Source organism: Aptenodytes patagonicus, chromosome W (assembly GCF_965638725.1).
Source record: "Aptenodytes patagonicus chromosome W, bAptPat1.pri.cur, whole genome shotgun sequence".
Taxonomy (NCBI): domain Eukaryota; kingdom Metazoa; phylum Chordata; class Aves; order Sphenisciformes; family Spheniscidae; genus Aptenodytes; species Aptenodytes patagonicus.
In genome coordinates, this window is record NC_134981.1 from 26,035,271 (window position 1) to 26,105,225 (window position 69,955).

The 69,955-nt window shown below is 51.6% G+C and overlaps 1 protein-coding gene across 1 annotated transcript; it reads left to right on the plus strand.

Annotated features, from left to right (window-relative positions):
• The first annotated feature begins 24,427 nt into the window (after nucleotides 1–24,427).
• Nucleotides 24,428–59,781, plus strand: LOC143172201 (receptor-type tyrosine-protein phosphatase epsilon-like). Its single transcript, XM_076361444.1, is given in 29 exon segments — nucleotides 24,428–24,431; nucleotides 24,725–24,967; nucleotides 26,697–26,987; nucleotides 27,342–27,522; nucleotides 27,634–27,735; nucleotides 27,874–28,093; nucleotides 28,095–28,121; nucleotides 28,401–28,440; nucleotides 29,041–29,149; nucleotides 29,338–29,405; nucleotides 29,680–29,831; nucleotides 30,566–30,653; nucleotides 31,270–31,340; nucleotides 31,754–31,790; nucleotides 32,516–32,547; nucleotides 32,732–32,848; nucleotides 37,626–37,752; nucleotides 39,116–39,143; nucleotides 39,222–39,244; nucleotides 39,247–39,347; nucleotides 40,073–40,222; nucleotides 40,400–40,499; nucleotides 41,032–41,117; nucleotides 50,893–50,910; nucleotides 57,216–57,326; nucleotides 57,780–57,905; nucleotides 58,507–58,663; nucleotides 58,950–59,086; nucleotides 59,707–59,781. Coding segments are annotated over 29 exon segments (3,021 nt in total).
• The last annotated feature ends 10,174 nt before the right edge of the window (nucleotides 59,782–69,955 follow it).

A 69,955-nucleotide genomic window follows, 5' to 3' on the forward strand; every position in this document is an offset into this window, starting at 1 on the left:
CCACCACAAAGTCTGTAGGGTTGATAGGAGTGCATGTCCTTGCAGCGGAGGAGTGACATCCTTCAGGGTGGCAAGATTGCTGTGAAATGTGGCTCAAATGCCAGCGCACTGTGAGGTTTGTGGCAAAATGGGACACATGCGTGGCAGTGTGCCTGGACCCTGGTATTGCAGCAGGACGCCGCTCCCCACCAAGGGAAGGGGGAGAGACGAGATACACCCTGCTGAAATACACCCTGCCCATCCTCCTGGCTGTGCCAGATCTGCCGGGTGCGCTCTGCTACGTGGTGACCTGCCAAATCAAGAAGCCCGGGGCACCTGCATCCTGTCTTGTTGCAAACAAACCAAAGCTGTCTTTGTGGCTTTGGCTTTGCCTTGTGTGACCAGAGCACATAGCTGCTGGCCGAGCATTCAGGCCACACTTGGGAAGGTGGTGCCAGCTTGCAACACCCCTCTGTCTTCTGTGCAGAGGCTGGATTATGCTCGAGGATGGATTTTTTCCGATGCAGAACAAGGGGAAGTGTGAAGAGTGAGCAAATGAATGCACAGGGCTTCCTGACAACTGCTTGGGCCACACTTCCTCCGTGGCATTTGAGGTTTCAGATGGGGTAATGAAGGGCTTTTGGAGATGCCATTATACTGTTAACACAGGAGCTGAAAACCATTGTGCTGGGAGTGGTGCACAGAGGGAATGAGGATGTAGGGTTTTTTTTAGTCTTTTTTAATTTATGGAATTTCCCTACTCATTTTCCAAAGATCCTCCAAATGGGGAACCTATTCCTACTGATATGGGTTGCTTTTGCAGCCCTTTAATTATTTCTTGAAAGACCCGGAAGCACCACCAAGCAGGGAGAGGTGATGTCTGAGTTGCTGCTGTTGCTGGAGGCAGTTGCTCCCACCCCCCAAACCTCCCACCTGGCAGTGGAGCACAGCTATTTCCCAGCTACCTCCCAGCTACCTCCCGGGCTGTGCCCTGCTGCGATGCGGGGTCCTGACTATGCACTTGCAGCTGCAGGGCATTTCTGCCAGGGCAAGCATGTTCAGTTATGGCAAACTCTCTACGGGTGAGCTCCATATCTGAGTGAAGGAAATGGAAAAGCAGGTTCCTGGGGGGCCACTGGCCCTGCCAGCTCTGTTGCAGGAAGAGATGAAATACAGACGAGGGAGAAGAGGCTGAGACTGCCTTTCTGAGTGCAGGAGGGCACAAGAAAGGTGGCTGGGCAGACTCCAGCTCTGTTCCTGAGAGGTGAAAGACTGCTGGAGTATCTGCCCGCAAGCACCATCATTGCAGAAAAAAAAAAAAACACAAAACAAAACAAAAAAACCCTTCTACCACGTTTTGCTCAGGGTCAGATTTTTGGGGTTGCTGGGAAAAGTGTATTTGGAGGGGGCCACCCAATGCTGGCCTGCTCGATGCTGCTGAATAAAGGGTGTTGCAGGGCATGCAAATCAAGCAAAGGATGGGCATCAGCAGAAAGCAGAGCCTGACCCCAGGCTTGGGAGTACTGGGCCTTCCTGAAGAGCACAATAAAGAGGAAGGCCATCACAAGGGGCTACAGCCCTGCTGCGAAGCCTCAGAAAAGATTTCAGGGCTTGTTTTTCTCCCAGCTGTGTGTTTCAGCTGGGACACGGGCCAAGCACATCCATCAGGGGCTGCTGGGTGGCTGGGGAAGCTGGAGTACAAAGTCATCGACTCCTGTCCTGGGCTGCCTCTGACAGTCAGGTCTGCTGCTGTGGCCAGTGCCACCAGCCTCCAGCTGCAGAGACAGACTCACCAGCAGCCCCTTCCCTGCCCACTGCCGTGCTGTGCCTGTGCCGCCTTCCCACCACTTCATGGTCATTCCTGCTTCCAGCACGTGTCGGCAGCACAACCGGACATGGTGCTTGGGCTCCAGGTCCCCAGGGCTCTCACCAGCTTGTTCCTGAGCAGCTGCTCTCAGCTTAGTCTTGAGCACCCAGCCACTTCTGCCAAAACCTTGTCTTTCCTGCCCATGGCATGCACTGCCAGGTAATTAAGATCATCGGTGCACTTCAGAAGTCCTTTTTATCACAGTCCTTCCTAAGTTATCAGGTAGTAACAAGGTGAGGGTTGTCCTGATGTAGTCTCTGCTTGACTACCATGTGAGTATGGAAGCTACATCTTCCTGCAAAACCCCAGTCCTGGAGGACCATGAACCAGCACTACTCACAAGTCCTTCTGGGACCACTGAGATCTGTGCCAGGAGAGAAGGCAACCCAGGTGTTGTGGCTAGTAGCTGCTCCTGCCAGAAAGCCTGAAAACTGTGGTTCTCAGATGAGAACTCAGAGAGCAGCAAGATTGCAAAAGGGGCGTGAAGCTGCCCCCCGCGCACAGAAGAGAAGAACAAAAGCGGCGCTGACACTGGCAGAGGTTCCCTCTCCAATGCGGAAGCCTCTTGCACAATATGCGATTTCTCTGTGTGGCTGTTTCCTTTCTGTGCTTGCACCTTGTGCTGGTTTTGGCTGGGATGGAGTCAATTTTCTTCATAGTAGCTAGTATGGGGCTATGCTTTGGATTTGTGCTGAAAACAGTGTTGATAACCCAGGGATGTTTTCGTTATTGCTGAGCAGGGCTTACACAGAATCAAGGCCTTTTCTGCTTCTCACACCACCCCACCAGCGAGTAGGCTGGGGGTGCACAAGAAGTTGGGAGGGGACACAGCTAGGACAGCTGACCCCAACTGGCCAAAGGGATATTCTATACCATATGACGTCATACTCAGCATATAAAGCTGGGGCAAGAAGAAGGAAGGGGGGGACGTTTGGAGTGATGGCGTTTTGTCTTCCCAAGTAACCGTTATGCATGATGGAGCCCTGCTTTCCTGGAGATGGCTGAACACCTGCCTGCCGATGGGAAGTAGTGAAGGAATTCCTTGTTTTGCTTTGCTTGTGTGTGCGGCTTTTGCTTTACCTATTAAACTGTCTTTATCTCAACCCTCGAGTTTTCTCACTTGTACCCTTCCGATTCTCTCCCCCATCCCACTGTGGGGGGAGTGAGCGAGCGGCTGTGTGATGCTTAGTTGCCAGCTGGGGTTAAACCACGACACACCTCTTCTTGTAATCAGACGGGTGTGCTGTGAGGCAGTGAGTGGGGCTGAGACCTCAGTCTTGCCCTGGGAGCATAAGCAAACATGGCCCTGCGATAGGCATTTCTCCTGGTCCTCACACCTCTGCTGGCAGCACAGGGGCAGGAAGAGCCGGACCCCAATGTCCACAGAGAATCCCAGGAAACAGGTAAGAAGTGCTCACTCCTCTCCCTGCATGGTCGCTCCTCTCCCCGCAAGAGAAGGTTTGGTTTCACTGCTCTCCTGCTGCAAGTTTGCTGTGCATCTTTACTGCATGCAGGATGCAGTAGCTGTATCAGAGAGGAATGGAGCTGATGTCCATACCAGGGCCCAAGACACTCGGGCATCAGTCAGGTTGTGGTGGGGTGAAGCGCTGTTTGGGGATGGAGGGCAGCAAACCTCGGTGTGCTGGGAAAGCCTCCGCAGGGGCCGTAATGTTCCTCCATGGAGTGGGCAGTATCCCTGGGAGCAGGAGGTAGCCATCTCTCTTTGCATGGTGTGCAGATGCCATGTCCTCACCACAGTGGAGATGGGTTCTGGTGCCCAGCAAAGACCTGGGGAGCCATGAGCTGAGCCCCTGTGCCTCCAGGAGACCCTGGGAGGGCAGGAGTTATGGTGTGCTGGGATTGCTCTTTAACGGGCTTCCTTGGTGCTGGAGGGTCAGGGCACCCCCAGGGCTCTGCTGGGCTCTTCCTATGCAGTCTGCACACTTTCATCCCAGCAGAGTCACCTAATGGGCATCTGCAGGCTCAAATGTTATCTGACCTCCTAGGAGGCCGGTGAATCAGTCCAGTGCGGCACTGTCTGGGGTTTGAGCTGGGGTCCAGGGGCCATGACCTTGCGTTGTTCTGCATCTGTCTGAATTGGAGTATTTTTCTAAACTAATCTTGCCGGAGCTAGGTGATAAAAATCATTAAACTAGCATCTACTCATGTTGTCCTGATCCACTGCAGGGACGTGTCTGGGCTGACACAGGCTAGAGAAACTCACTGATTAAGGACCCTGGCTATGATAGAGGCCCGGGAATGGTACCGGGATCTTTAGTTGCTGATGTGAAGTGATGGTAGGATCTGTACTGTGTGATATGGGCCACAGAAGCCCGTTCCCAGGGGAAATGCATCCCTGTGGTTGCAGGGAGTGTGAGCACAGCACACTGTCACTCAAAAACCAAGAGCTAAGCCTGCGACAAAGGATATCCTTCTGCCCACAGTGGCTTCCCCTTGCCCAGATCCCCCACTGAAGCTGTCCTGCTGGGCCAGCATGTGCAACCATGCCCAAGTATTGCATGGCTCTCCAGCTTGTTTGCATGGTGCACAATAAGGCCAGGACCTGGCCATATCGTGTGTGGTGGGACACAGTGGGGACCCGGTGGCCAGCAGACCTTGGCACACTCTGCACATCTCAGTCACCCAGCTGTCCTTGGGGCTGCCTGTGGCAGAGATGGTATTGCTGAGTTTGCACCTTTGTGTTTGTGAAAAGAGGAACAAAAACATTTGGCAGCCCTGCCCGCACTGCTGTGTCCTCAGCACATGGGCTTATCCCATCCCGGGACCTGTGCCGAGGTCTCCACCTGACGGATCGGGGGCCTTGTCTCGCTGAGGGACAGGACAAGGGGGATGACCAGGATGGGGCAGGAGGGTCCTTCCCATCCCCATTAGGGTGGAATGGGCCTCCGTGGGGCAGACAGTGGCAGTGGGGCAGGGTAAATCTGTTGGGCAGAGATAGGGGACATAGGGACCAGACACGACCCAAGGGTCCCCATTCCCAGGGCTCCCTGAGCATCTCCCATGACCCTGGCAGATGTAGGGTACAATTGAGAAGGGGGGAACAGCCCAGTGGGGACAGTGGACAAGCTGCTCCCGCTGCATATTGCTGTCCCCTTCCAAGCACCCACAAAGTCCCCCCACGCTGGTGGGATCAGGGTGCCGGCCAGTATGGGGCTGTCCTCATTCAGGGGTCCTGCATGACGAATCTGCTGGGCCAGCTTCCCCCTGTCGCCCCGTCCCCCAGCTCTGAGCATCAGCAGCACCGGTTCCTGAAAAGCCACAGGCATGGCAATAATTTGGGGGAAGCGCCATAGGCCACGGGGCCTGACACTCACCAAGGAAATGAGGCCAGATGACACAGCTGTGTCCCAGCGCTGGGTAGGAGGTAAGCGCACACGGCAGTGCTGCTGGGAGCACAGGGAAGAGGAGAGCAGCTGCAGGCAGAGGATGTGGTCAGTGTGTGTGGTACAAGTGTGAGCCAGCACAGCACTGCTGCTCTGCTCACCCTGTCACAGGGGCACCATGCACTGAGCAAGGTGCATTGTCTCGTCCTATTGTCCCCTTATTGTCTTACTGTGCTCTTCTCACAGGGTTTTTCTCTCCCCTGACATGCCCCACGTGTACGAAAGTCTCATCCCTTTACAGCCCCAGTGCGCCTAGGAGGCAGGTGGAGAAGCTTTTAGGGGATGTTTTCCCTGCAGAGGCAGGGTCTGTGATCCAGGCTGGCCCTGGCCCCTTTCTCATCAGCCTTGTTTGACATTACACAGTGATTTAGTAGCAGCCGACAAGGAGCCTTAACTAGGACCGTAGCGGGTGCTAGGTAAAATAAGGCCACCCTCGAACCAAAAGCTTTTATGTTAGTGGGACTCAAATTTCAAACAGTGCCTAGAGTAAATCCTGTGGGGAACACAAACGCTAAGGGATGCTGTGGAGGAGCGTCTTGGGGCTGGACACCCTTTAGGTTGTGATCTGTGTTCCACCATGCTTCCACTTCCCATTACCATAGTACAGATTCAGGAAACAGGTATTTCACCTCCTATTGTTAAAACTCTGTCAGATGCCCTTTTGCATGGCAGAGCAATACAAGTTAAAGCGCTGCCATTGCCCTGCTCTTCCCGCGATGCCTTGTTCAGTGACCTGCTTCACCGCCTCCTTTCCCTGGCACAGCTCACAAGCAGAGCAGCCCCGAGGTCCCTCTGCCCCCTCCCCACACTCACACTGCCCATCGCTCTTAAAGACTCACTCGGCAGCTTTGGTTGCTAGTGACAAGTACAGAGATGCTTTAAGACCCGTGTATGTCTTCTCGGTGGCTTGCAATACCACGCTCCACTAGTGAAAATGGTGGTTGCTTTTCTTAGCTCCTCTCAGCAAGCACATGGCATCAAAGCAGCGAGACTCCAGCGCGCTTTGCTGTCACCTCTGTTAGCTGCTGAGCTGCCATGGGAAAAGGGTTGAACTTTACTTGCTGCTCCTTAGATTTCACCTTGTCTTTTATTCTTCATGTCTGGGATAATACAATGTAAGAAAGTACATATTTTGCTGGTAAGCAAAGGGCTGAACCCAGGAGCCTGACCTGAAATACCAGCACAGCTATTTCTCCTTTCTCCTGATCCTTCCTGACATCTGCTTCTGGGACACGCTGGGGCTTTATTTTGCCTGCCAGGCTTTACAATAGGGACAGGCAGTTCAGATATTTCTGTAAAATGTTTACTATATGCATGGGTATTAAACAATATTAACAAGGAGGGTATTCATTTAATAGCATCAAATGAAGAAAAGCGTAACAGTTAATCTCTGACTATATGAGGCAAATAATAGACTATCCTTTTGTTACCACTCCTGCCTAGGCATTCAGCAGTCTCCATTTTGCAGTGAGCACACATTACACATTACAAGAGCCTCTTTGGTCACGTCTACACCATATTTTCCATGCTGAAAGTTTACTTGTCTCAGCCTCTTTCCTATAGTTGGGGGTGGAGGGCCTGTGGGCGGCTGTCTGCATACCACGGTGCAGGGTTAAAAAAGTGTCTGATGACTGTTTCTGTACTCTCCCAGATGCTGTTAGTCCCTACAAGGCTAGAAGCTGAGCGTTTTGTCCTGGTTTCGGCAGGGATAGAGTTAATTTCCGTCCTAGTAGCTGGTACAGTGCTGTATTTTGGATTTAGGATGAGAACAAAGTTGATAACGCACCAATGTTTTAGTTGTTGCTAGGTAGTGCTTACACTACTCAAGGACTATTTAGTTTCCCATGCTCTACCGACTGAGAAGGCTGCAGGTGCACAAGAAGCTGGGAGGGGGGCACAGCCAAACTGGCCAAAGAAACATTCCATACCATGTGACGTCATGCTCAGTACATAAACTGGGGAAACAATGGAGAAGGGTATCCAGTTCCTGAGGGAATTAGCTGTGCTGGAGGTGATTTATGGTGACCTGAGCAATGAACAGCTATCCAAAGATCCAGACGAAGTCAAGTGCATGCGACCCATGTGGCGGAAGTTTGTACGGAGCATGCCATCGTCATATGCCAATTCATTGGCAGCGATGACCTGGAAAGATGGAGAGGAACAAACAGTGGATGAATTGGCTGGTCAGCTCCGGCAATACAAAGAAAGTCTCTTCCTCCTTCGTCTCGACTGTGGAGAAACTGTCCTGGGAGATCCAGCAACTCAGAGAGGATAGGTCCTACTCCCCACCTGTACGGACCAATATCTCGGCTATTAGGAGTCAGCGTTCTTTTGCTCAAGAGAGAGAATAAAAAGGGTACACACCACGGGGAACCCTATGGTTTTACCTGCATGACCACGGAGAGGACATGAGGAAGTCTGAAGCTCTGACTCAGCGTGGGCAGGGACAGGAGGGACAGCGGCCAAACCCCCTCACATACAAGAGCAGCCCCCAGGGAGCGCGACCGACCCGGAGTGCGGTGAACGGGGCAGGCAAACAGGATGTGGTGCGTCAGAAGGGCATGGCGTGGTAGTTTGCGTGGCAGTTTGCGCAGGCAGGGTGTGCAGGGAAGGCGAGCGGGCAGGGCGCAGTCCCCCTCCTGGCTCTAGAGGCCAACTCAACTAGTAGTCATCGCCTTCCCAGAAGAGGACCAGCTATGGTTTCCACTTGGCTGAAAGCCATTGCCAGAAGGAATGTGGCGACCCAGACAGAGCCCTCACGCGAGCATACAGCTGTCCAGGTCTTTGGCTGCAGGGAGTGCCTGAGCCTGTCACTTCTACTGGAGGGCAGCAGAGACACCACCTGTATGCGGTGTGACCAGGTGGATGATCTGCTCAGCCTGGTGGCAGAGCTGAAGGAGGAAGTGGAAAGGTTAAGGAGTATCAGGGAGTGTGAGAGGGAGATAGATTGGTGGAGCCACACCCTACCATCCCTGAGGCAAAGGCAGCAGATGGAGGCTCCACAAGAAGCAGAGGATCCCCTGCCCTCTTGCCACCAGGTAGAAAGAGGGGACCTAAGTGATGGGGGGGGAATGGAAACAGGTCCCTGCTCGGGGTGCCAGGCGAACCCCTGCCTGGCCTCCCTCACCTTCCCAGTTGCCCTTACAGAACAGATATGGGGCCCTGGAACTTGAGGGCCAGGCAAATGAGGATGTAGACGAAGGTCCATCCAGGGGGTTGCCTAGGGTGAGGCAGTCAGCCCCACGCATTATGACTGCCTCTGCTAAGAAAAAAAGGAGGGTAATTGTCATAGGCGATTCCCTTCTGAGGGGAACAGAGGGCCCAATATGCCGACCGGACCCATCCCACAGGGAAGTCTGCTGCCTCCCTGGGGCCCGGGTCAGAGACATTACTGGGAAGCTCCCTGGTCTGGTACGGCCTTCTGACTACTACCCGCTGTTGGTTATACAGGCTGGCAGTGATGAGGTTGCAGAGAGAAGTCCTGCAGTGATCAAAAGGGACTTCAGGGCACTGGGGCGACTGGTTGAAGGGTCAGGAGCACAGGTAGTGTTTTCCTCAATCCCTACAGTGGCAGGGAAGGATACTGAAAGGAACAGGAAAACACACCTGATCAACACGTGGCTCAGGGGCTGGTGCCATCGGTGGAATTTTGGTTTTTTTGATCACGGGGAGGTTTACACGGCACCGGGCCTGCTGGCAACAGATGGAGTCCAGCTGTCTCACAGGGGGAAAAGGATCATTGCTCATGAATTGGCAGGGCTCATTGAGAGGGCTTTAAACTAGGTTTGAAGGGGGAAGGGGATAAAACCAGGCTCACTAGAGATGAGCCTAGGGGTGGCATGCCGATGCCGGGGGCGAAATGGATAGCCCAGCTCAAGTGCATATACACCAATGCACGCAGCATGGGCGGCAAACAGGAGGAGCTGGAAGCCATTGTGCAGCGGGAGAGATATGACTTAGTCGCCATCACAGAAACATGGTGGGGTGACTCTCATGACTGGAGTGCTGCAATGGATGGCTATAAACTCTTCAGAAGGGACAGGCGAGGAAGGAGAGGCGGTGGGGTGGCTCTGTATGTTAGGGAGTGTTTCGATTGTCTAGAGCTCAACGATTGTGATGATGATACGGTCGAGTGTCTATGGGTAAGGATGAGGGGGAAGGCCAACGAGGCAGATATCCTGCTGGGAGTCTGTTATAGACCACCCAACCAGGATGAAGAGGCGAATGAAGCGTTCTACAAGCGGCTGGCAGAAGTCTCTCAATCGCTAGCCCTTGTTCTCGTGGGGGACTTCAACTTCCCGGACGTCTGCTGGAAATACAACACGGCAGAGAGGAAGCAGTCTAGGAGGTTCCTGGAGTGTGTGGAAGACAACTTCCTGACACAGCTGGTAAGTGAGCCTACCAGGGGAGGTGCCTCGCTCGACCTGCTGTTTACTAACAGAGAAGGACTGGTGGGAGATGTGGTGGTCGGAGGCCGTCTTGGGCTTAGCGACCATGAAATGGTAGAATTCTCGATTCTTGGTGAAGTAAGGAGGGGGGCCAGCAAAACCGCAACCATGGACTTCCGGAGGGCGGACTTTGGCCTGTTCAGGACGCTGGTTGAGAGAGTCCCTTGGGAGACAGTCCTGAAGGGCAAAGGGGTCCAGGAAGGCTGGACGATCTTCAAGAAGGAAGTCTTAAAGGCGCAGGAGCAGGCTGTCCCTGTATGCCGTAAGAAGACCGGGCAGGGAAGACGATCGGCCTGGCTGAACGGGGAGCTCTTGCTGGGACTCAGGAAAAAAAGGAGAGTTTACCCCTTGTGGAAGAAGGGGCAGGCAACCCAAGAAGAGTACAGGGATCTCGTTAGGTCATGCAGAGAAGAAATGAGAAAGGCAAAAGCCCAGCTAGAATGCAATCTGGCCGCTGTCATTAAAGACAACAAAAAAAGTTTTTACAAATATATTAATGACAAGAAGAGAGCCAAGGAGAATCTCCATCATTTATTGGATGCGGGGGGGAACATTGTCACCGAGGATGAGGAAAAGGCTGAGGTACTTAATGCCTTCTTTGCCTCAGTCTTTAACAGGCAGACCAGTTATCCTCAGGGTATTCAGCCCCCTGAGCTGGAAGACAGGGACGATGAGCAGGATGAACCCCCCATAATCCAAGAGGAAGCAGTCAATGACCTGCTACGCCACCTGGATGCTCACAAGTCTATGGGGCCAGATGGGTCCACTCGAGAGCGCTGAGGGAGCTGGCAGAGGAGCTCGCCAAGCCGCTCTCCATCATCTATCAGCAGTCCTGGTTAACGGGGGAGGTCCCGGATGACTGGAGGCTTGCCAATGTGACGCCCATCTACAAGAAGGGCTGGAAGGAGGATCTGGGGAACTACAGGCCTATCAGCCTGACCTCGGTGCCGGGGAAGATGATGGAGCGGTTCATCTTGAGGGCGCTCACAAGGCATGTGCGGGACAACCAGGGGATCAGGCCCAGCCAGCATGGGTTCATGAGAGGCAGGTCCTGCTTGACCAACCTGATCTCCTTCTGTGACCAGGTGACCCGCCTAGTGGATGAGGGAAAGGCTGTGGATGTGGTCTACCTGGACTTCAGTAAGGCCTTTGACACCGTCTCCCACAGCATTCTCCTAGAGAAGCTGGCAGCTCACGGCTTAGACAGGTGTACTCTGCGCTGGGTCAAAAACTGGCTGGACGGCCGGGCCCAGAGAGTTGTGGTGAATGGAGTTAAATCCAGTTGGCGGCCGGTCACGAGAGGTGTTCCCCAGGGCTCAGTTTTGGGGCCGGTCTTCTTCAATATCTTTATCAATGCTCTGGACGAGGTGATCGAGTGCACCCTCAGTAAGTTTGCAGACGACACCAAGTTGGGCGGGAGTGTTGATCTGCTCGAGGGTAGGAAGGCTCTGCAGAGGGACCTGGACAGGCTGGATCGATGGGCCCAGGCCAACTGTCTGAGATTCAACAAGGCCAAGTGCCGGGTCCTGCACTTCGGCCACAACAACCCCATGCAGCGCTACAGGCTTGGGGAAGAGTGGCTGGAAAGCTGCCTGTCGGAAAAGGACCTGGGGGTGTTGGTCGACAGCCAGCTGAACATGAGCCAGCAGTGTGCCCAGGCGGCCAAGAAGGCCAATGGCATCCTGGCCTGTATCAGAAATAGTGTGGCCAGCAGGAGTAAGGAAGTGATCGTGCCCCTGTACTCGGCACTGGTGAGGCCGCACCTTGAATACTGTGTTCAGTTTTGGGCCCCTCACTACAAGAAGGACGTTGAGGTGCTGGAGCGTGTCCAGAGAAGGGCAACGAGGCTGGTGAAGGGTCTGGAGAACAAGTCTTATGAGGAGCGGCTGAGGGAACTGGGGCTGTTTAGGCTGGAGAAAAGGAGGCTGAGGGGAGACCTCATCGCTCTCTACAACTACCTGAAAGGAGGTTGTAGCGAGGTGGGTGTTGGTCTCTTCTCCCAAGTAACTAGCGATAGGATGAGAGGAAATGGCCTCAAGTTGCGCCAGGGGAGGTTTGGATTGGACATGAGGAAAAATTTCTTTACTGAAAGAGTGGTGAAACATTGGAACAGGCTGCCCAGGGAAGTGGCTGAGTCACCATCCCTGGAAGAATTTAAAAGACGTGTAGATGAGGCACTTAGGGACATGGTTTAGTGGGCATGGTGGTGTTGGGTTGACGGTTGGACTCGATGATCTTAGAGGTCTTTTCCAACCTCAATGATTCTATGATTCTATGATTCTAAGTGGGATGGAAAACCTACCTCAGCCCTAGGGGCACGGGGACGTGAGTTGCAAGGGAAAACAATCACAGAAGGGGGTTCTTTCAGGACAATTGCTGCTCCAGTTTCCAGCGGGCAGTTCCCCAGACAGAGTAGAAGGGCTGATCTTACTCCTGATGTTAATGAAGAAACTTCTGACTCGTACGTACAAGGAGTGAGAAACAAGTACTGTGATGAGGATTAGAGGGGCCCTGCCTCCAGCCAGGGGGAGGAAAGGCACAACCGGGTTTACTGGACTGTGTGGATTCGGTGGCCTGGCACATCAGACCCACAGGAGTATAAGGCTCTAGTGGACACCGGTGCACAGTGTACCCGATATGCCATCAAGCTGTATAGGGGCAGAACCCATCTGTATTTCTGGGGTGACGGGGGGATCCCAACAGCTAACTGTATTGGAAGCCGAAGTGAGTCTAACTGGGAACGAGAGGCAAAAGCACCCCATTGTGACTGGCCCAGAGGCTCCATGCATCCTTGGCATAGACTACCTCAGGAGAGGGTATTTCAAGGACCCAAAAGGGTACCGGTGGGCTTTTGGTATAGCTGCCTTGGAGACGGAAGAAATTAAACAGCTGTCCACCTTGCCTGGTCTCTCGGAGGACCCCTCTGTTGTGGGGTTGCTGAAGGTCGAAGACCAACAGGTGCCGATCGCTACCACCACGGTGCACCGGCAGCAATATCGCACCAACCGAGACTCCCTGATTCCCATCCATGAGCTAATACGTCGACTGGAGAGCCAAGGAGTGATCAGCAAGACTCGTTCACTCTTTAACAGTCCCATATGGCCAGTGCGGAAATCTAATGGAGAGTGGAGACTGACAGTAGACTATCGTGGCCTAAATGAAGTCACGCCACCGCTGAGTGCTGCTGTGCCGGACATGCTAGAACTTCAATACGAACTGGAGTCAAAGGCAGCCAAGTGGTATGCCACAGTTGATATTGCTAATGCGTTCTTCTCAATCCCTTTGGCAGCAGAGTGCAGGCCACAGTTTGCTTTCACTTGGAGGGGCGTCCAGTACACCTGGAACCAACTGCCCAAGGGGTGGAAACACAGCCCTGCCATTTGCCTTGGACTGATCCAGACTGCACTGGAACAGGGTGAGGCTCCAGAACACCTGCAATCCATTGATGACATCATCGTGTGGGGCAACAGAGCAGGGGAAGTTTTTGAAAAAGGGAAGGAAATAGTCCAAATCCTGCTGAAGGCCGGTTTTGCCATAAAACAAAGTAAGGTCAAGGGACCTGCACAGGAGATCCAGTTTTTAGGAATAAAATGGCAAGATGGACGTCGTCAGATCCCAATGGATGTGATCAACAAAATAACAGCCATGCCTCCACCAACTAGCAAAAAGGAAACACAAGCTTTCTTAGGCGTCGTGGGGTTTTGGAGAATGCATGTTCCAAATTACAGTCTGATTGTAAACCCTCTCTATCAAGTGACCCGAAAGAAGAATGATTTCAAATGGGGCCCTGAGCAATGACAAGCTTTTGAACAAATTACAGAGGAGATAGTTCATGCAGTAGCCCTGGGGCCAGTCCGGGCAGGGCAAGATGTAAAAAAATGTGCTCTACACCGCAGCCGGGGAGAATGGCCCTACCTGGAGCCTCTGGCAGAAAGCACCAGGGGAGACTCGAGGTCGACCCCTAGGGCTTTGGAGTTGGGGATACAGAGGATCCGAGGCCCGCTATACTCCAACTGAAAAAGAGATATTGGCAGCATATGAAGGGGTTCGAGCTGCTTCGGAAGTGATCGGCACTGAAGCACAGCTCCTCCTGGCACCCCGACTGCCGGTGCTGGGCTGGATGTTCAAAGGGAAGATCCCATGTACACATCATGCAACTGATGCTACATGGAGTAAGTGAGTCGCACTGATCACACAACGGGCTCGAATAGGAAACCCCAGTCGCCCAGGAATCCTGGAAGTGATCATGGATTGGCCAGAGGGCAAAGATTTTGGAATATTGTCAGAGGAGGAGGTGACGCGTGCTGAGGAGGCCCCAATGTATAATGAACTCTCAGAAAATGAGAAGCAATATGCCCTGTTCACTGATGGGTCCTGTCGTCTTGTGGGAAAGCATCGGAGGTGGAAAGCTGCTGTATGGAGTCCTATGCGACAAGTTGTAGAAACTGCTGAAGGAGAAGGTGAATCGAGCCAATTTGCAGAAGTAAAGGCCATCCAGGTGGCTTTAGGCATTGCTGACCGAGAAAAGTGGCCAGTGCTCTATCTCTATACTGACTCATGGATGGTGGCAAATGCCCTGTGGGAGTGGTTGCAGCAATGGAAGCAGAGCAACTGGCAGCGCAGAGGCAAACCCATCTGGGCTGCCGCATTGTGGCAAGATATTGCTGCCCGGGTGGAGAACCTGGTTGTAAAAGTCCATCACGTAGATGCTCACGTACCCAAGAGTCGGGCCACTGAAGAACATCAAAACAACCAGCAGGTGGGTCAGGCTGCTAAGATTGAAGTGGCTCAGGTGGATCTGGACTGGCAACATAAGGGTGAATTATTTCTAGCTCGGTGGGCCCATGACACCTCAGGTCACCAAGGAAGAGATGCAACATATAGATGGGCTCGTGATCGAGGGGTGGACTTGGCCATGGACACTATTGCACAGGTTATCCATGAATGCGAAACATGCGCTGCAATCAAGCAAGCCAAGCGGTTAAAGCCTCTTTGGTATGGAGGACGATGGCTGAAATATAAATATGGGGAGGCCTGGCAGATCGATTATATCACACTCCCACAAACCCGCCAAGGCAAGCGCCACGTGCTTACAATGGTGGAGGCAACCACCGGATGGCTGGAAACATATCCCGTGCCCCATGCCACCGCCCGGAACACTATCCTGGGCCTTGAAAAGCAAGTCCTATGGCGACATGGCACCCCAGAAAGAATTGAGTCAGACAATGGGACTCATTTCCGAAACAACCTCATAGACACCTGGGCCAAAGAGCACGGCATTGAGTGGGTATATCACATCCCCTATCATGCACCAGCCTCCGGGAAAATCAAACGATACAATGGACTGTTAAAGACTACGCTGAGAGCAATGGGTGGCGGGACGTTCAAACATTGGGATACGCATTTAGCAAAGGCCACCTGGTTAGTCAACATGAGGGGATCTGCCAATCGAGCAGGCCCTGCCCAGTCAGAACTTTTACGTACTGTAGATGGGAATAAAGTCCCTGTAGTGCACATAAAAAATATGTTGGGGAAAACAGTTTGGGTTATTCCTGCCTCGGGCAAAGGCAAACCCATCCGTGGGATTGCTTTTGCTCAAGGACCTGGGTGCCCTTGGTGGATAATGCAGAAGGATGGGGAAGTCCGATGTGTACCTCAAGGGGATTTGATTTTGGGTGAGAATAGCCAATGATCTGAATTATGTGATGTTAAGTGCTACATAATATTATATGCCATACTAATGTTATTACAATAAGAATCACCCAGACTAATGAAGAATAACTTCAATGAAACCAAGCAAAGCACAGTGATGATGGTACCAGAACTGACTTCAACATGAAACAATCCAACACCACATACCATCTCCATCTTTCCTGCCCTGGAAGATTATTACGACAGATGGAGCCCAAAGTCATGGACTAAATGAACTCACCGAACATTTTAGAGGGACGGCCCATAGACTAAGGGAATGATATCTGTGTGTGTGTGTGTGTGTGTATATATATATATATTAAAAGAAACCCAGGAAAAGGGGTGGTGATTAATGAAAATGTACTGGAAAATGTGAGACTTGAGCATGACGCAGATGGTATAGAATAAGGGGTGGATATTGTCCTGGTTTCGGCAGGGATAGAGTTAATTTCCTTCCTAGTAGCTAGTACAGTGCTGTGTTTTGCTGGATTTAGGAGGAGAACAAAGTTGATAACGCACCGATGTTTTAGTTGTTGCTAGGTAATGCTTACACTAGCCAAGGACTTTTTAGTTTCCCATGCTCTACTGACTGAGAAGGCTGGAGGTGCACAAGAAGCTGGGAGGGGGGCACAGCCAAACTGGCCAAAGGGATATTCCATACCATGTGACGTCATGCTCAGTACATAAACTGGGGAAAGCTGGCCGGCGGGGCTGCTGCTCGGGGACTGGCTGGGCATTGGTCGGCGGGTGGTAAGCAATTGTACTGTGCATCACTTGCTTTGTGTATTATTATTATTATCATATTATTATTATTATTATTTTATTTCAATTATTAAACTGTTTTTATCTCAACCCACGAGTTTTTCTCACTTGTGCTCTTCCGATTCTCTCCCCCATCCCACCAGGGGTTGGGGGGAGTGAGCGAGTGGCTGTGTGGTACTCAGTTGCCAACTGAGGTTAAACCACGACAGCGTTTCTTTCCCCTTTCTCTCTGAGCACCCTCCTTTCTCCAGCAGTGCCCCATCCCCCCGTGCACAAGTGTGTGCATCTGTCTCCTTTGCACAAGTGGTAAGCTTCAGCCTGGTGAAACTGGGGCAGATCTGATACCCTCTGACTCATGTGTACCACGCAGCTTCCCATGGCCACCACCAAAGCACACAAACAGCACCCTGGGTTAGAGAAAATGCTCCTTTGCTCCAAGGAGCTCTTTTCCCATGGCGGATGTTACCGAGTTGTTGGGGAATGTAAGAAAGAGTGTGAGGACAGAGGTGTCCCCCCGAACCTGCGTATCTCGACTGCACCCAGCAGTCATGGATTAGCTTCTCCCAGTGAGTCTCTAGTGGTAATCATATACCTGCCAGGCTTGGGCTTATTGGAGAACTGAGGTTGAATTGGGTTGTATTCAGCGATGTTCTTGAGACAAAAACAGACATGAACTGAAAGTGTCTTCTCTTCCCCCTTCTGTGGAGAAGCAGAGACTTCCAGGCTAAACCCTCAAGCAGTCATCAGAAATGACACCAGGAAGGGCTCTGAGCGCCTGCAGATGCCTGAATGCAGATGGTATCAGTACTGTGACACCCTGCATGTCTTCAGCTCCTCTGCAGCACCAGGGGTGCAGGTAGGAGGCAAGCCCTGGAGGGGCTGTGCCAGCACAGGCGCTGCCAGCAGGATGCTCTGTGTACAGGAGGTAAATAGGCTTTGGCAGCCTCCCAAGCTGTGTTGCTGGTGTATGCTACCCCTTTGCAAGGCAAGCAAGCTCATTTTGTCATACTCGTCCCTCTGTCGGACAGTGTTAATTCCCAGGCTAATTTCTGAGGCTGGTGCACTCCCCCACAGCAGTGCTCTCCAGGCTCTGGCTCCTCTGAGGATGGGGATGAGCTGTGGGTTCTGCCTGTCTTTTCTGATCTCTCTCCACCTAGCCCTCGGGCTCTGCCCAATGTGGTCCATGCCCAGCCTGGGTCTGGGTGCTGTGTCAGCCCCTGTCTACCCCACATGTGAGCATGACAGGGCCACATCTGGCAGGCCAAAGTGCACAGGGGAGCCTGCGGGGAAGAAAAAAAGGGGCCGAATGCTCACCCCCACACCTCAGAGGGCTTGGAAAGGAAAGGACGAGTTGCAGAGGACGGGCATCCCGCAGGTGCTTGCACGGGGCTCTGCGGGCACAGCCGAGTCCAAGGAGGAGCAAGAGGGTTTGCCTGCGGGACTGCTCACCGGTGTAGTCCTTGTGCCTGAAGGGCAGACGTGGCCACTGACACACTACTAGCGCACATGCAGTCTTTGCAGAAGCATGTTTCAGCCATCTGCCCTTGCCTGATGCCACACTGGAAATCACGCCAGATCACAGCAGCATCCTGCCACCCCCACCTAGCAGACACTGACAGGAGGACTGAGGAAGCCCTGGAGCAAAACTGCGCCTCTGCCAGGCCCTTTTCACATGAAAAAAAGAAAAGGGAAAAGATGCTGACATCTCTGGCAAAGGATTAGGGCTGATAAATGCCCAGGTTTAAGAGAAGTGATTCACTGGTCTCATGATGAAAGTGGCCAACCAAGTCAGAAATGTGTGGCTGTTGTGCCAGCTCAATCCAAGGGATCCCTTCACACATGCTTCCAGCCAGGGAGCCTTACACAGCACCTATTTACTTGTACTTCAGTGAACCATCCATAACTAAGGGAAAGGCTGAATCAATCCTAAGTGTCTGTCAACAATAATTAGTATAATGCTGAATATGCCTAATTTCAGCATGCAGAAGCTTCACCTTTTAATAAAAAATATCATAAGCTTTAAACAAAGACTAATTCTCCTTTGTGCTAGAGTAAGTCTGCACTGCATTACACGTCTAAAACAGCAACCATGAAATGTGGCCTTTCTAAACATAATGTTACCCCATGCTTCTTTAAGGAAGCACCATACAAGGCCAAAAAACTCTAGAGAGGTTCATTCATGGCTGTATCAGCAGCAAATGCTTTGCTACATGAAGGACACTAAAAGCTTTGGTGTGAGGCTCAGGGAGGGCTGGGAGCAAGGCAGAGCTCTGGTGTACCATTGCAACCACCCCCCGCTGGCAGAGCGTCGGTGTTTGTAGGAAGACACTGTCCTAGATATCTCTCGAAATTTGCACCTGTGTCAGCAGGTTGCACACGAAGAATTTCTCGTTCCCTCCTTGTTTCCTGCCCAGCAGGTTACCATGTCCTGTGCTGCCAGTGGGTTTTGTGTCACTGCGGGGACTGTAACAGCTACCAGGAGGTATGGAAGCACTTACAAAAGGAAAAGCAACAAGCCCTCTTTGAACTGAAGGTGAAGACTGGGGCAGTCTGGGAGACGCTAGCTGTGCCATGAGCACTTGCAGCCCCCTCGGCTCCTGGGGCTGTCTCCAATGGAGGGGTTTCATTTCCTCAAACTGCTTCTTGCTTGAGGTCACGCCCCGCAAACCTCTTTTCAAGCAACGATTGTTCACATTTCTGCTGTGACTCTAAGCTGGAAGGATCCCCATTAATGAATAAACTTTGTACAGGCACAATCTTGGGGCAGCACTCTTGTCTAGAAACTAATGGAAAATGAATATGAAGATTTACTTCCATCAATTGCCCAATCTACATGTTGCAAAATGTAACTAAACATGCAGCTGGTTAAATACATACTTACAACCCCTGTCAAGTCCTTTCTGCCAACCCAGATGTGGGAGTGTTGCCCCTCCTGGGTGAGGATGGGAGGGATATGGGACAGGAGGTACCCAGTCCTAGGAGCCAGCAGGTATTTTGGGCAAGAGTTGGAAAGGAGAAAATAACAAGTGTAACCTGCAGAGCAAAAGTGAATTGGCATCTTAAGTGGGCTTTTGCTGCAAATAAGTGTGCACATGGGTGTGAGCAGGTAGTGCAGGAGCTGCCCAGCAGGATGACGTGAATGCAGATGAGTGGTGCTGGCAGAGACTCACTGGGGTTGGTGCCCTCCCACAGCCCCTGTCTTTGCACGAGAAAGCACAGGTCCACCGGGCTGCTGGATCCCCCTGGCTGGGATCCCTCTGCAGCGAGTGGGTGGGCAGGAGGGCCTGCAGGAAACCCTCCTGCACTGCACCTGAGGGTGCAAGGAGGGTTAACGCACCTGGGGTCTGGGGCCTCATCCTGGGAGGTGCTCATCTCTGATGTGAGGGGGACCAGCACCCCTCTGGACAGGGCCTCCTCACCCCCGAGGACACTGCCAGGGCCCAGTGATCCTCAGGGCTCTCCCTCATGGCCTTTGCACACAGGAAGATGTAAAGCTTCCTCCAACTGGGACCCCAAGCTGCGGTTTACTCCGAACCAGAGCAGCTATGCCTTGAATGATTTGGTGCAGCTGAGCTGTGCTGGGGAGTATCTGCCATCGGTCCCACAGATCAGATGCATTTCCAGCGGGACCCAGACCTCGTGCAATGGGACTGCCACCTGCAAGGGTAAGCACAGCCCCACATCACCCTGACACCGGGGTCCTGAGCTGGCACCAGACCCTCCATTACATGGTCATGTCTCAGCCCCTCCTGGGTGACAGGCCAGGAATGGGGGACCTGGATGCCTTGGCTTTTTCTCCTGTCCTGGCAGTGCCAGGGCACCTTTTGTCTCAGCATCTTGCTGCGGGCAGCTGCCAGGGGTCTGTGCTCCTGGGGAGGGGTTCAAAGGCAGGAACAAGGGTCCCATCACGGGGGGCTACTGTAAGCCCTGTGCCTTCAAACAGTGCCTGGGCATATGGCCGAGGTGGTAGGAGTGGAAGGAACTTTGTGTGAAGGCTGGGGAGGAGCCCAGTCCCTGGTCAGCCTTACCCAAATTGAGCCAGAGTGAGGAAGCCTACGAGTCTGTAGGGATGGATTGGGCTGCTCTTGGAGTGGCCTGCTGCCACCCTTAACTCTGCTCTAAGCTGCAAGAGAGGGATTTAGAGATGAATGTGGTAACCAAAGGAGCTGGACAGCGTCAAAATCAGGGCAATAGACCCCACAGCAGGCCCTTTCCCATTCTCCTTATACCCGCTCCTTCTCCTCTGTGCAGAGAGATGCCATCAGCCCTAGTGGGACTCAAGGCTCAACTTTGTCCCAAAGCAGAGGTTTTACAGGCTCAATGAAGAACTGACACTGAGCTGCCTTACAGGGGACACTCCTCCCCTTCCTGTGATCAGATGTACACCCTTGCATTTCCTCGTGGTGTTGAATGCTGACACCACAGTCAGTCATGGCAAAGCCTGAGTCCCCCCTCCTGCCTGAGCATCCTCTGTCCCCAAGGACTCTCACAACTTCTCCCTGACAGGAAATTGCCCAAAACCCCAGTGGGATCAAAGACTTTCGTTTGTAACAAACAAAAATAATTAGAGACTGAATGAAGAACTGACGCTGACTTGCTCTGGAGATCTCAAGCCATCCTTCCCCAAGATCAAATGTGCAAGAGAATTTCTACGAGTGAGTTCTGGAGAACCAGTCTATGGAGATGCCTTAGACATTTGCACTGACCATATGGCACTGTTAAAGGGTGAGTGAGTCTTGCTGATCACTCCTTGGCTCTCCAGTTGCTGAATCAGCTTATGGATGGGAATCAGGGAGTCTCGGTTGGTGCGATATTGCTGCCGGTGCACCATTGTGGTGGTAGCGATCGGCACCTGTTGGTCTTCGACCTTCAGCAACCCCACAACAGAGGGGTCCTCCGAGAGACCAGGCAAGGTGGACAGCTGTTTAATTTCCTCCGTCTCCAAGGCAGCTATACCAAAAGCCCACCGGTACCCTTTTGGGTCCTTGAAATACCCTCTCCTGAGGTAGTCTATGCCAAGGATGCACGGAGCCTCTGGGCCAGTCACAATGGGGTGCTTCTGCCACCCATTCCCAGTTAGACTCACTTCGGCTTCCAATACAGTTAGCTGTTGGGAACCCCCCGTCACCCCAGAAATACAGATGGGTTCTGCCCCTTTATAGCTTGATGGCATTAGGGTACACTGTGCACCGGTGTCCACTAGAGCCTTATACTCCTGTGGGTCCGATGTGCCAGGCCACCGAATCCACACAGTCCAGTAAACCCGGTTGTGCCTTTCCTCCCCCTGGCTGGAGGCAGGGCCCCTCTAGTCCTCATCACAGTATTCGTTTCTCATTTCTTGTACGTACGAATCAGAAGTTTCTTCATTAAGACCAGGAGTAAGATCAGCCCTTCTACTCTGTCTGGGGAACTGCCCGCTGGAAACTGGAGCAGCAATTGTCCTGGAAGAACCCCTTTCTGGGATTGTTTTTCCTTGCAACTCACGTCCCCGTGCCCCTAGGGCTGAGGTAGGTTTTCCATCTCACTTCCTCATGTCCTCTCCGTGGTCACGCAGGTAAAACCATAGGGTGCCCCATGGTGTGTACCCTTTATACTCTCTCTCTTGAGCAAAAGAACGCTGACTCCTAATAGCCGAGATATTGGTCCGTACAGGTGAGGAGTAGGACCTATCCTCTTTGAATTTCTGGAACTCCCGGGAGAGTTTCTCCACAGCTGAGATGAGGGAAGATGAGAGACTTTCTTCGTATTGCCGGAGTTGGCCAGCCAATTCATCTACCATTTGTTCCTCTCCATCTTTCCAGGTCATCACTGCCAATGAATTGGCATATGACGATGATGCGCTCCTTATAAACTTCCGCCACATGGGTCGTGTGCACTTGACTTCATCTGGATCTTTGGATAGCTGTTCATTGCTCAGGTCATCATAAATCACCTCCAGCACAGCTAATTCTCTCAGAAACTGGATACCCTTCTCCATGGTGGCCCACTTGCCTGGGCTACATATGACATCTTCCTTGAAGGGATAACTTCCCTTCATGCTTGACAAGAGTCGCCTCCAAAGGCTGAGGACTCGTGTCCCTTTTCCAATCGCTTCGTCAATGCCCCCTTCCCTAGAAAGGGATCCCAGCTGCTTGGCTTCCCTACCCTCTAATTCCAGGCTACTGGGCCTGTTATCCCAGCATCGGAGCAGCCAGGTGACAATATGCTCACCTGGACGACGGCTGAAATCTTTTCGTATATCCCGCAGCTCACTCAGGGATAGAGATCGGGTGGTCACTGCCTCATTTATGAGTTCTTCCTCTTCTTCCTCCCCGATCAGCGGCCGGCTCTCCTCCTCCTGTTCTCGTGATGGCCCTTCTCCAGGGTAGTCGTACAGTTCTTCCTCCGGTTCCCTTTTAGAAGAAGCTTCTTCCTCCCTTACTAAACGAGCCGACTTCCGCTTCCAAGATTTCTTCTTGTGTACAGGGGCGACTGATACCGGCACAGGCTGGTTCTTTGGTTCAGCCACAGGGCCTGTCACCGGGGTCTGAGTGGCCGCAGGGCCTGTTGCCGGAGTCTGAGTCGCCGCAGTGCCTGTCACTGGGGTCTGAGTGGCCGCAGGGCCTGTCGCTACTTTTGGACTGACCACAGGGTGTGTCGTTTTACTGTCAGAGCCAGAGACCTTCTCTTCCCTTTGAGGGTACTGAATGGTGTTGAACAGGGCTCGGTAGGCATGGGCCAGGCCCCAGCGCGTTGCCATGATCTGCAGCTCTCTGGAGTTGCCAGGGTGACAGCATACTTTGTCCAAATATTCTACTAACTCTTCAGGATTCTGCACTTGCTCAGGGCTGAAGTTCCAAAACACTGGGGGTGCCCATCGGCCTAGGTACTTGCCCATCTTGTCCCACACACCCTGCCACTCATAACTATCCAGCCTTGGGGCAGATCTCTGGATGATATTCTTAAATTGCTTACCAACTTTAGACAAAACCTAAACAATATTCCAAAGAAGTACCAATAGAAGTATCTTAACTGCCCAAGGATGTTCAAAATACTGAAAAGTTACTGTAATGAAGGAGGGAACATCATAGAAGAAGGTAGTGACACTGCCATTCTGTATTTCCTCCGTAAAAAAACTCTCAGAGGAAGAACTGTAATTGCTAGTTGTCTCCACAAAGTGGTATCCGTAGTACAGTTATGGCTTCATTACGAAACTCACATACCAAATTAAGCCCAAGGTCAATGTTTTAAAAATAAACCTCCAAAGTGGAACATCACTAATGACTGCAGACCACAGCAAACTGCAAAACCCAACACCAATCTTTAACATGTACAGCAAAAAAATGAGCACGATGCAGATTAGACAAACCAATATCGAGAACAGAGAAACCAACATTGTGACCCACAACTGTTAACAGATATAAATTCCTTAATACGCTCCGGTTAATCTGTTATTATCTCAAACCCTTCGAGCCCCACGTTGGGCGCCAAAAAGGACTGCTGTCGTTTAACCTCAGTTGGCAACTGATTACCACACAGCCGCTCGCTCACTCCCCCCCACCCGGTGGGATGGGGGAGAGAATTGGAACAGCACAAGTGAGAAAAACTCGTGGGTTGAGATAAAAACAGTTTAATAATTGAAATAAAATAACAATAATAATAATAATGTAATAATAGTAATAATACACAGAGCAAGTGATGCACAGTGCAATTGCTCACCACCCGCCGACCGATGCCCAGCCAGTCCCTGAGCAGCGGCCCCCCCGGCCAGCTTTCCCCAGTTTATGTACTGAGCATGACGTCACATGGTATGGAATGTCCCTTTGGCCAGTTTGGCTGTGCCCCCTCCCAGCTTCTTGTGCACCTCCAGCCTTCTCAGTCGGTAGAGCATGGGAAGCTGAAAAGTCCTTGGCTAGTGTAAGCATTACCTAGCAACAACTAAAACATCGGTGCCTTATCAACTTTGTTCTCATCCTAAATCCAAAACACAGCACTGTACCAGCTACTAGGAAGAAAATTAACTCTATCCCTGCCGAAACCCGGACACCCGTGCAGGTGAGGGACCCTGGGGACATCTCCTGCAGCCCCAGGAGTTGGAGTGGAGGGAATTGAAGGGAGCCCTGAGTGCCCGGGGCTGGGTCAGCCCTTGGCTTGGGGGTGGAGGCTATGGAGGATGCACCTGGGGGAAGAGCGATGCCCTCCCTCGGGTGATGGGGATGCGGGGCTGCCCCGGGCAGGGACAGAGCTGTGCTGATTGTGGGGATGGCCATGTGCAGGCAGCCCAGCATTCGGGGGAGATGGGTAGGGAGAGACAACCCAGGAAACTCCCTGCTTCAGGCTAAGAGTGTCCACGGACACAAGGGTGGGTGGAGGAGGTTCAGGGATGAGTGATCATTCATGCTTCAGGTGCACAAGGAGAGCCCCCTCCCAGCAAGCCTTGCCGAGGGGTCATGTCATGGCAGATGGACGTGTCGCCTTCCCTCTTCCCTTCAGTGGCTGGAGGGATTGCTGGGGATTGCTGATACCCCACCACCTACCCCTGCTCCAGCTTATCACCTCCCACCCCAACTAACACCCACTTTCTCCTCTGCCAGAAACATGCCAAAGACCACGGTGGGACCCAAGACTCCGACTGGCACCAAACCAGGAGAATTACAAGAATAATAAAGAAGTGATGCTGAGCTGTCCTGAGTGTTTCCAGCCACCCTTCACCCACGTCAAATGTGCGAGCGAAGTCCAGTCCATCAGCAACAGGAAACCTGTATACACAGACCCATGGCTGGGAAGGGACAGCAAAGGTGACTGGATCCGCATTTGGTCCAGTGTGGAGTGCATTGGTAAAAGAGGCGTCAGGAGCTCTCCTGGGTGCCCTGCTCTACTCCAAACTGAATGATTGCTCATATGCCACCACCTACCCCTGCCCGACCTTGTCACCTCCCACCCCAACTAACACCCCCTTTCTCCTCTGCCAGAAATGTGCCAAAAACCACGGTGGGACTCAAGACTCCAGCTGGCACCAAACCAGGAGAATTACAAGAAGAATGAAGAAGTGATGCTGAGCTGTCCTGAGGGTTTCCAGCCATCCGTCACCTACATCAAATGTGCGAGCGAAGTCCAGCCTGTCAGTCATGGTGTTGTAGGAATTATACAGCCACCACCTAGACCACGATAGGAATTATGCGGACGCCAACTCAACAGGGCTCATCCCTAGGTTCCGCTTTTTAACAGATCAGATCAACTCTTTTGTATATATTTATTCATAATGCATGCGATCTACAGCTCAAGCTGGGCGCCTCTCAAGAGGGACACTGCTTGTCGATTGTTACCGGATTTTATAGTCTCTATAGGTCGCTTGATTTCCTGATGGCACTTCTGCTCATTCAATCCTGTTCGCAGAGTCTGGGGTCTTGTCGTCTTCTGATTTACTCTCGCAGCCTCCAGGCACCCTTTTTGTCTGTGTCTTGAGACATTTCCTTATCTTTTGTTACAGAATATTCTGTACTTAAAGTTTTACTTATACTTCCTTACCTACTGGTTATATTTCCATAGATAAAAACAAAGGTTAAAGTACAATTCATGCGGCCTAAGGCTTCATTTATTTAGTCACTAGTGCTAAGCTCTGGCACAAATTAGTCTCTCACTACACATGGGAAACCTGTATACACAGACCCATGTCTGGGAAGGGACAGCAGAGGTGGCTGGATCCGCATTCAGTCCAGCGTGGAGTGCATCGGTAAGGGAGGCATCAGGAACTCTCCTGGCTTTCCCACAGGGGAAGGCAGACTGTGCATGCTGAAAGCAGTGGGTGCGCTCTGTGACAGTGAGGACAGGGAGGCTGGGCCCTCTGCCCAGGGTGCAAGGGGACGGTGCCAGGTGTCTTAGGAGCAGTGTAGCTCTGCTCCCACCCCTTGCTGGTGAATATGGTAGTCCGTGGCAGCACTGGGGGAGCAAGTCCCCTGATGGCCCCAGTGCCTGGGCTCTCACTCTCGTGGACAGTGTACAGCGTGACCTGCAGGATGGTCCTGTGCAGGGGCAGGATGCTGGGAATGTCTGCAGGTGACAGCATGGAAAGGTCATGGTTCTCCCATGGGGTCAGTGCCATGAAGTTTGATGGCTGTAAAAGCAGCTCCTGCAAGGCCAGGATGAAATGTGTCCCGTTGTGCTCTCTCCCGTGGCACCAGAGGATGACTCCAGCCACACAACTCAGAGGGCATGAGGCCAGAAGAACCCCTTTGTTGCTCCCTGTGAGCTGTGATGTAACCCAGCTGGGGACACACTGTCCTTCGCTTCCCTCTGTCCCCCCGCCATGTCCTGATGTTTGACTGAATGGGGGCAGTTGCCTCAAGCAGTGGAAATTCTCCCAGATTTTCATGTCCAGATTCTGAGCGCACCGTGACCCCAAACTCCTCCTGCTCCCCTACCCAGAGACCTGGAGTGACCAGTTTCAGCCTCTTGCTTCCCCTCCCTCCCGGCTGGGTGGGGAGCAGGGCTGCCTGACTGCAGCACCCTTGCAAGGCTGGGAGGGGAAAGGAAGGAAGTGACCCTCTTGCAATGTTTCCTTCACAGAGGTCCTCCAGGTTGTCCCTGGGACCTTGGAGTTTTCCACAAACAGCATCAAACTGAACTGGACCTGCAGGATCCCTGACGCCTGCCAGTGCATGCAGGCCACGTGCCGTCTGGCAGTGCCTTCCTCCCCTCCCTGTGAGGTTGAGGAGGTGAAGGGAGGGGAGATGCTACATGGCCAGGAGGAAACATTTGCCTGTCCCCCTCTGCAGCCTTTCACTGTCTACAGTGTCACCATCTCCCTGCCCCCCAGCACAATCCTGTTCACACAGCTGCTCAGGACAAAGGAAATGGGTATGTGCCCACCTACATGAAATATAAAGGTGCCCTTCACCTGGCAGCTCAGCCCAAGCATCCACTCCCTGCAGCGATGGTCCTGCGTTCGGGGCTGCTTGGAGCCTGTGGGGCTCAGGGGAAGGGGCAGTGCAGGGCCCTGGAGCACAGCACATCCCCACCTCACTCTCCCCCTTCTCACCACACCATTGCTGCTCCTGTTGCTGTGGCACATGCACCCTTTGTGGGGGACAAACCCTGCTTGGGGGGTCCCTTTGCAGCCTGTCCCCTAGGCCAGGAGCTGCCTGCACCCTGCTCTGGGCTCAGCCCCTCCTAGCTGGCCCCGTGCATGACCCTGACCTCCTGTGCTTCCAGTGCCAGACAAACCAGAGAAGCTGTGGCTAGATGCTAGCATGGGGTCCCTCAGGTGGAAGGCGCTGCCCTCCTGCAAAGGGAAGATCATTGGATACCAGGTACCAGGGGACCATGGACTCCCCGCGGTCCCCCTCACCTTGCCAGGCGCCTCTCTGCCTGGAGCTGTGTGCAGGCAGCCTGGGTAGAGCAGGGAAGAGAAGGCTGTGATGAGTTGCGGGAGGAAAGAGAAGTTCAGGGCTCCTCTTGTGGGGGATGTCACCACAGTGCCTGCTATGTTACATTACCATACCAGTGACCTGGCCTCAGGCTGCCGTGGCGTCCATGACATGTCCCCATCGCAAGGGACGGCCGTACTTCCCTTCTGCCCCATTGCCCGGCCCCCCAAGGCAGCAAGGTGAGTGCAGCCCCTGGCAGCTCTGCTCTCCACAGCCCTGAGATGGGTTTCCCCACTGGCAGTGCCTGCCCGCAGCCACCTCCGTCCCGCTCTCCCCGTCCCCATCTCCCCCAGCCCTCTCACCGCCCTGCCTTGCAGGGAGCACCAGCTCATTGCAGCCGCGACGCACAACAGCACAGCGGTGGAAGGCACCTGCTTGGGGGAGCCACAGCCCTTCGATGCCAGCCGGCAGCCCGGCACCCACACGGCCACCGTGCTCAACCTCACCACCCCCACGGACTTTGTGCTGGGCGCCGGGATCCGCGAGCAGGGTTACCACAACGCTGCCCTCCGGCCAGTCTGGGACTACATGGCCCTTTCTCCGCCTCGTCCGCCACTCACAGCAGGTACCCATCACAGGGGGCTCCTGCTCCTGGGGGACGCTGCCAGCCGGGGCCGGGCCCCTTGGCTGGGTCTGGGCCAGCCACCAAAGGCAAATGGCAGTGCCGCACAGGATCTGCTCCCGGACCCTGTGCTGAGAGCCTGGGCGCCTTAGCGGGACAGTGTCCCCAGGGTCCTTGTCCACAGCTGGGGCATTTGGTGGCCGTGGGTGGGAAGCCTTTGCCCCCCAGGGTGGGCAGCGGGGCAGGAGTGGCCTGAGCTCTCCCTCCCATCTCCTCCAACAGGCAGAGAAGTTCACCTGCGTGTGCTACACCTTCTCTGTTGGTAAGTGGGCTCCTCACTCCCTGTGCCCAAGGCTCTCTCCTGCATCCTCCCTTTTCCCAGCCTGGCTGCTTCCCGTGGAGAGGAGCTGGCTGAGCACAAGAGTGGCGGGGTCTCGTTGTGGGGGGGCAGAGGAAACCTTTCGTTTCCCATACATGGGGGTGCTGCTATAATCAACTCCTACTTCCATCTTCTTGGAAGTTCTCTGGATCTTGAGGCTATCTATGGTAGATGAGCTTTGGGCAACCTCGGGCCACTTGGGCAGGTGTGGCACAGCTGGCAGCTGGACACTGTGCAGCATCCCTGCCATCATCGCATTTGCATCTTAGTCCTAGTGCTCCCCTGGTGCATGTGCACCCCAGAAACACAAACACCTCACCAGGCTCTGGCCATGCCTGGAGACAGTCAGGGAGACAGGGCCCATGCTGAAGGGTATCACGCCAAGCAAGCACCTACTCTTTCTGCACCAGCTTAGCTATTCTCCAATGCAAAGCCTGTGGTGGGAGATGAGGGAAGCTGCTTTTCACCCCACACCCCTATGGGATCTCCTGCTGCCTGGTTCAGGCTGTGCGAGAGCCTGAGTCTGGGCTGTGCTGGTTGCAGGGCAGGGGCCAGTGCCTCTGCTGGGCAGGATGGTCGTGGTTATGGCTCTAATGCTGGTCGCCGTGGCTCTCCTGGCACTGGGGATTTTCCTGCTCTTCCTGCTCTTCAGGTCAGTATGTTCCTCACCTCTCCTGCTCTCTGTGCTGCCATGGGGCATTCAGCTCCTTGCGCTGCCAGGGAGTGTCCAAGTGGACCCTGAGATAAAGCAAGATGGGAGGCAGGGCTGTTACATGGGCAACACCCTCTCCTCTGTCTCTCTCTTCTGCTGGTTTATGGGCCTGAATTGCTGTTTTTCAGGCGAAAGTACAACAGTTCAAAAACCTCGGAGAGCAACAGCATTATCCCCCTGTGAAGATGTCGAGGAGATGCAGTATGAGAAAAGTCTTGCATGCCTTGTCTGGACAAGCTGTCTATTAAAAGCACAGGCAGGTTGCTTACAGGTTCTGTAAGGTCCTTATAGGAACAGGGGGATCAGAGCTGGCTGGCATGGGGAAAGGGACACCTCCCAGGAGAGATACCTGCATGGGGAGGGGCAATCTAGGCTTTGGTGGGGTCCTGCCCACCGAAATGCCAGCCCAGTCCCAGCTGCAGTGCTCCAGGGCCAGCCGTTAAGTGCATGCTAAACTCCTGGTCTTGTGATCCCTGTAGGTGTGTGCAAGCTGAACACACAGATCCTGGAGGAGGAACTGCTGGAGGCTCTGAAGAGGTTTAAGAGGACAGAAATAGAGGCAAAACAGACAGAGGATGAATCAATCAACAGGCATGGTGCTGGGCATCTGAGAGAGTATCAGGTCTGGTTTAGCTTTGTTTTCCCATCTGGCTGCACTGTCCACCCAGCCCTGACCCCTTCCTTGGGTGTGCGATGCAGTCAGCCTTGGCCAGCCCCAGAACATGCGCTAATGCAGAGTGCGCTTGTCTTCATAGAATCATAGAATCATAGAATCATTGAGGTTGGAAAAGACCTCTAAGATCATCGAGTCCAACCATCAATCCAACACCACCACCCACTAAGCCATGTCCCTAAGTGCCTCATCTACTCGTCTTTTAAATACCTCCAGGGATGGGGACTCCACCACTTCCCTGGGCAGCCTGTTCCAATGTTTAACCACTCTTTCAGTAAAGAAATTTTTCCTTACATCCAATCTAAACTTCCCCTGGTGCAACTTGAGGCCATTTCCTCTCGTCCTATCGCTAGTTACTTGGGAGAAGAGACCAACACCCACCTCGCTACAACCTCCTTTCAGGTAGTTGTAGAGAGCGATGAGGTCTCCCCTCAGCCTCCTTTTCTCCAGGCTGAACAGTCCCAGTTCCCTCAGCCGCTCCTCATAAGACTTGTGCTCCAGACCCCTCACCAGCCTCGTTGCCCTTCTCTGGACACGCTCCAGCACCTCAACGTCCTTCTTGTAGTGAGGGGCCCAAAACTGAACACAGTATTCGAGGTGCGGCCTTACCAGTGCCGAGTACAGGGGCACGATCACTTCCCTGAAGTGATCTGAAGAAGACCTGAGGTCTTCTTCCTCTGCAGAAACTGGCCTCCACTTTGTTGCACCCCTGCGATGCCAGGAAGGAGCTGTGTAATCAGAGCAAGAACTGCTACAAGAGCATCATCCCATGTAAGCAGAGATCTCCAGGTTTTGGCACAGGCACTTGGAGGTGGTTGGGCAGTACGGGGTGCTGGGCTGGTGTAGGTGCCCCTCCAGCTATTCAGCAATGCTGAGCTCCTCATCTCATCCCCCATGGCCACTGAAACCCAGAGGGATTTTCCAAAATCATCATGTTGGCCCCACTGTTTTATATCCACCTGGAGAATCCTGTTCTGCTCCTCAAATCTCCCTGCAAGCTTAATCATTCATCATTGTATACCTGTTCCTGCTGTTAGTCATTGAACACTGCCATGTCCCATCCAGAGGTGGCTATTTGTGGGAAAGTGGAGGGAGTGACCCAATTTCTATCAAAGCTTAAAGCTCCTCTGGGCCCCACATGGTGTGGATATTTGGCCACTGAATTATCAGTCTTCCCCAAAAACATGTTGCATTTCCTGCTGTGCCATGTCAACTTTCGTCTTGTTAGCTGTTCTTTACCTCTGAACATGTCCTGAGGCCTGTAGTGCTGCTGAGGAGGGAGCAGACAGTCTTAGGCTTTCCTAAATTACATCCCCCTCCTTAAACAGTCACTTTGTTGCTGCCCCAAAGAGACAGTCCACCGACTCCCATCTCCCTTCTCTTTCAGACGATCACTGCCATGCGGTGCTGCAGCCTTCTGACACAGGGAATGGCTACATCAATGCCAGCTCCATGGATGTAGGTAGTGAGGAATTGCTGCCCTGGGCAGGGTAGGAGAGGTGCCTGGCTGCACTGGGCGAGGACAATCCTGCTCACATGGGTGGTCCCAAGGTCTAGCACTTGCTGCCCTCAAGTGCTGGCAGATCTTGGGATGTCACTTTCCTTGTGTCCTCTCTGAGCTGCCCGGAGTACTCTGGATTTGTGTGCAATTCTCATTCCTAACAAAAAGGGACCTGCTTGCAATGTGAGGGGACAGGAGCCAAGATGCAACCCCTGGGTACCTGCTCTCTGTGCTGACTGGGAGTAGTGCTATGGAACACGATATGCTGAGGGCTCTGGGCTCTGGTGCCTGTGGGGATGGGTCCTTTATTTCATTCCTTGTTAAACATTTAATCCGTGTGATCAGAGCTGTTTGAACCTCTCCCCCACAGAGCTACCGGAGTCCACACTTCTTCATTGCAGCTCAAGGTGGGTGCTCCCATCCCTCATACTCAGGAGATGCCAGTCCCTGCTGCACGCCATTTGGGGGGGTAGGGAACTGGGACAGCAGCCTAGGAACTGTTAATGGCTCAGTCCAGGGCCCTGTATCTCCTGGGCCTCTGTCTTGGACAGTGGCTATGGCTGCTGCAGGGCATGGAAGGCTTCAGTGGCAGTTTGGCAGTGACCAGGTGGAGCTGGTCTCTGCACTGCCCAAGCTGAGGACATGGTCCTTCCACCCACACGCCTGGCTTGTTCCCTTTGGTGGCTGGTGTGACAGGGACAAGCCTGCAAATGCCTGACACATCTGCACTCAGTGAACTCGGAGACAGGCTCCTTCCAACCGTGCAAAGCCAGGATGGGTTAGTCTGCTCTGTGCAGCATGCGGTGAGGTCTCAGGCTCCTTGCAAAGCTGCACAAATGCTCTTCAGGAAATAGGACCCTAAATGTGGAAGCAGCTCACGGTCGTCTTGAGGATCTGGATGGGGAAGCCCCTGAAGCAGCAGTGAATCCCTGACGTACCCTGGGTTCACCTGCCCTCCCTCTTCCTTGTCCCAATTTCTAACATAGGTGATGAAGCCAAGGTGCCCAGCACCCCCTGCTAGGTGCTGCTGTGCCCAGGCTGTGAAGTGTTAGTCTCCAGGCAGAGGGAAGCCCAGAGCTGCTCGTAGCCTGGGAACGTCTGTGCCGTGCTTGGGAGCAGCTACACTCATCAGTGATGCTGATGGGCTTAGTGGAGCAGAACAAGGTAGAGAAACCGTCTCAGCCTGTGCTCAGCTCAAGCCTCCCCAGGGCCCAGGCTTCCTTGCCTGCTTTGCTTTGCTCCCAGTGCAGCCGTCAATAAGGGCAGAGAGCAGCTCCACACCACTGCTGGCTTGCAACGCTCCCCTAATGAGTTTGCTAGTGCTTAGCGGTCTCGCTGCTGTTGACAGACCAAGTGCAAGCAGTATTGGCCAGAGCAGGAACAGGTCTATGGGGACTTCATCGTGACACTCAATAACACCAGGACCACCACAGGCCTTGTCACATGCATCTTCTGCCTGCAGAAGGTAAGCCTGGCATGTAGCCATGATGGGGATGCAGGATGCTTCTGGGTTTCAGCAGCTGGTGAAAGCTGTTGGCCGAGAGATGCTGTGGTGAGCCCTGCCTGGTCTCCAGCACTGTCAGGTCAGCTTTGCTATCTCTGGATGCCATGCCAGGGCATCGGCCCCAGGTTTCTGTGCAAGGCAAAGGCAAGCAGTCAGCTCCGGTGGTCACCCCAGCTGAGTATGGACTGATGTACATGGGCAGATCCTGCATCCTTGAGGGCTTGGATGAGATGATCACAAAGGGTATAAAAGCAGTTAAAGGGTATAAAAGCAGTTAAAGGGTATAAAATGGCATCTCTGTACATCCAGGCTTTTCAGGATGATGGGACAGGTGCATGCCTGTCACCTGGGCCAATTTGCAGAGAGTCCACATTGAAGCTCCATGGTCACTTGCAGATCCTAAACCTGAACAGAGAGTTTATAGAATCATAGAATCATAGTGATACCGAATAAAAGAAATACTAAGGAGACATACGGTTCTCTCTGTCGAAACAAAGTAGCTAAATGTTCCGTGGATAGATAGACTGGACATTCCGTAGATCAAAGGAAGCCTTGAAGCTCTGTGTACAGGGGTGGAATAGATAAGGGAGTTATGCTGAAATCAGCTAGCTAGTGCAGCTGGGCCAAAAGACAAACTGTGCAGGCAAAAAGACTGAGTTCAACTAGCGGACACGGTGAGGAAGACTATCGACGACCACCAGAGGACCCTGAAAGATCACCAATGAACATAAGAGCGCATGCGTTAAAGACTTTTACATATGTTAATGAGTTCCAGGAAATAACATGAATATGCTAATGAAATCTAATGAGTATGTATATTCTGATTGTACATAACTCTGGTAATTGAGAGATTCGGCGCACACACTAGGTGGAGTGATCCCCTGTGCGCCTGGCGCCCCAATAAACAATGCCTGCTTTCTAAAACTCCAAATTGAGTCTTAGAGAGTTTTTCACCTGCCGACTTATGGTAACAATAGAATCATTTAGGTTGGAAAAGACCCTTAAGGTCATCGAGTCCAACCGTTAACCTAACACTGCCAAGTCCACCACTAAACCATGTCCCCAAGTGCCACATCTACACGTCTTTTAAATACCTCCAGGGATGGTCACTCAACCACTTCCCTGGGCAGCCTGTTCCATAATCCTTTTGGTGAAGAAATTTTTCCTAATATCCAATCTAAACCTCCCCTGGTGCAACTTGAGGCCATTTCCTCTCATCCTATCACTTGGTACTTGGGAGAAGAGACCAACACCCACCTCGCTTACAACCTCCTTTCGGGTAGTTGTAGAGAGCGATGAGGTCTCCCCTCAGCCTCCTTTTCTCCAGACTAAACAGTCCCAGTTCCCTCAGCCGCTCCTCATAAGACTTGGTCTCCAGACCCCTCACCAGCCTCGTTGCCCTTCTCTGGACACGCTCTAACACCTCAACGTCCTTCTTGTAGTGAGGGGCCCAAAACTGAACACAGTATTTGAGGTGCGGCCTCACCAGTGCCGAGTACAGGGGCACAATCACTTCCCTACTCCTGCTGGCCACACTATTTCTGATACAGGCCAGGATGCCATTGGCCTTCTTGGCCGCCTGGGCACACTGCTGGCTCATGTTCAGCCGGCTGTCGACCAACACCCCCAGGTCCTTTTCCGACAGGCAGCTTTCCAGCCACTCTTCCCCAAGCCTGTAGCGCTGCATGGGGTTGTTGTGGCCGAAGTGCAGGACCCGGCACTTGGCCTTGCTGAATCTCATACAATTGGCCTCGGACCATCGATCCAGCCTGTCCAGATCCCTCTGTAAAGCCTTCCTACCCTCAAGCAGATCAACACTCTGTTGAGGGAATTATGCCACCTGCAGGAATTATGCCACCGTCAACAGGGCTCGGCCCTAGGTTCCTGCTGGAAGAAGATGAGTTGCCAATCCGCTGAGTAAATAAGTGGTTTATTTATCCGACATGCAGAGCAGCTTGAGCTGGGTGCCTCCGAAGAGGGACCCCGAACAAAGAAATCCCTGGGCAATTATACCCTTACAATCTAAATTCCTCACCCCTCACGCGACAGTTCTGACCAGTAGTAATATTAGGGTCTGGGGTCTTCCCGTTCTTCATTGGGTCCCTTCATTGTCTCTAGGTGGGCTGTTTCTTCTCTTATCTCTAAGGTTGCTGCATCAGCTGACAATTGTAGCGGCCTTCCATCTCGAACCGGCTCTCGGGCCTTCTTTTACTTAACTAGGTAAAAGTTCAGCATATCTGGGTGAAAGTTCACAGCTTGTGGCCTAAGGCTTCAGCAAATTTAGCCACTAATGCTAAGCAAGTTATGCTAAACAAGTTCTATATAAGTAGTATACCAAATTGCACAACATGCTCCCACCCAACTTGGTGTCGTCTGCAAACTTACTGAGGGTGCACTCGATCCCCTCATCCAGATCATCGATAAAGATATTAAACAGAACTGGCCCCAATACTGAGCCCTGGGGAACACCACTTGTGACCGGCTGCCAACTAGATTTAACTCCATTCACCATAATGCTTTGGGCCCAGCCATCCAGCCAGTTTTTTACCCAGCGAAGAGTACACCCATCCAAGCCATGAGCAGCCAGTTTCTCCAGGAGAATGCTGTGGGAAACAGTGTCAAAGGCTTTACTAATGGTTTAAGATAACTTACATAATGACATTTCTCATTGAAATTATGGAGAAGGTCATACTGGGTGCTATTGAGAGGCATTTAAAGAACAATGCAATCATCAGGCACGGTCAACATGGGTTCACAAAGAGAAAGTCCTGTTTAACTAATTTGATACCCTTCTACGATAAGGTCACCCACCTAGTGGATGAAGGGAAGGCGGTGGATGTAGCTTTTCTGGATTTTAGTAAGGCTTTTGATACTGTCCCTCACAGCATCCTTCTGGACAAGTTGTCCAACTGTGGGATGAGCAGGTGCACAGTGTGCTGGGTGAAGAACTGGCTGAAGGGCAGAATTCAAAGGGTTACAGTAAATGGGGCTACATCTGTCTGGTGACCGGTCACCAGCGGTGTTCCTCAGGGCTCAATTCCAAGGCCAGTTCTGTTCAATATATTTATCAATGATCTAGATGCAGGAGTTGAATGCACCATTAGCAAATTTGCTGAGGATACCAAACTGGGAGGTGCTGTTGACTCTCTTGAGGGACAAGAGGCCTTGCAGAGGGATCTGGATAGATTGGAGCATTGGGCAATCATCAATGGCATGTAATTTAACAAGTTCAAATGCCGGATTCTGCACCTGGGACAGAGTAACGCCAGGCACAAGTATAAATTGGGAGAGGAGTGGCTGGAGAGCAGCCCTGCAGAAAGGGATCTGGGGGTGCTGGTCGACAGGAGACTCAATATGAGTCAGCAGTGTGCCCTGGCAACTGAGAGGGCAAACCGCATTCTGGGGTGCATCAAACACAATATATCCAGCCAGTCAAAAGCGGTGATTATCCTGCTGTATTTAGCGTTGGTGCAGCCTCTCCTTGAGTATTGTGTGCAGTTCTGGGCCCCACAATTTAAGAAGGATGTTAAGGTCCTTGAATGCGTCCAGAGCAGGGCAACAAAGCTGGTGAAAGGGCTGGAAGGCATGTCCTATGAGGAGCGGCTGAGGACTCTGGGTTTGTCTAGTTTGGAGAAAAGGAGGCTGAGGGGCGACCTCATTGCTCTCTACAGCTTCCTGAGGAGGGGAAGTGGAGAGGGAGGGGCTGAGCTCTTCTCCCTGGTATCCAGTGACAGGACACGTGGGAATGGTTCAAAGCTGCATCAGGGGAGGTTTAGACTTGACATTAGGAAGCATTTCTTTACCGAGAGGGTGGTCAAACACTGGAACAGGCTTCCTAGAGAGGTGGCCAATGCCCCAAGCCTGTCAGTGTTTAAGAGGCATTTGGACAATGCCCTTAATAGCATGCTTTAACTTCTGGTCAGCCCTGAAGTGGTCAGGCAGTTGGACTAGATGATCGTTGTAGGTCCCTTCCAACTGAACTATTCTCTTCTCTTCTCTTCTCTTCTCTTCTCTTTTCTCTTCTCTTCTCTTCTCTTCTCTTCTCTTCTCTTCTCTTCTCTTCTCTTCTCTTCTCTTCTCTTCTTTTCAAGACGGGTACTTCTGCTGAAGTTATACCTCAGATAATAAGCAGAAACTGAAGGAGCTGCAAGGAGGGGAAAACGGGTACAAAATAAAGAAGTTGCAGTTATGCATGTTCTTGTCTTTTTCTTTTCTTGCCCAGAGCAATGTCTAGCTGAAAGGTAAAGCTCCAAGAGCACCTGTTGGTGAGACATAGCAGTTTGTTAGTTCAGGCCAAGTGAATGTGATGTTTAGGGAAAAATACATGATGGGCTGGTATGAAAGTGACTACGTTCATATCAGTGCAGTACCAGCCTTAGGAAATGCCTTATTTGGGGAAGCCAGGGCTTTTTCATGACTGTGGAAAGACTCTACACTGAGATTTTTTTTTTTTCTTCCTCTGGGGCACAAGCTGTATTTACTGCTCTGAGTTCACTGTTCACAGTATGGGGAAGCAGAGAACAAACTGAATTGTGTGGCTGTGTGCTGGGTAAATTTGCCCTTTGCTGTCTGATGAGCTATAGTGGAGCAGTCATTGTGGTGGGAGTGCTGGGGGGAACACTGTGTGCTGGTGCATCCCTGCCATGGTTTTCTCCACTGCTCCCTACTTGTTGGCATCCAATTACTTTGCATAATTTTCCAGGTTAGTTCCTGCTCCCAGCCATGTCTCCCTCTGCAGGCAGGCTGTGCTCTCCCAAGAATGGTGGAGCAGTTTCACTACCTGCTGTGGCCAGACCACGGGGTCCCCAGAAACCCTGCCCAACTCCTGTGCTTAGTGGAGATGGTGAACAAGGTCCTGCACCTGGGTCGGGGCAATCTCAAACATGGATACAGGCTGGGTGATGAGTGGGATTGAGAGCAGCCCTGCGGAGAAGGACTTGGGGATACTGGTGGATGAAAAATTGGATATGAGCTGGCAATGTGCACTAGCAGCCCAGAAAGCCAATCGTATCCTGGGCTGCATAAAAATAAGCGTGGCTAGCAGGTCGAGGGAGGGGATTCTGCCCCTCTGCTCCGCTCTGGTGAGACCCCACCTGGAGTACTGCATCCAGCTCTGGGGCCTCCAGCATAAGAAAGACATGGACCTGCTCAAGCGGGTCCAGAGTATGACAGGTGCACCAGCCCTGATAAAGACTGGGGACATTAAGACCTCTGCGTCCTTACTTTTCGCACCCTTACTTTCGCGCCTTTACGGTGGTGAGTGCTGACCGTCATGTACACACTTTGGGCCAGTAATTATGGTCACGTATAGTCCTCGGGTGAGGAGTAAGAAAGTTAAGGCCCTCAGCCAATTAGAATTGACCACAGATCAGATTTGACTAGGGTATAAATGGAGCCCCGCTGGAGGGCAAGTTGAGTCAGTCCTCCTCGGAGCAGCGGGTCTGCAGTCGGGGACTTTCCCCTTGGGTCAGGACACCGCCCAAGGAAATTCCTCAAGGTTGAGAGCCCTCATCTTATAGGTGAGTGACTGTGCACATTTTGGATCCTCATTTCTAAAGCCAGCTGTGCAGTATTAATTCCTCATACACCATCCTGAACCTGTGGTTTACTGATGTCAGTGTTGAACGATTTGATGAGCCTCATTTCTAGTTAGTTTTCTGCTAAACAATTTTGGTTTAAATAAAGTTTATTTTTTAATCTATCACCTGCCTAATTTGATTTTGTGAGCTTCCACGACACAGAGGAGGGCCACAAAGATGGTCAGGGGGCTGGAGCACCTCCCCTATGAGGACAGGCTGAGAGAGTTGGGGTTGTTTAACCTGGAGAAGAGAAGGCTCCTGGGAGACCTTATAGCGGCCTTCCAGTACTTAAAGGGGGCCTACAGGAAAGATGGGGAGGGACTCTTTCTCAGGGACTGTAGTGATAGGACGAGGGGTAATGGTTTTAAACTGAAAGAGGGTAGGTTTAGATTAGATATTAGAAAGAAATTCTTTACTGTGAGGGTGGTGAGACACTGGAACAAGTTGCCCAGAGAAGTTGTGGATGCCCCCTCCCTGGAAGTGTTCAAGGCCAGGTTGGATGAGGCTTTGAGCAACCTGATCTAGTGGAAGGTATCCTTGCCCATGGCAGGGGGGTTGGAACTAGATGATCTTTAAGGTCCCTTCCAACCCAAACTATTCTATGATTCTATGATTCTATGAACAAGAGGGGGTTGGAAGCACCTGCCAGACACTAGACCCATGCTGGTGCACTGCAGGTACTAGGCTGGGAGCGCTTGGGTGCCAGGGCAAGGCTGGACAGGGCAGTGCTGAACCTCACTTTTCTGTGTCCTCAGCACAGAGATCGGGCAGACAGGTACCTGGACTTCCTCCTGAAGATGGGGAAGGCCGAGGGGAAGGTGGATGTGTTTCACTGCATGCAGAGGCTGCCGGAGCAGCGAGTCAGCATGGTGCAGACCAAGGTGAGGAGAGTTACCTGCTCCCTACACTGTCAGGCTGCAGATCTGCTTCCCACCCTTCCCAGGGATGTGGCGTGCAAAGCCACACTGGCCATGCCATTCATGGTCTAGTCACAGGGACTGGAGCTGCCAGGTGATGGAGACTGCAGGATCTTGTTTTCAACGCTGTGTCCAAACCTAGTTGGGATCCTTGTTCCCCTGAGACCCTCTGAGGTGCCAGCAGCATTCATATGCACCAGTTGTCCTGGTATAGAAGGGCTGTCTTGTAGGCAAGGAGCATGTCCTTCAGGCTTTCGGGATGTCTGCCCTCGTGGCATCTTCTGGGCAGCAGTGTCCTGGCTTAGGGACTACATCCCCATGTCTGCTCAGTGCTGGGACCCTTTGGAGGAAACTGTAGGTTGGGCAGGACCATACAGCTGCTTGTAGTAGGTCAAACTAGTTTACTGGTTTTCTGGTTTTCCTTTCCCAGAGCAGGGGTCTGGTCTGAGAGGGAGCATTAAACCACAGGAAGATGGTCTTGTCTGGGTTATTGCAGTTGCTGGCTGTTTCTCAGAGCAGGGCTGTCTGCACTGAGAGGTGTCTGGCCTCAGGGCCCCATGGCAGGGAGGTGAAGGATGGACCTAGCTCATTCCTGGCACAGGTTGATGTCAGTGAACTGGTGGTCTGGAGTCCCAGGGCTCCTCGTGGAGCTGCTCCAGACTGTGCAGTTGACCCGTGTCCTCATGCAGGAGCAGTATACCTTCTTGTACAAGGTGCTGCTCGAAGGCTTGCTCTGTGGCAGCACTGGGGTCCCAGTGGAGAGCATCACCAGCCATGTTCACTGCCTTTGAGAAACTGAGACCTCGAGGCACAACAATGTTCTTGAGAAGGAGTTCAAGGTACCACCAGGATCTGGTGCACTGGGTCTGGTGCTGTGGGGGCTGGTCTGTGGTGCCTCCCCCCCATTAATGCTCCCCTCCAGCTGTGGGATGGAGACGAGGGAGCATTTCTTTGGGGTGGCTGAAGAAGGAGAGGATCTGACAAGCAGGACTTGCTTGGCTGAATCATCCCTACAGGCCCTGCAGAAATTTTCCGAGTTGTTCCAGCTCCTGCCATGCAGAGAAGCGGAGAAACCCAACAACCAGCCCAAGAACAGCAAGCCAGGGATCCTGCCAGGTACCGCTGGCAAGGCTGGGCTGCCCCTTGCTCTGTGACCCAGTGCCTGAGAGCAGTGCGGGGGGACGATGCTGCCCTGCTGCTTCCCTCCCCAGCACCATAATACTGTTGGGTTCTGCCCAGAGGTCTAAGCATCATTTTTCTGGTTGGCAGTAAATATAAATTAGGCTGGTCCCTCCATGGAACCATCCCTGGTTCCTTCTGGGCTTGCTGGAGGCGTGTGTTCACGGGGTATCCCTGAGACAAACATGTCCCTGGGTCTTATTCTGTCCCAAAGGAGGAGCCCAGATGAGGCATCAGGGAGCAATCAGGAGGGTGGCCTCTGTGCCTCTGCCCATGGAGTTTTGGATATCCCGTGTCAGGCAGCCCTGAGCTGTCATGGCAATGGGGCTGGTCGTGCCCGTTCATCCGAGCCTCTCTAGACCACGCCACAAGGAGCCACGCTGACCCCACCACTTGCAGGGAAAACCCCATACCTCTGTGCGGGGAGAGGATGGCTCATCATTTCTCTCTCTGCCTCTTGCTTCCGCAGCAAATTCCTGCCGGCCCATCCTGATGTCCTTGCTGAATGCAAATGGATCGCTGGGTTACATCAACGCGGTGTTTGCCAACGTAAGGGTCCAGGCCAAGGAGGGGGTGGGAGCTGCTGGGAGCAGCAGAGGCCCCCTGGGCACCACTACTTGAGGCAGGGGTAGACCACGTCACCCCGGTTTGAGATGTCCCAGCCCTGGGGGCTTCTTCACAGTGACTATTTCCCAGCGGTTGGGGCCCTGCTGCCAGGAGTCGGCCCCCGTGATCAGCCTAAGCCCTGCCTGCACACACAGCTCAGCAGGCTGCTGCACAGCCGCTGGCTTTTGCCTGTGTGACTGTTCACTCAACTCCTGCTTAGATTTTGGCTAAACCAGCTCATGCTAAGGCCTGATGTATGCTGGGAGCAGCGCCATTAGGTCAAAGCAAGAGCACCACTAGGCAGGACAGGTGGCCAGAAAGGGCTAAAGGGCCATTATGCAGCTATTATCACCTGGAAATTTCTGTCTCCTGCAGCCATTATCTTTTTTCTGGTAGTTTTGTCAGAACCCACTAACTTATGGAAATGGTATAGACCAAACCTCCAAGCTGGAAGGTATAAAACATCAGCTTACCCAAAAAAGCTTTTGAAGCAGCTGGACTGTTGAGGCTTTCATGCTTCCCGGTGTGATACAGGGGACGCCCGCACGGTGACGGAGGAGGAAGGATGAGCACTCTCACTCTTGGCTAGGTAACTAATTCTTTTTTTTTGCTCATAGGTGCACGATATTGAGAGTTATGGGTTATAAGTTATGAAATCTTATGACTTGAATGGTGAATAAGTGAATTCACATGATAGAATAGTCTGGGCAAAAGGGGATTGAGCCCCTGTTTGTCATGTTTGTTTATTGTATTTCTTAATGAGCTCATGAAATAAAGTTTAAATCACAGAGTACATTGTCCTGTAAATTTGAGAGATCCAAATGGACCGTGACAGCCTACTGGGAGCAGAGCCCGGGTGTGATGAGCCGAGGGGGCAGTGGGGTGCAAAGGATTCCTATTCCAACAGGGGGTCGGAATCTGGTAAGCCGAGTGGCTCAAATTTGCTCTACATAAGACGCATCAAGAGAGGCCCGCAGTGAGAGCTCAGAGGAATCTTATTCCGACAGGGGGTTGGAATCTGGTAATATGGGTGTGGCTGCCTCTACTGATGTACCCCTGCGTACTCCCTTAGGATGCATCCTGAAAAATTGGAGAAGGTTTGGAGGAGATCCCCTAAAGAAAGATAAATTAAAAGCTTATTGTGCCCAATGGTGACCGATGTATGAACTGGATGATGGAGAAAAATGGCCAGAGAATGGATCATTGAATTATAACACTATTTTGCAGTTAATGCTGTTTTGTGGAAGGATGGATAAACGGGATGAGGTTGCATACATCGATTTGTTTTTCGTTTTGAGGCCTGATCATGAAACTCGTAAAAAAAAAAAAATGTAGATTCTGATGGATGATGCTGATGGGATGTATGTATTAGCAGAAAGTGTTAATGGGAAAGGAAAGAAAAAGGGTTGCTGCAAAGAACATGAAAGGAAATGCATTGAGGACAGCGGGGAGGCTGAGGATGTGCAGATGTTGACCCTGAAGGGGGACCCGGCAAATGTGGAAAGAAGGGCTGAAAGAGGGAGGTATAGTAGTGATGGTAGTGATGATGGTGATAGTAAAGAAAACTTTAGTGCAGTCTCCGAGAGAACGAGGGGACAGCATCCCGTTATACAAGCTCCCTTGAGACAGGCAATAGGAATGGAGGGACAACCAGTGTTTGTACATGTCCCGTTTACTACTTCAGATCTATTGAACTGGAAGCAGTCAGTGGGGTCTTATTGGGAAAATGCGGAAGGAATGCATCAAAAACGCAATCTGGCCGCTGTCGTTAAAGACAACAAAAAAAGTTTTTACAAATATATTAATGACAAGAAGAGAGCCAAGGAGAATCTCCATCCTTTATTGGATGCGAGGGGGGGAACATTGTCACTGAGGATGAGGAAAAGGCTGAGGTACTCAATGCCGCCTTTGCCTCAGTCTTTAACAGGCAGACCAGTTATCCTCAGGGTACTCGGCCCCCCGAGCTGGAAGACAGGGATGGTGAGCAGGATGAACCCCCCGTAATCCAAGAGGAAGCAGTCAACGACCTGCTACGCCACCTGGACGCTCACAAGTCTATGGGGCCAGATGGGATCCACCCGAGAGTGCTAAGGGAGCTGGCGGAGGAGCTCGCCAAGCCACTCTCCATCATTTATCAGCAGTCCTGGTTAACGGGGGAGGTCCCGGACGACTGGAGGCTTGCCAATGTGACGCCCATCTACAAGAAGGGCCGGAAGGAGGATCTGGGGAACTACAGGCCTGTCAGCCTGACCTCGGTGCCGGGGAAGATTATGGAGCGGTTCATCTTGAGGGCGCTCACAAGGCATGAGGGGGACAACCAGGGGATCCGGCCTAGCCAGCACGGATTCATGAAAGGCAGGTCCTGCTTGACCAACCTGATCTCCTTCTATGACCAGGTGACCCGCCTAGTGGATGAGGGAAAGGCTGTGGATGTGGTCTACCTGGACTTCAGCAAGGCCTTTGACACCGTCTCCCACAGCATTCTCCCAGAGAAGCTGGCGGCTCACGGCTTAGACAGGTGTACTCTGCGCTGGGTCAAAAACTGGCTGGACGGCCGGGCCCAGAGAGTTGTGGTGAATGGAGTTACATCCAGTTGGCGGCCGGTCACGAGCGGTGTTCCCCAGGGCTCAGTACTGGGGCCAGTCTTGTTTAATATCTTTATCGATGATCTGGATGAGGGGATTGAGTGCACCCTCCGTAAGTTTGCAGACGACACCAAGTTGGGCGGGAGTGTTGATCTGCTCGAGGGTAGGAAGGCTCTGCAGAGGGATCTGGACAGGCTGGATCGATGGGCCCAGACCAATTGTATGAGGTTCAACAAGGCCAAGTGCCGGATCCTGCACTTGGGCCACAACAACCCCATGCAGCGCTACAGGCTTGGGGAAGAGTGGCTGGAAAGCTGCCTGTCGGAAAAGGACCTGGGGGTGTTGGTCGACAGCCAGCTGAACATGAGCCGGCAGTGTGCCCAGGCGGCCAAGAAGGCCAATGGCATCCTGGCCTGTATCAGAAATAGTGTGGCCAGCAGGAGTAGGGAAGTGATTGTCCCTTTGTACTCGGCACTGATGAGGCCGCACCTTGAATACTGTGTTCAGTTTTGGGCCCCTCACTACAAGAAGGACGTCGAGGTGCTGGAGAGTGTCCAGAGAAGGGCAGCGAGGCTGGTGAGGGGTCTGGAGAACAAGTCTTATGAGGAGCGGCTGAGGGAACTGGGGTTGTTTAGCCTGCAGAAAAGGAGGCTGAGGGGAGACCTCATCGCTCTCTACAACTACCTGAAAGGAGGTTGTAGCGAGGTGGGTGTCGGTCTCTTCTCCCAAGTAACAAGCGATAGGACGAGAGGAAATGGCCTCAAGTTGCGCCAGGGGAGGTTTAGATTGGACGTGAGGAAAAATTTCTTTACTGAAAGAGTGGTGAAACATTGGAACAGGCTGCCCAGGGAAGTGGTGGAGTCCCCATCCCTGGAGGTATTTAAAAGACGAGTAGATGAGGCACTTAGGGACATGGTTTAGTGGGCATGGTGGTGTTGGGTTGACGGTTGGACTCGATGATCTTAGAGGTCTTTTCCAACCTCAATGATTCTAATTACTAGAAACTATTATGTTGACTCATAATCCCAACTGGGGAGATAGAATCATGGAATCATAGAATCATTAAGGTTGGAAAAGACCTCTAAGGTCATCGAGTCCAACCGTCAACAAGATATAGATATACAAGCTATGTTGAATACTTTCTTCACAATGGAAGAGAGATGAATGGTGTTGGAAAAGGTGAAGGAGGAAGGGGAGAGGAGAAATGTAAATTTAAGGGTAGATGAATACATGCCAAAGACAGAGCCTGACTGGGACCCAAATAGAGGAATTGAGAAAACAATGCTAAAACAATATCAACAACTAATTTTATATGGAGTCCAGCATAGAGTCCCAAAGCCTAAAAATGTGTCAAAGTTGTATGAGGTAAGACAAGAACCAGAGGAAAACCCTTTGGCCTTTTATGAAAGATTGTGCAAGGCTGCCCTCAAGTGGACTGATTTAGATCCTGAGGACGAGGCCAATAAAAAATTGTTTAATATGCTGTTTATAGGACAATGAGCCCCTGACATTAGAAAGAAACTGCAACAGGTAGATGGAGCTGGAGGAATGTCTGTATCACAGTTGATAGAAATAGCATGCAAGGTTTATAATAATAGAGATAGGGGAAAAGGTGGACGGAGCGGAGTGGGGCGAGGAGTTAATTCCTCAAATTGTACTCCTTTGGGTCCTAATCAGTGTGCTTATTGTAAAAAGGAAGGACACTGGAAATCTGAATGCCCACAGAGAAGAAAATCATTTGCTGAATCCTCAGGAGAAGGGGGACAAGAATCAGATGCTAATCTGATCATGTTAGGGACATCTGATACTGAATGAAGGGGACTGGGGGAGAATATCAAGATTTCCCCAGCCGACCCCCTGGTTCCCGTAAAGCTGGGGAATGAAGTTATAGATTTCTCAGCAGATAGCAGGGGAACCCATTCGGTAGTAACTAGTTGTAAAGGGCCCTTAAGTAAAATGTACACGCCAATTGTTGGGGTCACGGAAAACGAGCTCTTAGGCCATTTTTAAAACCTATGGAATGCACAATTGGAAACACTGCATTGACTCACGAATTTCTATATATGCCAGAATGCCCCCTCCCATTGCTGGGACGTGATCTATTGTGTAAAGTGAAAGCGCAATTAACATTCTCTGATAAGTCCATTCAGTTACATGTGCCCGAGGAGACAGCGTGGAGAGCTCAGCTGTGTCTATTGACTGAAAAGAAACAAGAAGGGACCAGAATCTCAGTGGATATTTTGAATGCTGTAATACCCCTGGTACGGGCTTCCAAGAAACCTGGACGAGCCAAGAATGCTGTTCCGGTAAAGGTCGAATTAAAATCGGGAGCTCAACCGGTAAGAAAAAGACAATACCCTATGAAATTAGAGGTTAGAGTGGGCCTAGAACCGTTGATTAATACTTTTATGCAGTATGGACTGTTGTGGGAGTGCCAATCAGAGTACAATACTCCCATCTTACCAGTTAAGAAACCTCGAACTCAAGAGTATCGATTGGTACAAGATTTAAGAGAAATTAATAAAATCACAGTTGATGTACATCCAGTTGTACCAAATCCCTATACCTTGTTGTCTGCAATACCCGAAGACAATGTGTATTTTACAGTGTTAGATTTAAAGGATGCCGCCTTCTGCATTCCCCTGGAAGAGGAGAGCCAGAAGATTTTCACCTTTGAATGGGAGAGTCCCACCACCGGAAGGAAGACACAGCTCTGCTGGACTGTACTACCGCAAGGATTCAAGAACAGCCCAACCTTGTTTGGTAACGTACTTGCCAAAGAATTGGAAGAATGGCAAGGACCTGGGGAAACTTTGGAATGGACCCCAGAATGCCGGAAAGGATTCGATACCATCAAAGCTGAATTAATGAGGGCCCCCGCTTTGGGGTTGCCGGACCTGACAAAACCATTGACACTATGTGTGCATGAAAGGCAACATGTAGCGTTAGGAGTTCTGACCCAGACTCTGGGAGACTGGAGAAGACCTGTAGCTTACTTCTCCAAACAGTTAGATGAAGTAAGCAAAGGATGGCCTGCATGTTTGAGAGCTGTAGCTGCAGTGGTGCTGCTAGTTAAAGCAGCCCGGAAATTAACCTTGGGGCAGCCTATCATGGTTTTTGTACCACATGCAGTGACGGCTGTACTTGAACAAAAGGGGCACCACTGGATCTCTCCTAGCAGGCTAGCCTAATATCAGGCGGTGCTGATCGAACAAGACGATGTCACTTTAAAAATGTCTTCAACCTTAAATCCTGCCACTTTAATGCCGATAGACGAGAAGGGAGAGCTAGAACACGACTGCCTACCTGTTATCGAAAAGGTATATTCCAGCAGACCCGATTTGAAAGATGTACCATGAAGCGATCCAGAAGTTGAACTTTTCACAGATGGAAGTAGCTTCATGGTGAATGGAGAACGAAAAGCTGGATATGCCGTGGTAACTCTACAAGAGGAAGTCGAAGCACGAGCATTGCCACCCAATACCTCCACTCAGAAAGCAGAAATCATAGCTATTACTCGAGCTTTAGAGCTATCCAAAGATAAAAGGGTAAACATATACACAGATTCCAAATATGCGTTTGGAGTGGTCCATGCACATGGAGCCATTTGGAAAGAGCGTGGACAGTTATCCTCTCAAGGAACCCCTATCAAGTATGGACCAGAGATTTTAAAACTGCTGCAAGCTGTTTTGGGACCAAAAGAAGTTGCAATTGTACATTGCAAAGCCTACCAGAAAGGACAAACCGAGGTTATCAAAGGAAATCGAAAGGCAGACGAGACGGCTAAAAGGGTTGCTAAAAAAGGAATCATTGATTGGAGCGCTGATTCCACCGAGAAAAGTTCAATGGGAACCTCCTCTCGGGGAAGTGAGATGGGGTCAAACCCCGGGGGAATACTGGCAAATAGATTTCTCTGAGTTACCAACATGTAACCAGTTTAAGTATCTCTTAGTGTTAGTTGATACTTTTTCTGGGTGGCCTGAAGCCTTCCTGTGCCGTACCAACAAATCCAGGGAAGTGGTTAGAATTCTGCTCAAAGAGGCGATTCCGAGATTCGGCATCCCTGAAGGGATGTCATCAGACAATGGACCTCACTTTGTAGCGGAAATAGTTCAAGGGGTCTCTAAGTTTTTACAAATACAATGGGATTTGCATACATACCCCTTGGAGGCCACAGTCAAGGGGGAAGGTAGAAAGGATGAATCAGGCCCTAAAGAGACAGATCTCGAAGCTATGTCAGGAAACGCAAATGAAGTGGGTAGATGTCCTACCTATAGCATTAATGAGAATTCGGGTTACTCCTAGAGTAAGAGAAAAAGTGAGTCCTTTTGAAATACTGTATGGAAAACCATATCCTGTAAATTTGATGACAGGAAAAGAGGACCAAATGCGCATGAAAGGAGAGGGAATGCTGGTCAATTATTTATTATCCTTGTCGCAGACTTTGTCTTCCTTGCACAGGTACCTTAACCAGCGAGCTCCTTTGCCTTTAGATTCACCGGTGCATGAATTTCAACCTGGAGATGAAGTTTACGTCCGCACCTGGAAGGATGAGCCTTTGAAAGAAAGGTGGAAAGGACCTTACCTGGTGCTGCTTATCACTTATACCGCTGTGAAAGTGAAGGGCATAGATTCGTGGATACACTATACCCGCATGAAGAAAGCTCCGCAGAAGGAGTGGATCCCTGAAGAAACGGGACGGCTGAAGCTGAAGCTCTCTCGATCCCAATGAACTGTAGCTGGGACTCTGGAAAATCATATATTGAGCTAGACTGTATACAAGGCTTAAGATCTTTGTATTGCGTTTTGATAATTGTTTTCATATCTTTGCTAGTGTATTTGTGTAGGTATACAGATCTCTTTAGGAAAGGAAATGAAGGAGCTAAGGGGGGGGGTGATACTCCTCTGTTGCCTATGGATGAAATTAAGAAATGCTAAAGTGTCTTATGGGGAACCAGGAAATCCGTGGGAACAGAATTGGCATTTTACTTTGATGCAAAAACCAGCACAAATGGTGAACAAGTCTAATAGCTGGATCTGTACTCATTTCCCCAAGAATTCTAAAGAACGGTGTTCCTTTAATAGGAATACCCCTCAATTACTCTTTCCCGAAATTTGTAAAACATGTACAGAATAACAGTGACCAAACACCATACAATGATACAATAGAACAAGAATGGGAAGTTCACAATCTACCAGGAAATTATTATGGATGAGAACCTACCTCCGGAGAAATAAAAGAAACACAAAGAATCCATTGATTGACAGACTGTCCTGGTTTCGGCAGGGATACAGTTAATTTCTTTTCTAGTAGCTGGTACAGTGTTTTGGATTTAGGATGAGAACACAGTTGATAACGCACCGATGTTTTAGTTGTTGCTAGGTAATGCTTACACCAGCCAAGGACTTTTCAGCTTCCCATGCTCTACTGACTGAGAAGGCTGGAGGTGCACAAGAAGCTGGGAGGGGGCACAGCCAAACTGGCCAAAGGGACATTCCATACCATGTGACGTCATGCTCAGTACATAAACTGGGGAAAGCTGGCCGGGGGGGCCGCTGCTCGGGGACTGGCTGGGCATCGGTCGGCGGGTGGTGAGCAATTGTACTGTGCATCACTTGCTTTGTGTATTATTATTATTATCATCATATTATTATCATTTTATTTCAATTATTAAACTGTTTTTATCTCAACCCACGAGTTTTTCTCACTTGTGCTCTTCCAATTCTCTCCCCCATCCCACCGGGTGGGGGGGAGTGAGCGAGTGGCTGCATGGTGCTTAATTGCCGACTGAAATTAAACCACGACAGTCCTTTTTTGGCGCCCAACGTGGGGCACGAAGGGTTTGAGATAATAACAGGTTAACCGGAGTGTATTAAAGAACTTATATCTGTTAGTGGTTATGGGTCACAATGTTGGTTTCTCTGTTCTCAATATTGATTTGTATAATCTGCATCGCGCTCTTTTTCCTGCTGTACATGTTAAAGATTGGTGTTGGTTTTTGCAGTTTGCTGTGGTCTGCAGTGAATAGTAATGTCTCGCTTGTGAGGTTTGTTTTTAGAACATTGACCTTGATGTTAGTGTGGTATGTAAACTTCGCAATGAAGCCGTTACTGTACCACGGAGACCATTCTGTGGAGACAACTAGCAATTGCAGTAACTTTTCTGAGAGTTTTTTTACGGAGGAAATACAGAATGGCAGTGTCACTACCTTCTTCTATGATGTTTCCTCCTTCATTACAGTAACTTTTCAGTATTTTGAACATCCTTGGGCAGTTAAGATACTTCTATTAATACTTCTTGGGAATACTGTTTCGGTTTTGTCTAAAGTTGGTAAGCAATTTAAGAATATCATCCAGAGATCTGCCCCAAGGCTGAATAATTATGAGTGGCAGGGTGTGTGGGACAAGATGGGCAAGTACCTAGGCCAATGGGCACCCCCAGTGTTTTGGAACTTCAGCCCTGAGCAAGTGCAGAATCCTGAAGAGTTAGTAGAATATTTGGACAAAGTATGCTGTCACCCTGGCAACTCCAGAGAGCTGCAGATCATTGCAACGTGCTGGGGCCTGGCCCATGCCTACCGAGCCCTGTTCAACACCATTCAGTGCCCTCAAAGGGAAGAGAAGGTCTCTGGCTCTGACAGTAAAACGACATGCACTGCGGCCACTCCAACCCCGGCAACAGGCCCTGCGGCCATTCAGACTCCGTTGACATGCACTTGCCCTGCGGCCACTCCAACCCCGCGACATGCACTGCGGCCACTCCAACCCCAGCGACAGGCCCTGCGGCCACTCAGACTCCGGTGACATGCACTGCGGCCACTCCAACCCCGGCAACAGGCCCTGCGGCCACTCAGACTCGGGTGACATGCACTTGCACTGCAGCCACTCCAACCCCGGCGACATGCACTGCGGCCACTCCAACCCCGGCGACAGGCCCTGTGGCTGAACCAAAGAACCAGCCTGTGCCGGTATCAGTCGCCCCTGTACACAAGAAGAAATCTTGGAAGCGGAAGTCGGCTCGTTTAGTAAGGGAGGAAGAAGCTTCTTCTAAAAGGGAACCGGAGGAAGAACTGTACGACTACCCTGGAGAAGGGCCATCACGAGAACGGGAGGAGGAGAGCCGACCGCTGACCGGGGAGGAGGAAGAGGAAGAACTCATAAACGAGGCAGTGACCACCCGATCTCTATCCCTGAGTGAGCTGCGGGATATACGAAAAGATTTCAGCCGTCGTCCAGGTGAGCATATTGTCACCTGGCTGCTCCGATGCTGGGATAATGGGGCCAGTAGCCTGGAATTAGAGGGTAGGGAAGCCAAGCAGCTGGGACCCCTTTCCAGGGAAGGGGGCATTGATAAAGCAATTGGAAAAGGGACACGAGTCCTCAGCCTTTGGAGGCGACTCTTGTCAAGCGTGAAGGAAAGGTATCCCTTTAAGGAAGATGTCATATGTCGCCCAAGCAAGTGGGCCACCATGGAGAAGGGTATCCAGTTTCTGAGAGAATTAGCTGTGCTGGAGGTGATTTATGATGACCTGAACAATGAACAACTATCCAAAGATCCAGACGAAGTCAAGTGCACACGACCCATGTGGCGGAAGTTTATAAGGAGCTCACCATCGTCATACGCCAATTCATTGGCAGTGATAACCTGGAAAGATGGAGAGGAACAAACAGTGGATGTATTGGCTAGTCAACTCCGGCAATACGAGGAAAGTCTTTCTTCCTCCCTCGTCTCGGCTGTGGAGAAACTGTCACGGGAGATCCAGCAACTCAGAGAGGATAGGTCCTACTCCTCACCTGTACGGACCAGTATCTCGGCTATTAGAAGTAAGCGTTCTTTTGCTCAAGAGAGAGAATATAAAGGGTACACACCACGGGGCACCCTATGGTTTTATCTGCGTGACCACGGAGAGGACATGAGAAAGTGGGATGGGAAACCTACTGCAGCCCTAGGGGCACGGGGACGTGAGTTGCAAGGGAAAACAATCACAGAAAGGGGTTCTCCCAGGAAAATTGCTGCTCCAGTTTCCAGCGGGCAGTTCCCCAGACAGAGTAGAAGGGCTGATCTTACTCTTGATCTTAATGAAGAAACTTCTGACTCGTGTTTACAAGAAATGAGAAATGAGTACTGTGATGAGGATTAGAGGGGCCCTGCCTCCAGCCAGGGGGAGGAAAGGCACAACCGGGTTTACTGGACTGTGTGGATTTGGTGGCCTGGCACATCAGACCCACAGGAGTATAAGGCTCTAGTAGACACCGGTGCACAGTGTACCCTAATGCCATCAAGATATATAGGGACAGAACCCATCTGTATTTCTGGGGTGACAGGGGGATCCCAAAAGCTAACTGCATTGGAAGCCGAAGTGAGTCTAACTGGGAATGGGTGGCAGAAGCACCCCATTGTGACTGGCCCAGAGGCTCCGTGCATCCTTGGCATAGACTACCTCAGGAGAGGGTATTTCAAGGACCCAAAAGGGTACCGGTGGGCTTTTGGTATAGTCGCCTTGGAGATGGAGGAAATTAAACAGCTGTCCACCTTGCCTGGTCTCTCGGAGGACCCCTCTGTTGTGGGGTTGCTGAAGGTCAAAGACCAGCAGGTGCCGATCGCTACCACCACGGTGCACCGGCGGCAATATCGCACCAACCGAGACTCCCTGATTCCCATTCATGAGCTAATTCGTCGACTGGAGAGCCAAGGAGTGATCAGCAAGACCCGCTCACCCTTTAACAGTCCCATATGGCCAGTGCAGAAGTCTAATGGAGAGTGGAGACTGACAGTAGACTATCGTGGCCTAAATGAAGTCACGCCACCGCTGAGTGCTGCTGTGCCAGACATGCTAGAACTTCAATACGAACTGGAGTCAAAGGCAGCCAAGTGGTATGCCACAATTGATATTGCTAATGCGTTTTTCTCAATCCCTTTGGCAGCGGAGTGCAGGCCACAGTTTGCTTTCACTTGGAGGGGCGTTCAGTACACCTGGAACCGACTGCCCCAGGGTTGGAAACACAGCCCTACCATTTGCCATGGACTGATCCAGACTGCACTGGAACAGGGTGGAGCTCCAGAACACCTGCAATACATTGATGATATCATCGTGTGGGGCAATACAGCAGGAGAAGTTTTTGAAAAAGGGAAGGAAATAGTCCAAATCCTGCTGAAGGCCGGTTTTGCCATAAAACAAAGTAAGGTCAAGGGACCTGCACAGGAGATCCAATTTTTAGGAATAAAATGGCAAGATGGACGTCGTCAGATCCCAATGGATGTGATCAACAAAATAACAGCCATGTCTCCACCAACTAGCAAAAAGGAAACACAAGCTTTCTTAGGCGTCGTGGGTTTTTGAAGAATGCACATTCCAAATTACAGTCTGATTGTAAACCCTCTCTATCAAGTGACCCGGAAGAAGAACGATTTCAAATGGGGCCCTGAGCAACGACAAGCTTTTGAACAAATTAAACGGGAGATAGTTCACGCAGTAGCCCTGGGGCCAGTCCGGGCAGGGCAAGAGGTAAAAAATGTGCTCTATACCGCAGCCGGGGAGAATGGCCCTACCTGGAGCCTCTGGCAGAAAGCACCAGGGGAGACTCGAGGTCGACCCCTAGGGTTTTGGAGTCGGGGATACAGAGGATCCGAGGCCCGCTATACTCCAACTGAAAAAGAGATATTGGCAGCATATGAAGGGGTTCGAGCTGCTTCGGAAGTGATCGGCACTGAAGCACAGCTCCTCCTGGCACCCCGACTGCCGGTGCTGGGCTGGATGTTCAGAGGGAGGGTCCCCTGTACACATCATGCAACTGATGCTACATGGAGTAAGTGGGTCGCACTGATCACACAACGGGCTCGAATAGGAAACCCCAGTCGCCCAGGAATCCTGGAAGTGATCATGGATTGGCCAGAGGGCAAAGATTTTGGAATATCGCCAGAGGAGGAGGTAACGTGTGCTGAAGAGGCCCCAATGTATAATGAACTCCCAGAAAATGAGAAGCAATATGCCCTGTTCACACTGATGGGTCCTGTCGTCTTGTGGGAAAGCATCGGAGGTGGAGGGCTGCTGTATGGAGTCCTATGCGACAAGTTGTAGAAACTGCTGAAGGAGAAGGTGAATCGAGCCAATTTGCAGAAGTAAAGGCCATCCAGCTGGCTTTAGACATTGCTGACCGAGAAAAGTGGCCAGTGCTCTATCTCTATACTGACTCATGGATGGTGGCAAATGCCCTGTGGGGGTGGTTGCAGCAATGGAAGCAGAGCAACTGGCAGCGCAGAGGCAAACCCATCTGGGCTGCCGCATTGTGGCAAGATATTGCTGCCCGGGTGGAGAACCTGGTTGTAAAAGTCCGTCACGTAGATGCTCACGTACCCAAGAGTCGGGCCACTGAAGAACATCAAAACAACCAGCAGGTGGGTCAGGCTGCTAAGACTGAAGTGGCTCAGGTGGATCTGGACTGGCAACATAAGGGTGAATTATTTCTAGCTCGGTGGGCCCATGACACCTCAGGTCACCAAGGAAGAGATGCAACATACAGATGGGCTCGTGATCAAGGGGTGGACTTGGCCATGGACACTATTGCACAGGTTATCCATGAATGCGAAACATGCGCTGCAATCAAGCAAGCCAAGCGGTTAAAGCCTCTTTGGTATGGAGGACGATGGCTGAAATATAAATATGGGGAGGCCTGGCAGATCGATTATATCACACTCCCACAAACCCGCCAAGGCAAGCGCCACGTGCTTACAATGGTGGAGGCAACCACCGGATGGCTGGAAACATATCCCGTGCCCCATGCCACCGCCCGGAACACTATCCTGGGCCTTGAAAAGCAAGTCCTATGGCGACATGGCACCCCAGAAAGAATTGAGTCAGACAACGGGACTCATTTCCGAAACAACCTCATAGACACCTGGGCCAAAGAGCACGGCATTGAGTGGGTATATCACATCCCCTATCATGCACCAGCCTCCGGGAAAATCAAACGATACAATGGACTGTTAAAGACTACGCTGAGAGCAATGCGTGGCGGGATATTCAAACATTGGGATACGCATTTAGCAAAGGCCACCTGGTTAGTCAACACTCGGGGATCTGCCAATCAAGCAGGCCCTGCCCAGTCAGAACTTTTACGTACTGTAGATGGGAATAAAGTCCCTGTAGTGCACATAAAAAATATGCTGGGGAAGACAGTCTGGGTTATTCCTGCCTCGGGCAGAGGCAAACCCATCCGTGGGATTGCTTTTGCTCAAGGACCTGGGTGCCCTTGGTGGATAATGCGGAAGGATGGGGAAGTCCGATGTGTACCTCAAGGGGATTTGATTTTGTGTGAGAACAGCCAATGATCTGAATTATGTGATGTTAAGTACTAATTATAGTTATAATAGTTATACTAATAATACACAGATATACTAATCATACTAATAATATTATATGCCATACTAATGTTATTACAATAAGAATCACCCAGACTAATGAAGAATAACTTCAGTGAAACCAAGCAAAGCACAGTGATGATGGTACCAGAACTGACTTCAACATGAAACAGTCCAACACCACATACCATCTCCGTCTTTCCCGCCCTGAAAGATTATTATGACAGATGGAGCCCGAAGTCATGGACTAAATGAACTCACCGAACATTTTAGAGGGATGGCCCACAGACGAAGGGAATGATATCTCTGTGTGTGTGTGTGTATATATATATATATAGAAAAAAAGGGGTGGTGATTAATGAAAATGTACTGGAAAATGTGAGACTTGAGCATGACGCAGATGGTATAGAATAAGGGGTGGATATTGTCCTGGTTTCGGCAGGGATAGAGTTAATTTCTTTTCTAGTAGCTGGTACAGTGTTTTGGATTTAGGATGAGAACAAAGTTGATAACGCACCGATGTTTTAGTTGTTGCTAGGTAATGCTTACACCAGCCAAGGACTTTTCAGCTTCCCATGCTCTACTGACTGAGAAGGCTGGAGGTTCACAAGAAGCTGGGAGGGGGCACAGCCAAACTGGCCAAAGGGACATTCCATACCATGTGATGTCATGCTCAGTACATAAACTGGGGAAAGCTGGCCGGGGGGGCCGCTGCTCGGGGACTGGCTGGGCATCGGTCGGCGGGTGGTGAGCAATTGTACTATGCATCACTTGCTTTGTGTATTATTATTATTATCATCATATTATTATCATTTTATTTCAATTATTAAACTGTTTTTATGTCAACCCACGAGTTTTTTCTCACTTGTGCTCTTCCAATTCTCTCCCCCATCCCACCGGGTGGGGGGGAGTGAGTGAACGGCTGCGTGGTGCTTAGTTGCCGACTGAAATTAAACCACGACACAGACCCACAGGATTTCACTCCTTCACTAGATGGTTTCTCCCCTGGTTAGGAGTTAGTGAATTAGAAAAAGCTATAGTAAATATTTCTGCCGTAATTGAGAAAATTGGGAACAAGACTTTTGATGCTATCAAAGCCCTACAAGAAGAAGTGTCTGAATTGGCTAAAATCACTTTATAGAACAGAATGGCTCTAGATATGATGCTAACCTCCCAAGGAGGAGTGTGCACAGTTTTAAATACAAGTTGTTGTGTATATGTAGACCAGAATGGTAGGATTTCTACAGATTTAGAAGAGATCTGGAAACAGACTAAAATACTCCATGAGATACAAAGGGATGACACATCTTACAGATTTGAAGAAACATTTAAATTGTTGACTTCCTGGTTCCCTGATCTGAGTGTATGGATAAAAAAAGTTATTAAGCATTATAATAATTGCCTTATTAGCTTTTGTATGTATCTACATAATAACACAGTGTTTTTGGAAATGTTGTTCTATAATAGGGAGACAAAGTTATGAGAGGATGAGACTAATATAAGAGAAACTACAGTGAAGTTCCTCTTCTATAGTCTCAAAGGAGGGAAATGTAGCCATATGTTTGGGTTAATACCTATCCTAGACTGTAGTCTTCATTTTTCTAGCCTGATTACCTTGTATAAACAATGCATGCCTTACAACGACTATGCCCTTGAAGAAGAACTAAAAGACTGATAAAAGGGGAACATCCTGCCCTAGAAGGCGCTGGAGGCTAGGTGATTGCCAAAAAAACAAGAAGTCAACAAAAAAAAAAGCAGTAACTAGGGGAAAGGTAAAGGCAGCAGCGGGAGATCGTGACCACCAACTCAGTTTAAGACTGGAAAGACTTGCCCCCCCACACCTGCAAGGAGCATGCGTGCTAATTTACATGGCAAGCGAGGCTAATTTGAACACAACTAACCAATGAGCATGAACTTAGGCGGGCTTTTACTAATCATGTAACAATATAAATACACTGTAGTTCTTTTGTGTGGTGTGCTAGCTTTGTGGAATTACCACCTAGCACCCATCTTTGAGCAAACATGAGATAAATAAATATCTTGGCTCTGTGTGTAAGATTGGCTTATTGCACACTGGGTACCGGACCCCGCTTGTGGGACAACATCGTCACCCAGTTGCCTTTCCCCACCACACTGGTGGATTTCTGGGCTCTAGTCTGGGATTACACCTGCACATCGGTCGTTGTGCTGAACCAGCTCCAGGAGCTGGACAAAGTCAGCAGCCCACACGCAGCCCTCCCCTCTCCCAGCTCCCTGTGGGGCCAGGCAGCGTGCTTTCTGCCTTTGCCCCTGCATGGCTCTTCTCACGAGAGCTCTGCTTGCCGCAGGAGCCCACTGCAAGCTTGTGGGCTCCACCTGGGAGAGCCGTGAGGGCAGTCCCAGCACCATGGCACTACAGTGGTGGGGTATCCCCACTCTCACAGCAAGGGGGAACAGGGGTATCCCTCGGGTTTTGCTTACCCATGCCCAGGTGTCCTCTCTGTGGGAGTGTTATTTTTCTGGCTGCAGCACTGTGGGTTGGTCCCAAGCACACAGCTGGCAGAGCACCCACGTGCACACTGTGGTTTATGGGCGAGGGGCTGGTGTGAGTGCACCCATGCAAGGTGCTGAGCTCTGCCGCATGTGCAGGTCGGGGTTGTGTGTGATCACATGCATGTCTCCCCCCAGACATACGTGGAGTTCTGGCTCACCCAGGACAAAGCTGCCTACAGCCGTTTCCACATCCACCCGATCTCGAAGGAGCCCGGAGTTGGCTTCACAGCCTGTACACTTGCCCTCACCAACAGGCAGCAGGTGGGCTCTTTGCACAGAGACGGCAAAGTCCTTTGAGAACAGCCTTTGCAAGAGCTGGGAGCACCGGACGGGCTCCAGTGTCAGTAGGTTTTGATTTGGGGTCAAAGTCACAGCTGAGGATGGCAGAGGCCACAGCAGTCAGAGGGATCTGATGGGGTCCTGGAAGGGCACTAGCCAGAGCAGGGCCTTTCACCTTGGGAGAGAGGTTAGTCCCAAGAGGGTGAGGCTGCAGGCAGAGGTACAAGGCAAAACACAGGTACATTTGTGTACCTTTATAACTTGGAGGACAGCAGCCATGGATAGAGTCTGTGCATCTTGGTGGTGGTTCGTGGATGGGGACAGCTATTACAGGTAGCTGGGCGCTGGACTGGCATCAGAGCTGCACCTGGTGGTCAGCTCTTATCTTGTGCTCTGTCTGTCTGCCAGTCTCAGAGCACTTGATGGAGAAGGGCAGAGTCGCAGTCTGGGACTGGGCCATCCCACTGTGGAGCTGCTCCCTTGATCCAGTGTGCAAGGCTGAGCCAGGACTGGCACATGCTGTCCCTCCATGAAGCCGATGGGTTTCTTCTCTGCCCAACCTACTGTCTTTCTTTCCCGCTAGCCCAAGAAGTCTGCACTGCAAGTCTGGTTCTGGCAACTGAAAGACTGGCCCATGCAGCAGCATCTTCCCCCGCACCCTGCCACCATCATCAGCCTGCTAGGGAAGGTGGAGACACACCAGCGGCAGAGCCAACATGGACATATCCTCATCACCTGCTGGTGAGCGATGTCTCTCGGAGGAGCGGCCGTGGCACAGAGCTGGCTCAGCCCAGGCTGTATCAGTGAACTCAGGTCACAGCTCCATCTCAGCTCAGGTGAAGGGTGGACATATGGACATGAATTCAGCTGTGTTCAAGGAGGAAGGCTTCCCTGTGGAGGCTGGCTTGGTGCAGGATCTGTGCACAAGACCATCCTGAGAGCCTGCATGGCTAGTGGGACACTTCTGAGGCTCAGCACAGCCAGATGATCCTAGGGCAAGTGACTCTCCCCTTGTTCTCCTCCGCGGGGATGGTGCCAGCCAGAGCGGGATCTTCTGTGCTGCCAGTTTCCTGTGTGAGCAGATCCAAAGCAAGGGGCTGGTGGATGTATCCCAGGCTGTGAGGATGCTGAAGAGGCAGCAGAGACAGCTGATTAAAGATGTGGTAGGTGCTGACTTCAAACCCAGCTGGGATGGCAACACTGGAGCAAGAGCCATAACCTGGACTGTCCCAGCAGCTGCCCTAGCACCTATATGCTCAGATCGTCCTGGGGGCAGCAGGGGCAGATGAGACCTCTGAAAAACCTGTTTTCTGCTGCTGGGACATACCTACTCACTCAGGGGCAGGTTCTGCAGAACCAGATGGGCGCTGAGGCATCTTGCAGGCTGAGTTGCCCCTTTCTGGTCCACCTGGCCTGCTCAGCAGGGGGCTGCACTGGTGGGTGCTCAGGTGCCTGCCCTGCACCCACCTCACCACCCAGTCTGGGTGCTAGAGGCTATCATAGGGTGAGCATTCCGGATGGGAGTGAGCAGCAGATGCTTCGTGCCATGGATGCTGGCTCTCCTCCTGAGACCAGCTGGCTCCAGCATTGGGGGTAGCCCAGCCCTCAGCTACTGGAGCACACGCTTGTGATTCCTCAGTGGGGGAAGGTGGGCTGCAAGTAGGAGGAGGATAGTGAGCTGTACCTGCGCCTGGCTTGCTCAGGGAGCTGTTGGCAACCAAGGCTGGCCTTCCACTGCAAGTGTTCATGTACCAGGTATTCACGTGCCTCCTTCTGTCCACAGGAGCAGTATGGGCTCTGCTACGAACTAGTCCTCAGTTACTTGAATCCATTTGAAACCTATGGGAATTTCAAGTAGAGGAATGGCCACAGCCCATCTCCAGCCAGGACTTCGGCTCTCTTGACAGCCCTCCATCAGTAACAGTGGAAACCAGAGGAGATGAGAGGGGTGTGCACAGCCCCAAGACATGTGTCTGGACAAAGGCAGCCCAGTCAGGCCAAGCTCCAGCAGAGCCCTGGGTTTGGTTGAATATCAGCAGACAGAGGAGGAGACAGGGGTTGGGAACCCAGGACACGGCAGGAGCATGGACCATCCCTCAGCCTGAGCCCATGTGAGTCAGGGACTGGGAAATCTGGCGTACAGTTCCTGCTTCCAGGAAAGCAAAAATGAAAGCAAAGCCTAAAAAAAAGGAACTACAGAAAGTCCCATTCAAAGGCCTTACAACAACGGTAAGCGAAAGCTGGGAGGTGAAGGGGGTGAGGAAAGAAAAAGCTCACGACCCTACTTGGCCTCCTGTTTTCCTCTTGCTCTGCTGAATTGGATGGGACCCCCAGTGCTGGTCACAGTCACAGGAGAGCCAGAGGGCCTGGCAGCCATTAGCACTGAGCTGGGGTCATCCTCCTCATCTTTTCCGCTCCCTCACTGCTCTGACTGTCTCCTGTGGTCTTGGGCAGGGGCTGCAGCGACTGATCTCCAGCCTGGACACCTTTACCTGGGGAGACCAACAGCACCCAGGGCAGAGGCTGCTGCATGCCCTCGGCAGAGCAGGGAGCTCATGCCGCCACAACCGCCTGCACACACGAGGGTCCAAGACAGGCTGGAGCACGGGGCAGTGCCTGCCAAAGCCTGACCCCCTTCATCCCAGCTGTGCCCAACCACAGGTCCCTGGAGGTGCCCACGGGTGCCCAGGCGAGAGCAGCAGTCCCTCAGCCTGTCCCTCCTGTGACCCCTCCCAGCAGATCTCTCCCCTGGGAAGTGACTCCCCCTTGGTCCAGCCCCACGGCCATGGGTGCCTGTCGTGGTTTAATTTCAGTCGGCAACTAAGCACCATGCAGCCGCTCGCTCACTCCCCCCAACCCCGGTGGGATGGGGGAGAGAATTGGAAGAGCACAAGTGAGAAAAACTCGTGGGTTGAGATAAAAACAGTTTAATAATTGAAATAAAATGATAATAATAATATGATAATAATAATAATAATACACAAAACAAGTGATGCACAGTACAATTGCTCACCACCCGCCGACCGATGCCCAGCCAGTCCCCGAGCAGCGGCCCCCCCGGCCAGCTTTCCCCAGTTTATGTACTGAGCATGACGTCACATGGTATGGAATGTCCCTTTGGCCAGTTTGGCTGTGCCCCCTCCCAGCTTCTTGTGCACCTCCAGCCTTCTCAGTCAGTAGAGCATGGGAAGCTGAAAAGTCCTTGGCTAGTGTAAGCATTACCTAGCAACAACTAAAACATCGGTGCGTTATAAACTTTGTTCTCATCCTAAATCCAAAACACCATACCAGCTACTAGAAAGGAAATTAACTCTATCCCTGCCGAAACCAGGACAGTGCCTCAAAGGGCTGAGCCATGAGCCACCCCTTGGGATGCTCATCTTTGCTTGCCCCTGCCCCTGTTCCAGGCTGGAAGCACTGCCTGGAGCCACGCTCTGCTGCTGCATGGGGCCCAGCAGGCAGAGCCATCCTGACCATCCACGGCACCACAGGGCTGGGGCAAATGGGGAGACATGTCAGTGAAGAGGATGAGCAGATGTTTCTCCTGAGGGTCAGGCTCTCCTGGGAGATCTCTGCTCTCCTCCCAGCTGCCACCGAGCCCTACAGCCCTTTCTGTGATGGTGGTCCAGGGAATTGCATTTTCCTACCTTTTTAATTATCCTCCTTAGCTTTGCTGGGCAGAGACTTCTTTTTCCTGGAAAGGCAAAGGGGAGTCCTGAGTAAGAGGCTGGCATTGCCCATGGCCCTGCTGAACCTGTCCCATTCCTACTCACCTGGAAACCACAAACCACAGGATCGGTGACAAGCACTGCGGCTACTCCAACCCCGGCGAAAGGCACTGCGGCTACTCCAACCCCAGCAACAGGCACTGCGGCCACTCCAACTCCTGCAAGAGGCACTGCGGCTACTCCAACCCCAGCGACAGGCACTGCGGCTACTCAAACCCTGGCAAAAGGCACTGCGGCTACTCCAACCCCAGCGACAGGCACTGCGGCTAGTCAAACCCTGGCAAAAGGCACTGCGGCTGAACCAAAGAACCAACCTGTGCCGGTATCAGTTGCCCCTATACACAAGAAGAAATCTTGGAAACAAAGTCAGATCGTTTAGTAAGGGATGAAAAAGCTTCTTCTAAAAGGGAGCCAGAGGAAGAAGTGGAAGAGGCAGACTACCCCAGAGAAGGGCCATCACGAGAACGGGAGGAGAGGCGGCCACTGCTTGGGGAGGAGGAAGAAGAAGAACTCATAAATGAGGCGGTAACCACCCGATCCCTATCCCTGAGTGAGCTGTAAGATATACAAAAGGATTTCAGCTGTCATCCAGGCGAGCATATTGTCACCTGGCTGCTCCGATGCTGGGATAATGGGGCCAGTAGCCTGGAATTAGAGGGTAGGGAAGCCAAGAAGCTGGGATCCCTTTCTAGGGAAGGGGGCATTGAGAAAGCGATTGGAAAAGGGACACGAGTCCTCAGCCTTTGGAGGCGACTCTTGTCAAGCATGAAGGGAAGGTATCCCTTCAAGGAAGATGTCATATGTCGCCCAGGCAAGTGGATCACCATGGAGAAGGGTATCCAGTTTCTGAGGGAATTAGCTGTGCTGGAGGTGATTTATGATGACCTGAGCAATGAACAGCTATCCAAAGATCCAGATGAAGTCAAGTGCACGCGACCCATGTGGCAGAAGTTTGTACAGAGCGCACCATCATCATATGCCAGCTAATTGGCAGTGATGACCTGGAAAGATGGAGAGGAACAAACGGTGGATGAATTGGCTGGTCAACTCCGGCAATACGAAGAAAGGATCTCTTCCTCCCTCATCTCAATTGTGGAGAAATTGTCCCGAGAGATCCAGCAACTCAGAGAGGATAGGTCCTACTCCTCACCTGTACGGACCAGTATCTCGGCTATTAGGAGTCAGCGTTCTTTTGCTCAAGAGAGAGGGTATAAAGGGTACACACCACAGGGCACCCTATGGTTTTACCTGTGTGACCATGGAGAGGACTTGAGGAAGTGGTCACCTAGGGGCATGGGGACGTGAGTTGCAAGGGAAAACAATCACAGAAAGAGGTTCTTCCAGGAAAATTGCTGCTCCAGTTTCCAGCAGGCAGTTCCCCAGACAGAGTAGAAGGGCCGATCTTACTCCTGGTCTTAATGAAGAAACTTCGTACTCGTATTTACAAGAAAAGAGAAACGAATACTGTGATGAGTACAAGAGGGGCCCTGCCTCCAGCCAGGGGGAGGAAAGGGACAACTGGGTTTATTGGACCATGTATTCGGTGGCCTGGCACATCAGACCCACAGAAGTATAAGGCTCTAGTGGACACCGGTGCACAGTGTACCCTAATGCCATCAAGCTATATAGGGACAGAACCCACCTGTATTTCTGGGGTGACGGGGGGATCCCAACAGCTAACTGTATTGGAAGCCGAAGTAAGTCTAACTGGGAACGAGAGGCAAAAGCACCCCATTGTGACTGGCCCAGAGGCTCCGTGCATCCTTGGCATAGACTACCTCAGGAGAGGGTATTTCAAGGACCCAAAAGGGTACCGGTGGGCTTTTGGTATAGTCGCCTTGGAGATGGAGGAACCATCCACCTTGCCTGGTCTCTCGGAGGACCCCTCTGTTGTGGGGTTGCTGAAGGTCGAAGACCAACAGGTGCCGATCGCTACCACCACGGTGCACCGGCAGCAATATCGCACCAACCGAGACTCCCTGATTCCCATTCATGAGCTGATTCGTCGACTGGAGAGCCAAGGAGTGATCAGCAAGACCCGCTCACCCTTTAACAGTCCCATATGGCCAGTGCGGAAGTCTAATGGAGAGTGGAGACTAACAGTAGACTATCATGGCCTAAATGAAGTCACGCCACCGCTGAGTGCTGCTGTGCCAGACATGCTAGAACTTCAATACGAACTGGAGTCAAAGGCAGCCAAGTGCTATGCCACAATTGATATCGCTAATGCATTTTTCTCCATCCCTTTGGCAGCAGAGTGCAGGCCACAATTTGCTTTCACTTGGAGGGGCGTCCAGTACACCTGGAACCAACTGCCCCAGGGGTGGAAACACAGCCCCACCATTTGCCATGGACTAATCCAGACTGCACTGGAACAGGGTGAGGCTCCAGAACACCTGCAATCCATTGATGATATCATCGTGTGGGGCAACAGAGCAGGGGAAGTGTTTGAGAAAGGGAAGGAAATAGTCCAAATCCTGCTGAAGGCCGGTTTTGCCATAAACCAAAGTAAGGTCATGGGACCTGCACAGGAGATCCAGCTTTTAGGAATCAAATGGCAAGATGGACGTCGTCAGATCCCAATGGATGTGATCAACAAAATAACAGCCATGTCTCCACCAACTAGCAAAAAGGAAACACAAGCTTTCTTAGGCGTCGTGGGTTTTTGGAGAATGCACATTCCAAATTACAGTCTGATTGTAAACCCTCTCTATCAAGTGACCTGGAAGAAGAACGATTTCAAATGGGGCCCTGAGCAACGACAAGCCTTTGAACAAATTAAAGAGGAGATAGTTCATGCAGTAGCCCTGGGGCCAGTCCAGGCAGGACAAGATGTAAAAAACGTGCTCTACATCACAGCCGGGGAGAATGGCCCTACCTGGAGCTTCTGGCAGAAAGCACCAGGGGAGACTCGAGGTCGACCCCTAGGGTTTTGGAGTTGGGGATACAGAGGATCCGAGGCCCGCTATGCTCCAACTGAAAAAGAGATATTGGCAGCACATGAAGGAGTTTGAGCTGCTTCGGAAGTGATCGGCACTGAAGCACAGCTCCTCCTGGCACCCCAACTGCCGGTGCTGGGCTGGATGTTCAGAGGGAGGGTCCCTTGTACACATCATGCAACTGATGCTACGTGGAGTAAGTGGGTCGCACTGATCACACAACGGGCTCGAATAGGAAACCCCAGTCGCCCAGGAATCCTGGAAGTGATCATGGATTGGCCAGAGGGCAAAGATTTTGGAATATCGCCAGAGGAGGAGGTGACGCGTGCTGAGGAGGCCCCAATGTATAATGAACTCCCAGAAAATGAGAAGCAATATGCCCTGTTCACTGATGGGTCTTGTCGTCTTGTGGGAAAGCATCGGAGGTGGAAAGCTGCTGTGTGGAGTCCTATGCAACAAGTTGTAGAAACTGCTGAAGGAGAAGATGAATCGAGCCAATTTGCAGAAGTAAAGGCCATCCAGCTGGCTTTAGACATTGCTGACCGAGAAAAGTGGCCAGTGCTCTATCTCTATACTGACTCATGGATGGTGGCAAATGCCCTGTGGGGGTGGTTGCAGCAATGGAAGCAGAGCAACTGGCAGCGCAGAGGCAAACCCATCTGGGCTGCCGCATTGTGGCAAGATATTGCTGCCCGGGTGGAGAACCTGGTTGTAAAAGTCCATCACGTAGATGCTCACGTACCCAAGAGTCGGGCCACTGAAGAACATCAAAACAACCAGCAGGTGGGTCAGGCTGCTAAGACTGAAGTGGCTCAGGTGGATCTGGACTGGCAACATAAGGGTGAATTATTTCTAGCTCTGTGGGCCCATGACACCTCAGGTCACCAAGGAAGAGATGCAACATACAGATGGGCTCGTGATCGAGGGGTGGACTTGACCATGGATGCTATTGCGCAGGTTATCCATGGATGTGAAACATGCGCTGCAATCAAGCAAGCCAAGGGGTTAAAGCCCCTCTGGCATGGAGGACGATGGCTGAAATATAAATATGGGGAGGCCTGGCAGATTGATTGTATCACACTCCCACAAACCCGCCAAGGCAAGCGCCACGTGCTTACAATGGTGGAGGCAACCACCGGATGGCTGGAAACATATCCCGTGCCCCATGCCACTGCCCGGAACACTATCCTGGGCCTTGAAAAGCAAGTCCTATGGCGACACGGTGTTGAAGATTATCTTAAGTTTTACTGAATCTTTCTATGTTTGGTTGTGAAATAATCAACTATAAGAACATCTTGATTTCAAGAAGTTAGTCTCTATGTTAGCGTTATGTATGGGTTGCTGTGCTACTTGTTATCTGAGGCTGTGTTGCTTGAAGTCCCTATTCTCTGGACTCTCTAAACCATAACCAGAGCACCTAGGTTCTATTGTATATAGGATGAGTTATTTGACAACCTGGCAAGGTAGATATCTAGCTGGCCAACTTGGCAACAAAACTTACTTTTAAGGTATCCTGAAGTGAACTGCCTTCATTACAATACTAAAAAACACACCCACAGGTCAAGAAGACCCTTGCCCAGGTGAAGACCCTTCCCCTGCGCAAGCGTAGTAACAGAAGAGAATGACACAACAGATATTATAATTATATATAAATCACTAACCAATCATTGGAACTGGGAGTGTACTACCTTATAATTTTTGTGTATAAATGTAATGGTGATCTCGGCATAGGTGTGCTTGATTTGTGGAAATTCCACCTAGCACCCGGTGCCGCAATAAAGAATGCCTGCTTTCTAAAACTCCAAATTGAGTCTTAGAGAGTTTTTCATCTGCCGACTTATGGTAACAATGGCACTCCAGGAAGAATTGAGTCAGACAACGGGACTCGTTTCTGAAACAACCTCATAGACACCTGGGCCAAAGAGCATGGCACTGAGTGGGTGTATCACATCCCCTATCATGCACCAGCCTCTGGGAAAATTGAACGATACAATGGACTGTTAAAGACTATGCTGAGAGCAATGCGTGGCAGGACATTCAAACATTGGGATACGCATTTAGCAAAGGCCACCTGGTTAGTCAACACTGGGGATCTGCCAATCGAGCTGGCCCTGCCCAGTCAGAACTTTAACGTACTGTAGATGGGAATAAAGTCCCTGTAGTACACATAAAAAATATGTTGGGGAAAACAGTTTGGGTTATTCCTGCCTCGGGCAAAGGCAAACCCATCCGTGGGATTGCTTTTGCTCAAGGACCTGGGTGCACTTGGTGGATAATGCGGAAGGATGGGGAAGTCCGATGTGTACCTCAAGGGGATTTGATTTTGGGTGAGAATAGCCAATGATTTGAACTGTATGATGTTAATTGCTACATAATATTATATGCCATACCAATGGTATTACAATAAGTATCACCCAGATTAATGAAGAATGAACTTTAATGGAACCGAGGAAAGCACAGTGATGATGGAACCAGAACTGACTTCAGCATGCAACAATCCAACACCGCATACCATCTCTCCTGCCCTAAAAGACTGTTATGACAGATGGAACCCAAATTCATGGACTAAATGAATTCCAACAGACATTTTAGAGGGATGGCCCATAGACTAAGGGAATGATATCTGTGTGTATATACTAAAAGGCAAGAAAAGCAGTGGTGATTAAGTAAAATATATTGGGAAGTATGGAACCTGGGCATGACGTAGATGGTATAGAATAAGGGGTGGATACTGTCCTGGTTTTGGCTGGGATAGAGTTAATTTCCTTCCTAGTAGCTGGTATAGTGCTGTGTTTTGGATTTAGGATGAGAATAATGTTTATTACACACTGATGTTTTAGTTGTTGCTAAGTAGTGCTTACACTAGTCAAGGACTTTTCAGCTTCCCATGCTCTACCGACTGAGAAGGCTGGAGGTGCACAAGAAGCTGGGAGGAAGGCACTGCCAGACGGCACGTGGCCTGCATGCGCTGGCAGGCGTCAGGGATCCTGCAGGTCCAGTTCAGTTTGATGCTATTTGTGGAAAACTCCAAGGTCCCAGGGACAACCTGGAGGACCTCTGTGAAGGAAACATTGCAAGAGGGTCACTTCCTTCCCTTCCCCTCCCAGCCTTGCAGCAGACCTCCCCAGCGTTCCCTCACTAGCCTGTCCCCAGCACAGTGGCAACGAGGCCATCCTGCCTTCTCCCAGACAACACTCAGGCACTGCCTGCACCCACATGACCATTCCCAGGGGTACTCTGGGTGCTGCAGTGACTGTGGGAGAGTAAGAGCAAGTACTTGTGGCCAGTCTGCAGCCACCACCCTGGGGCTAGCAACTGATTGGGTGACTGGTCCCTTTCATACCAACAATGACTTAACCAACAAACCCAGCAGCCAGAGCAGGGTCCTGCCCTCCTGCTCCTGGACTCTCGTGCTCTTCTCCAGAAAGACCCATCCAGCTGGTCTGGGCACGCTACCTGGGGCCCTACGCACAGTGACAAGGACTTGTCCCCCTTGGCGCTGTGCAGGGTGCCCCAGCTGCCAACAGCACAGACACAAACCTGGGATGCATCAGCAGCAGTTTTCTCTGGAGTGAATGCCCATGCCATGCCCTGACCACCCCAAGCACAGGGCACTAACGATGCAGGTCGCACCAAGCACCGCTCTCCCTGCCTGGGGAGAACAGACTGAGAGCACTGGGAGAGTGGCTGGTTCGCTCACTTACCCACACGGGCATGTCCTGCCTGCATGGGCTGAGAAGACACAGGGAGCAGAGCTCTGTGATCCACCAGACCCTGAGGCAATGCTTTTGGCCACCTCTACCACACATGCCTGTCTGACCTCCAGCACTGTAGCACCCCCTCCCCTCGACACATGCTCTTGCCAGAAGCCCTCACGGAGCCCCATGTCACCCATACACCACCACCAGGAACCTCCCACCCACCCATGAATTGCAGGCTGGAGCCCTGCATGCTGGGCACTCTGCCCTGGCCTGGCATAGGCAGCTCTGGCCACTGCCCCCCACCCTGATCCCACAGCCCCTTCCTGCCAGGACCCTCAGGGACTGAGGCTGGCACCAGTCCACTCCTGCCAAGGCTTTCCTGGAGCCCCAGGGCAAGCACAGGGCAGACTCAGGGGCTGCCTCAACACTGCCTTCAGCAGCACCTACCGTTTCCCCAGGCAGGCAGTAAGCCCGAAACCTCCTGTGCACACACAGCTCTCCTTCCCCTGCTCAGGAAGGGCAGAATGGGGCACCCAGGAGAGCTCCTGATGCGTCCCTTACCAATGCACTCCACGCTGGACTTAATGTGGATCCAGCTACCGCTGCTGTCCCTTCAAAACCATGGGTCTGTGTATATAGGATTCCTGTTGCTGATGGGCTGAACTTCGCTCGCACATTTGACGTGGGTGAAGGGTGGCTGGAAACCCTCAGGACAGCTCAGCTTCACTTAGAATCCTAGAATCCTAGAATCATAGAATCATTAAGGTTGGAAAAGACCTCTAAGATCATCGAGTCCAACCGTCAACCCAACACCACCATGCCCACTAAACCATGTCCCTAAGCGACTCATCTACATGTCTTTTAAATACCTCCAGGGATGGTGACTCAACCACTTCCCTGGGCAGCCTGTTCCAATGTTTCACCACTCTTTCAGTAAAGAAATTTTTCCTCATGTCCAGTCTAAACCTCCCCTGGTGCAACTTGAGGCCATTTCCTCTCGTCCTATCGCTAGTTACTTGGGAGAAGAGACCGACACCCACCTCGCTACAACCTCCTTCCAGGTAGTTGTAGAGCGCGATGAGGTCTCCCCTGAGCCTCCTTTTCTCCAGGCTAAACAACCCCAGTTCCCTCAGCCGCTCCTCATAAGACTTGTTCTCCAGACCCTTCTTTATTATTCTTGTAATTCTCCTGGTTTGGTGCCAGTCGGAGTCTTGGGTCCCACCGTGGTCTTTGGCATGTTTCTGGCAGAGGAGAAAGTGGGTGTTAGTTGGGGTGGGAGGTGATAAGCTGGAGCAGGGGTAGGTGGTGGGGTATCAGCAATCCCCAGCAATCCCTCCAGCCACTGAAGGGAAGAGGGAAGGCGACACGTCCATCTGCCATGACATGACCCCTCGGCAAGGCTTGCTGGGAGGGCGCTCTCCTTGTGCACCTGAAGCATGAATGATCACTCATCCCTGAACCTCCTCCACCCACCCTTGTGTCCGTGGACACTCTTAGCCTGAAGCAGGGAGTTTCCTGGGTTGTCTCTCCCTACCCATCTCCCCCGAATGCTGGGCTGCCTGCACATGGCCATCCCCACAATCAGCACAGCTCTGTCCCTGCCCGGGGCAGCCCCGCATCCCCATCACCCGAGGGAGGGCATCGCTCTTCCCCCAGGTGCATCC